General features: G+C 31.9%; 4 protein-coding genes across 7 annotated transcripts; 2 read left to right on the top strand and 2 right to left on the bottom strand.

Moving 5' to 3' along the window:
* Positions 1-9,890: 9,890 nt before the first annotated feature.
* On the top strand, positions 9,891-14,982 carry LOC107935981 (TOM1-like protein 6). Its single transcript, XM_016868615.2, has 9 exons — positions 9,891-10,380; positions 11,106-11,184; positions 11,294-11,392; positions 12,061-12,174; positions 12,318-12,472; positions 12,570-12,651; positions 12,736-12,821; positions 12,968-13,240; positions 13,807-14,982. The coding sequence occupies exons 1-9, from the start codon at positions 10,250-10,252 to the stop codon at positions 14,801-14,803; spliced, it is 2,016 nt and encodes a 671-aa protein (XP_016724104.2). The 5' UTR covers positions 9,891-10,249; the 3' UTR covers positions 14,804-14,982.
* Positions 14,983-15,720: 738 nt separating this feature from the next.
* LOC107935978 (regulatory-associated protein of TOR 1) lies at positions 15,721-27,536 on the bottom strand. 3 transcript variants are annotated; one of them, XM_041087588.1, is made up of 23 exons: positions 26,676-27,536; positions 25,471-25,573; positions 24,518-24,600; positions 24,275-24,433; positions 24,058-24,174; positions 23,731-23,888; positions 23,293-23,447; positions 23,050-23,194; positions 22,893-22,971; positions 22,630-22,731; positions 22,139-22,222; positions 21,941-22,051; positions 21,223-21,576; positions 20,932-21,121; positions 19,838-20,401; positions 19,407-19,727; positions 19,183-19,312; positions 18,686-18,810; positions 18,455-18,600; positions 18,251-18,352; positions 17,381-17,466; positions 16,635-16,757; positions 15,721-16,533 (listed from the first exon to the last, which is right to left on the bottom strand). In XM_041087588.1, exons 1-23 carry the CDS (start codon positions 27,003-27,005, stop codon positions 16,428-16,430), a joined length of 3,873 nt encoding a protein of 1,290 aa, XP_040943522.1. In that variant the 5' UTR covers positions 27,006-27,536; the 3' UTR covers positions 15,721-16,427. The 3 variants fall into 3 exon arrangements, with proteins under 3 accessions (XP_040943522.1, XP_040943508.1, XP_040943517.1); XM_041087574.1 differs by having other exon boundaries at positions 16,673-16,757; XM_041087583.1 differs by lacking the exon at positions 24,058-24,174 and having other exon boundaries at positions 16,673-16,757; positions 26,676-27,535.
* Positions 27,537-28,424: 888 nt separating this feature from the next.
* LOC107935989 (alanine--glyoxylate aminotransferase 2 homolog 3, mitochondrial) lies at positions 28,425-34,618 on the bottom strand. The gene is made up of 9 exons (XM_016868627.2): positions 34,257-34,618; positions 33,026-33,256; positions 31,717-31,887; positions 30,636-30,779; positions 30,352-30,531; positions 30,037-30,262; positions 29,844-29,957; positions 29,680-29,766; positions 28,425-28,670 (listed from the first exon to the last, which is right to left on the bottom strand). Exons 1-9 carry the CDS (start codon positions 34,509-34,511, stop codon positions 28,627-28,629), a joined length of 1,452 nt encoding a protein of 483 aa, XP_016724116.1. The 5' UTR covers positions 34,512-34,618; the 3' UTR covers positions 28,425-28,626.
* A 10,289-nt stretch (positions 34,619-44,907) lies between these two features.
* LOC107935927 (G-type lectin S-receptor-like serine/threonine-protein kinase SD2-5) lies at positions 44,908-47,676 on the top strand. Of its 2 annotated transcripts, XM_016868554.2 has the most exons (3): positions 44,908-45,460; positions 45,542-45,601; positions 46,326-47,676. In XM_016868554.2, the coding sequence occupies exons 1-3, from the start codon at positions 45,197-45,199 to the stop codon at positions 47,337-47,339; spliced, it is 1,338 nt and encodes a 445-aa protein (XP_016724043.2). In that variant the 5' UTR covers positions 44,908-45,196; the 3' UTR covers positions 47,340-47,676. The 2 variants fall into 2 exon arrangements, with proteins under 2 accessions (XP_016724043.2, XP_016724042.2); XM_016868553.2 differs by having other exon boundaries at positions 44,911-45,601.
* The last annotated feature ends 16,990 nt before the right edge of the window (positions 47,677-64,666 follow it).

Raw genomic sequence — 64,666 nt, 5'->3', positions numbered from 1 at the left:
AACTATATAATTAACAACCACCTGGAAATTACAACAAAAAGAAATGGCAACAATTCAAAAGAGTCAAGAACATCCAAAGTCACGCCTACACTACCACCAAGACGGAAAAAGGCACCAACGCTCCACACCAGCCTTCGCCAAGCCATCTGCCATGGAATTAGCTTCACGAAACGCATTAGTCAAAGACACATTTCCTATTGATTTCCAAAGCTGATCAATAATTTTGAAAGTCTTCCATAGCTTCGTAATTAAAACCTTGAATTGACCCTCTGCTGTAATTTTCGCTAGATCATGGCCCAGCACCAGCAATATATATATTATATACAGTGTTTATGTATATAGATGCAGGGATGGTGCTTATAATTGTTGGTGATCATCGATTGCAGGCCTGCAATTCACTTTTCGGTCGGGGTTTGTTTCGAAAGCAGGAGTATCCTAGGCTTTGTTATCATTGCCAACAAAACATACATTCACATGTATAACCAAATTCCTATATTCAAATATTTACGTATCAAAATTTGGGTGAAATAAAAAGGACAAAAAAAATATTAATTCACCGTTGATCAGGTCACGTATTGAGAAAGTAAGTTTATTTTTTAATCAATACAATCAGTTTCAACACTAAAGGAGAGAAAAGCAATGTATCTGATAATTGATTTATCAAGTCACCAACAAAGTTTCTTAGTTTCGGATATAGCTTGATCAAATGATTATAGTCTCTTAATCTTGTCTTTTAACCATAGTCGTTGATTCTCACGAGATCTCATCTTAAACATTACCCTAAATTTGTTATTTAGGTAAGTAAATAGATATTTGATGATTAATATTTATTTCCATTCTGAATCCGTTATGATTCTAATTAGAATCCAAATTTTTAGTATCTAATCCACAAATAATGAATTTAATATTTATGATTATCTGAATAAATACTAATTATATATATTTATATTGTGTTGATATTAAACCTAATCATGGGTCGAGCCACCCACTCAAGCTCGAAGGCCCTGCTCGAAAAGTACGATGATTTGTGCAAACAAATAAATGAGATTGGACAAAAAAAAAGGCCTGTCTTCTTAACGAGATGGGTCTCGAGTAAGATTTTTCTAGCCTGAGTCCGACCTGGCCTGAATCAACCTAAACTTTCTTTTTTGATGTTTTGCTATTGTTTTACTGCCATTTCACTATTATATTGCTATTATTTTAAAGGCATTTCCTTGCTAAATTATAACTATTTTAGTGTTATTTAAGTATAAAGACTTTTTTAATATTTTTAGTATATTTGATGTATTATATTTTTTAAATTTATTTTTATATAAAAAAATCTAAAAAATTTAATACGGACTGGCCGATTCAAGCTCGAGTTTAACATTTTTAATCTGGGCTAAGTCTGGGTAAAATTTTAGACTTATCTTTTGGATTAGGCTAAGCCCAAACTTAAAAAATGGGTCTAAAATTTTGTATGAGCCCGGCCCATGATATTATATATTTATATATAAAATAATAATAATGTATGATATATATTTTATATTACTAATTGGTTAAATTATATTTGTATGATTAAAGAAATAAAAATCTGCTTTTTTGCAATTTGTAGTAAATGGGGAATGATTGTATACCTGAAATCATATTGGCGGTGGCATAGGGAATGATTGGCTTATATTAGCGTTGACTTGCTTTTTGCCTCTCATTTTCTCACCGCCAACCATAATAATAATTGCGGAGAAACTTCAAAGAAAAAAGCTTAAAATAAGGTGTTAGTCCCTATATTTCTACATAATTTTATATTTAATCCTTATACTTAAAAAATTAAAATTTCAATTCTCCTACTAATTCAGTTTAAAAATCCTTTGCTTTGAAAAAATAGTCTATGGGTTGTAACAATTTTCGCATCATGATTTCTCTTAATTATCTTTCACAACTATCGTGATTTTAAATAAAGATTTTATCATCTGAGTTATCTTAAGAGTTCAAGCAATATGAAAACCATGGCATCGACATTATTACTAGTGTAGTGGATGTGAGTTCGAGCGCATAAAAGCTCATTATCCTCCTATTTAAAGGTTAAGAAGGGACTATGAGTAGTTCTAGGCATTATATCAAAAATAACAGATATGATAAGAAAATATAATGAGATTAATGTTCAAAAAAATACAATTAAGCGTCATTAAACATATGTTATGTAAAAACACAGTTTATGTCAATAGTTAAATGCCTATTATAGGTTACTTTACATAGCCTATATAAAAGACCTCTATATTAAATCATTTTCATTATCCTGCTTGACATTGCATCATTTTATATTTATATATTACATGCATAAATAATTATATTTATTTAATATAAAAATAAATCGATGTATTTATTTCTTTTTTTTTGCCAATAAAACATATTCATAAAATGATTGGAAAAACACAAAACATCACCATATCAACAGAGAAGAAAAACAGCATAGAAAGAAAGGCGTAACAATGATAAATGAGCTGACATGAAATCAACTCTACTAAAGTGAGGCCGAACCCTCCAAGCACATCTCAACTTTAGCAGGCTTAGCCACCCAATCCGTAGCTTTTTTAGCATCCATTCTGATCCTTTGGATTAAAAAATTATTCACCTAATCTCTCAGAATCTCAAACCTCTTCAAAATCGGTTTCAACTTCCACCGCCTCTCAAAATCCTTTTTTTTTCTTTAAATATATATATTGAATCAAAATTAAAGTTTCATGTATACATTTGAATCATAATCAAAGTTTATATATCAAATTACATATTAAATCAAATTTTTTGTATAATCCCGGGTCTATATTAAATAACCAAACCAATTAAAAATTTAATCCATAATTAAATAACTTTAAGCTAAAGTTAGATCAAAATTAATGAATCTTAAACCCCTAATATCTTTACTTAAAAGATCTTGAAATCTTAATTCTTTTGTGAAACTTGCAAGTTGCAAGCATCTCCATTCCTTTAAGGATTATATAATTTTGGATATTTGTTAAGCCATTTGAAAGTTTCAATTTCTATTAATAAAATTTTACGTACTCTTGTGTTATTGTCGAGAAAGACAATCACGAATTTAAAAAAATAATTCTTCATGAACTGTTACAATTATTTAAACATTTTCAAAAAGTTTTTTATTTAAAAAAACACACACACTTAAAGTCAATACAATATTCATGATTATATCACTTTCTCATCACTTCAACATGAAAAACACTATGGGTCATTGTTGATTAGGTATTGTGGATAATAATTTTAAACTTTTTTATTTTAAAAAATAAAATAAAGAGTTATATCTTATATTTTATTAGAAAATTCATTTATCAAAGGAACATAAAAGAAATTTTGAATGAAAAATTAAAGAAAAATATGATTAAATTAGTTTAATGTTTTGGAAAAAAAATTAATTGGTTGAATAAGTCGTTTTTTGAGAGAGAGTAGACATGCTTTCTGCACAGTTGATAAAAAGTAAGCCTAGTTAGAAGAATTTTCTTACTGACATGTAAGGGAAAACAAGTCTAGCTGGATGTACTTTCCTTGACATGTCAACAAGAAAATTCGTCCAAATGGACGCGTTTTTACATTCTCTTTAGAAATAATCTATTTTCTTAATTTAAAAAAAACCTATTTATCGACATATTTTATTAATTTAACCAAAAAAATATAGTGAAAGGGAAAAGTAAAAACATTTATTAAATAAAGTCATAAATAATAATTAAAAAAAGTGATGTTAGATTTATTTGTTGTCGTTGATTGATACATTTATTCATTTTTATTAAATTGCTACGAAACAAAAGTGAAAAGTTATATGGCAATTGCTGGTAAAAGGGTGTAAGTAAAGATACACGTGTTAAAACTAAATTCATGAATTTAAAGGAAAACCTTTTAAAAAGTATTTGTTTCCCCTTTTAGCTCTCTTTTGTTGGTGGGTTTAGTGAGTGGAATACTTATCTCTAATCAATCAACTTATAATGGATTATTACGGGTATTGTTAACAATGTAAGAAAAAGTAAGTTTGAATATATTGAGGTGCATTATTCTTTTATTTATGAGTTGAAAATGAGTTATAGGTAGTTATAGTTATTGTGGAAAAAAATAGATATGATTAGAACCTATAATAAGATTGTTAAAAAATTTGATTTAATGTTGCTGTTTGGGGCAGTATTGAAATTTTAAAATTCAGAAAATATAAAAGCTAAAAATGATCAAATCGAAGAAAAGAGATTAAATTCAAAACTTACACATAATACGAAACTAATGATAAGAATTTGATAGAGAGTAAAATTGATTAAATTAGAGTACAAGAGCTAAATCCGCATCTTAACCAAATAATAAGGTTTTTATGGAAAATAGGAAATAATTCTAGGTGGAGTTTATAGTGCGACAAGTGACGGGTCTTATTAATTTACACATCGATATTTTATAATATTAAAATAAAAATTAAGACCCACTTTTAATCACAATAAATTCAAACCTAAATTTTTTTTTTCTTTTTATGATATTAGAGGGCATAAATATAAATTACCACCTCTACACTCCATTCTTATTAATTATAATTTTACTATTTTTTCCTCAAAAGAAAAAAAAAAGTGAATACATAGTTTGGATAGGATGATGACCACTCTAAATTAATTAAAAGGAATTTATGGGTGTAATTGATATTAATTGCTTGAGTCAAAGATTTACGCTTTCAACAAATATAAAATTACATGTCACAATCATTTTTCTTTCCACTAAAATTAATAAATTTCGTCAATTAAATCTTAATTTGATTAGTATAGATATTATTATCAATACAGGAAGACGTCGATTCGAGTACGCTGAAGCGCATTATCTTCCTATTTATGAGCTAAGGAGAAGCTTTAGGTAGTTAAGTATGGGTAAACTACAAAAATAGTCACTTTTATTTGTCTCATATTATATTTTAGTCACTTATGTTTGAAATGTTACGTTAACATCTTATAAAAATATAAAATAATAAAAATACAATCATATTAATATTTGTTACTTCATAAAAATAATAAGTTTTTAGTCATTTCTCAATCGAGTTGGTATTTGATTGACTTATGACATTAATTCATTAGAAATTTAAATTATAATACAAATATAAATTATCAACTAAAGATTTAAATTACAATTTCATCTCTTAAATATATTTAATCTACCACTTTGGTGCTTAAATTCTTTTACCTAATACTTAAAATATTCATCAATTTAGTCCTTAACTTTTCATTTAATAAAATATCTTTTAAAATTCATTTTTTTTATATTTACTATTTTTGATACAATACCTAAAATTACATATAGCCCCTCCTCAACCCTTAAATAAGAGGATAATGCGCTTCAACGTACTCGAAACCACATCTTCCTATACAGACAATAATATTGATACCAATTGACTTAAGGCTCAATTAATTTTTATTTTATAATTTTTGAAAAATATAAATTAAATGAAATGATACTTTAAATAGATAAATACCATACGAAAAATCGAATAAACTTTATATACCAAATCAATCTGATCCACATTATTTAAGAAGGTGACGTCCTCATCATATTTTGTTTTTCCCTTTCAAATCAAATAGTGATAATAAATTGAACTCCTAGGTTTTTTTTTTAATCTAGCTTTAATTTTCTTAATTATTTTGGTCCTTTTAACTATTAAATTTTATTTAAATTTCTTTCTCTAAATTTTTTTTATTGATCTGATAAAATTTTAACAGTATTGACATGATAGCTTAGTTAAGCACAAGTGATCCCAAAAAATAGAATGGCCAATATGATAGAAAAGATAAGTGTTAAGGGCTAAATTTATCATTATACATATTAGAATTGTGTGACTCGAATCTTGTAACTTGTTAAATAAATAAAATAAAGAGGCAAAACAAAGGGATCTGTGGAGGCGAAGGACCGAGGTTTGAACCGTACCTCACAAGTTGAAACCGTATAAAACTATACTTTTTCTATTAGACTTTAATTATAACAAGTTTGTTTAACCTTTAAATAGATGCGGTCGAAGTCTTTTTGTATTGTGTGTGTTTTCAACATAGTGAATTTCTCCTCCTCTGCCTTTAGTTTTTTCCAATAAGGTTTTCCCATAAAATCTGTGTGTTCTTATTTTCTTGTTTTTATTGTTTTGTGATCATTTTACTTTTATTATCGACGTTTATTATAACAATATGTAAATAAAAATTATTTAACTTAAATTAAATTAATTTTATTATTATTTTTTTAAATATAATTGTTAAAATATTTTTTTTTCTTTTCTAGGGATAATATATTTTTTCACCCTTGAACTTGGCAATTAGTTTCACTTTGGAACTTGTAATTTTTTTAACCCACTTTGACATTTAAACTTGATAACTAGGTCTATTTTGGTCCCTAAACTTGAAAAATATAAAAGTTTGATGATGTAGCACAATATCAGGGTGTCACATTCAATGTTTTAATAACTAAACCGATGGTTGAACAAGTCAGACCATCGATTCCCTATTCAATCAGTTTGATCAATTCGACCACCAGACCAACAATAATTCAATAAATAATTAAAAATCTAGAAATAAAAAATTATTAAAATGTTCAATTTGTTCAGATGTCGATTTTTACAAACTTCAAGCAGTTTTCAAGTCAATCAGTTCAATCCCTTTGTTCAGACCATTATATCAATCATTTCTCGGTCTGTCTGATCAGGTCTTATTCTAATAACATTGATCATATCAACAAATTTTGACAGAATCCAAATTCAATGACTAAAATGGGTCAAAAATATTCAAATACCAATTTCAATAACTATTATAATAGATGTCAATAATGGTAATAGAATGATCGTGAAGCAATAAAAAAATGAAAAATAAAACATATGGATTTTACGTGGAAACTCTTTTGAAAAAAAACCATGAACAAGGGAGGACAAATTCATTAATGTTAAAAATTGAATGATACAATAGGAGTTTCAACTACATCTATTTATTTTTCAATAAGTGACGGGATTCAAGTCACACAAATTCTAACAGTAACTTATATATATATATACAAATATAACCAAATTTCTTCGTTCGGTAAAAACAATGAGATTACAAGTGTACGAAGTTTTGGGGCAAAAAGAAGATAAAAGAAACATAAATTCTATTTGTTTAATACATACAATAACTGGTAATCCTAGGTTTCACCACTAGAATCAAGAATATATTTAAAATTATATTTTTATATAAATTTTAATATTAATAATTTTATTTTTATATAAATTTGTTTAATAGATTTTTTATATAAAGTTTTTTTTAATTATATTTTTATTATGTTTTAATTATTAAAAGAGAAATAAATAACTTACGTTGGTTAAATAGAGATGTTCCTAGGCAGATTGGGTTGGAGCTATATGTAGTAAGTAGACTTAATGTTTGTTTAAGTCTGACTCAACTCAAAATATGTACCTCAAAAATTGCCCAAATATGTTTCTATTTAAAAATAGTTAACTTAAGCACATTTACAAGGGTTAAAAGTACACAACGTATCGGACATGCATACGTTTACAAGGGTCATGGTTTGGTGAAGTGTTCTTCATAGGTGAAGTCATGATAGACAAGGTTGTGGTTGGGAAGTTGAGGGTGGAAAAATTGATTATGGCGAGGAATTGACAACAATTGCCCCCCAGACGAGGGTAGGGGCGAAACTAAAAAAATTTTTTGAGAGTCGAAATTAAATTGTAATTTTTACGATAGCAAAAAATGTAATTTTACCATTTTAATATCTATATCTTTATAATTTTTAAAGAATTAAATCAAATTTTTATATTTTAGAGAGACTAAAATATAATTTTACTATTACTAATTTAAAATTTTAAACATTTTAAAATATCTAAATAAAGAATTTCCATTTTAGGAGTGGTCAAGGCCTCTACGGACCCCTCTAACTTTACCCCTGGACGACGAAGGGGAGGTTATAAAGTAGCTTATCTCGAGATGATTCGCTTTTTTGCTTGTTAAGGGGAGGGTAATGTTGAGGGCATTGTGCTTGAAATATACATGTTAGAAGTAAAAGGCACATGTTTTTAAAAGAATTGCTAAAGGTTGAAACAAAACCTTAGCTTCGAGACGAAATTCAGCCTATTAGTACAATGACCTACCTCAACATGCCATGAAATTCAACCTTAAGTGTTTAAGGAAGATTTTAGAGGAATTGTCTGTTGTCTAAGTTCTTACCGGAAATTTTGCTTTCAAATTTCATTGGTAAATTTCAAAATTTTGCCATTTGTTTTTGTGTATTAGGCTTTTTAGTGAAGTTTTTAGCAAAGATTTGATGTAGGGTAGAAGCTCTTATAAAGTATAAATATTCATATTTTTTTTGGTAAGTGATCGTATGCCCGCATTATTCATTCTAGTGAGTTACTCTCATTTTGTTAAACTTTTACTTCAGATAATTTATTGGCACTCGGACTTTTTTCACGTAGTTGAGAGACAAAAATCCAACTTGCTACAAACTTAAGAAAAAGAAAGAAAATATTACTTCTTAATTTACATTGGATTATATAGACTATTTATAATAGAAATTACATAAGGAAAGATATGATATTATGCTAATAGATTAGATACAAATAAGGAAATATATGATATGATATGAATTAATTATGCAATATATTACATTAACACAATCAAGGACGTTGGCTTCACGTGAACCCCATGTGTTAGCCTGATGGTTAAAGTGTTCACCGCTTTAGGTATGATCTAAATTCAAGTTGTATTAGTCGTGTTGCTATTAAAACTTTATCCTCCTCTTATAGTTCACTAAAAAAAAGGAGATCGACTCGACGTAGTTGGAAGAGTTATAATATTAATTAACTAGAAGATAATAAAAATTGGTTGAATAAATGCATTAAATGTAGGGGAATTAGAATTTCTGACTTATACTAAGAAAATCACAGACAAAAGCATATATCATAAGCATAGTTACAATAATTGGCATTATCCGTAAATTTCTATGAAACTTTTGTCCCATCTCACAACACTTTCCCATTCACTTCGCAAAATTTAAATATAATAAATAAAAGTAGAATAAGCCGGCTCTATTTTTGACAATTTTTAGTAATTAAAATAAAGCTTTTGCAATTACCTTTTTGCCCTCTAAAAAAATCTGAATTTGATTGTTTATTATTGAGTTGAATTTTAGATGCTCGAGATATAAAAATTATATGTTTAAATTAGGTTTGTGTTTTACATTAAATTTATTTCGGCTTAAATCTCATTCTATCGAACTATGTTCGATTTTTTTTTGTTTTGTAAGGATTAACTCTACTTAGAAGAGACTAAATTTTGGGGCCTAGTAAATTTTTTTAAAAAAATCCTAGAAGTTTAATAAGAATTTTATTTAAAATAATTGGACGGTCTAATTAAAATTTTTAATTTTTTTTGAAATTAATGAGATTTTTTGTGAAATTAAAATTTTCTAAAAAATTAATAATTTAGGAAATTATATGCAAGAGATTAAAAAAAATTGTAGTTCAAAATAGACTAATTTCTTGGTAATCATAAAATAAAAAAATAAAACTTGTTGATACATTAACGGTAGTGATCCAAGAAGGAAGAAGAGTCCTAATCCAAAAGAAGAAAGGAAGAAGATAATTAAGATGAGGTCTTTTTCCGTCCCCCTCCTCAAATGAAGAGTTTGAGGCTATTTAAATTATGGATATTTTAAGTTGGATCCCGGGTCGAATTATTATATATTTTGTTATAATTGTATAACAAAAATAAACATTTTAAGCTTAAATTGAATTGAAACATTTATTAATAAAACTTTAAATGGAATTTTTCCATTTAAATGATAAGGGTAAAGTAGTACTTACAATAACTTGAAGATAAGGGTGACATTCTTTTTCCTATTCCAATAAATACTTTTACAATATGGCAGTTGACTAAAATAATTTCTAGTCCACCGCCTCATTTTGAAATTCTCCCTAAATAGAAACGAATTTCCCGTAGAAAAATGAAAATTTCTTGCTTTAAAGCCTCTTTATAAAAAGGAAAGCTGAGGAAAGAATTTCCCTTTTATAATTTTATCTTAGGGGTTTGGTTTTTTTTTCCTAGGATCCAAACAGAAGGTAAGGAAAAAAGGTGGTGGGTTTTTGCAGAGAAAAAAAACTTGAAATTATCATCTTCATCGTCGTCGTTTATTCCTTAGGTGAAATTTTCTCGGGAAACAAGCAGAAAATTGCTGTAAAGAAAAGGAAAAAGAAGAGAAGAGAAAAACAAAAAAAGAAAACATGATGATGATGTCATCAGCTTCATCATCAGCAGCGACAGTAGCTGTGGATAAGGCAACGAGCGATCTTCTAATGGGTCCTGATTGGACTATGAATATCGATATTTGCGATTCTGTTAATTCTAATCATTGGTAAAAAAAAAATTAATCTTTGTTCTTTTTAATTTTGTTAATTTTTTTTTGCAAAGGAGTTGACTTCGATTTTTTTTTAATTTTCTTAGGCTTTGCGTGCATGTTTTTATGTTGGTATTTAATTTAATTTAATTTTTTTCTATGTTGTAGAATATTTTTCATTAATTTTCTCGTGAGGTTTGAGTATTTAATATGATATTGAACTATGGATTTTTTTATGTTTCTTTTTTTGGATGAAATTGATTGATTGAAAAAAAATATGATTCTTGTATAAGGATTTTATTAAATTACTTTTTTAGGTTGAATTATATGAAGATAATTGAATTAAAAAGGTGATATAATTTTTCAACCATCACTTTAAAGTATTTATGAAGATAGGCAATAGATAAAGAGACTTTCTAATGAAAAGAGACATTATTTTGGTTATAGTTTCTTTATAATTTCTCTGTTAATTCGATTTTGATGGCTCGATTTAGTAGGTTTTTTTGGGGTTTTATCAATTAATGTTTCGGAAATTAATGTAAAATTTAGCTAGATTTAGCTAGGAGCTCGATTTACTACTTTTCCGGGGTTTGATCGACTAATGTTCGGTAATTAATGGAATATTTAGCTACGAGCTCGATTTACTACTTTTTCCGGGGTTTTTTCGATTAATGTTTCGTAAATTAATGTAAGATTTAGTTAGTTTTACTGATTTGGTTGAACTTTGTATGTTGATATTTTAGGCCAGCAAAGGATGTTGTAAAAGCTGTGAAGAGAAGGTTGCAGCACAAGAGTTCTAAAGTTCAATTACTAGCTTTGACGGTAAATTTTAGTCTGAAAAATGATTTCTTGAATTCCCGGCTTCGTTGTTTTGGGATTTCATGTGTTGTTGTGTTTGCGGATTAACCCAGTTTTGTTTTCCCCTTTGTAGCTTTTGGAAACAATGGTGAAGAATTGTGGTGATTATGTTCATTTTCAGATTGCTGAGAGGAATATATTGGGGGAGATGGTTAAAATTGTGAAAAAGAAGGTAATTCTTTGAGTTTTTACCAATTTGATTATTACACGAATTGTTGGTCATATTCATTTGTTTTGGACTATGCTTACTTTATTGCCTTTCCGAAATGGATTTTTTGTCGCCTTCCCCCGAATACGGTCTTTAGTATGAATTGGACTAGCTTGGAGCCATTAGGTTTCAAGGGATTGTCGCTATCTAAATGGAGTAAAAGCTTACAATAAATGCAAGAAGCACTGCGAATGTTGTTGCGAGACGATTTGTATATATGGTATGAATATGTTGGAGGAAAACAAAAGCTGTTGCATAAATCCCATGAAAGAACACGATGCTACTTGGTACTAATGACTGATGTTAGTGATACTATACACGTTATGGAAATTTAAGTTTGGTTCACTATTAACCGGGAGGATATGAGTTGTTCTAGAAAGACGGGATGATAGTTGCTGAAAATCATTGAGCTAGTCATTAATGTTAATGTTAGTGGTTGTCTGGTACTTTTTTACATGGTCATTGGTTGTCCTGAAACGTGGCGTGTTTTGACTTCAATGCATGGATTCAGCATCTGGTTTCTATCTATTTTGATCTTGTTCTCGTGTTATTTTGCCAGCATATGACTCTGTTTATTAGCATCTCAAGTCTATCTGTCGGTTTTAACGAGCCTGGCTTCGTGAATACTGCAGGCAGATATGCTAGTGAGGGATAAAATTTTGGCATTGTTGGACTCTTGGCAAGAGGCATTTGGCGGTCCGGGGGGTAAACATCCACAGTACTACTGGGCATATGATGAGCTAAGAGTAAGCATAGCACCCTTATATAACATGTCATAGCGGACTGGCATCAAGGATATGATATCCAAGGATGTCCACTTCTAAGATCAACTACTCTCGTTGTCTTTGACTATAGTGATTCTAAAATTTTGTAAATGTATAAATGGCAGCGTTCGGGAGTAGAATTTCCCAAGCGATCATCAAATACAGCCCCTATCTTTACACCACCTGCTACACATCCAACCTTGAATCCTGGTTATGGAATGCCAAGCAATTCTTCTAGAAGGCTTGACGAAACAATGGCTACCGAGATCGAAAGTTTAAGGTCTAAAAAATCACTTTTTAAGTTTAGTTTATTAAGTTTCTTTGTTTATTTACAGGTGTTTTTGTGTCTCACTCCTTTTTCGGATTGATAATCTTAGTTTGTCTAGCTTAGATTCAATGAAGGATGTTATGGAGCTCTTAAGCGACATGCTACAAGCTGTAAACCCGAGTCATAGTGCGGTATGAACGATAATAATAAAACCTTTTCTTTTAAATTAATTATCGGTGGAATGTTCAACTGTGATTTTTGGTTCTTATTAACAGGCAGTGAAAGATGAAGTGATAGTTGATCTTGTTAATCGATGTCGTTCCAACCAAAAAAAGCTGATGCAGATGCTTACAACTACCGGGTTAGTCTGTCTCTGAATTTTGTTTTTCTATAATGACTTGGGGCTTATCCTTGAAACGGTTTTGTATAAATGTCGAAGTTCTTTCTTTTATACATGGCCTATGTGCAGATGTCTAAAGTTTTTTTTTTTTATTGGCTGTGTGGCAGGGATGAGGAACTTTTAGCTCGAGGTCTTGAACTAAATGACGGTCTGCAAAGCTTACTTGCGAAACATGATGCTATAGCTTTAGGTTCCCCCTTGCCAGTTGAAGCTACTGGTGTAAGCCCGATGCATAATGAAGCAAGTTCCTCCAACAAATCAAGTGAAGCGAAGAGCCCAGCACCTAATATAAGTCCACCCACACCGGTTGCCACTGTGACAAAAAGCCATATCGATGAAGAGGAAGAAGAGGAAGACGACTTCGCACAGCTAGCTAGAAGGTTCTGTATGCTAACCTCTAATTCACCTTATTTCAGCTGTTGCAGTCCTACAAATGACTAATTTTATGTTGGTGTATATGGCTTGTCGTTAGGAAAAATCCTTTGCTCATTTGGTAAGTACCATTAAGGCCCCTGTAATAGAAGTCAGATTGCATTTTGCTTTCTTTACTCAAAAAATGGGCAAAATATTATCTTTATTTTATATTAAAGAGTTGGTATTTTTTATTACAAATTCATCCATTTTTACTACTAAAAACAGACGTGGTTGACAAAATTAACCATATAGTTATATGTGGCATGCCACGTATACCTTCTGATGACGTACAAGGATCAGTTTTTAACAATAAAATGGATGAAATTTTTTAATAGAAGAACCAGTTTGCTCTTTGATCCAGCGTATAGAGATTAATTTGTCCAATTTTTTAATAGAGGGGCAAAATGGAATCAGACTCACAATTCAAGGGCCTCCATGGTGCTTTTACCTTGCTCGTCTATAATCAAACCTTGTGTAAATATGATAGGTTTAGCTCAGTTCTTGACTGGTTCACCTTTTGTTCCGAGTGCAGGCATTCCAGAGCACAGTTCACATCTCAGAACGCTTCTCCTGGAACAAGTGAAGCTACTGCGCCAGTCAGTAATGCCAATGTGACGACATCGTATACACCAACTGCCTCGACCTCTATTCCGAGCAATGCTTTAGCTTTGCCTGATCCACCTGCACCAGTTAAAACTTCGAAAGAACAGGACTTGATTGATCTTTTAAGCCTTACCTTGTCCACAACGGCTTCCTCTCCGCATGCCCCTCCCACACCACCATCTGCATCTCAACATCAGGTACCTGTGACGCCTAGCAGCCAAGGATATCCTTATGCTTCCCAAACATACCCTACAAGTCCGGCGCAGCTGCCGTATAATAGTTATGTGGTTCCTTGGGCTCAACCTCAAAAACCATCCCAGCCCCAAGTCCAGCCACAACCAACCCAGTTCCAAACTGAACCGCAAGCTCAAAATCAGTCGAATTCACCATCTGAGGCTCAACATCAGTTCCAAGCACGACCCCAGCCTCATCAGTTAAACACACAGTCTCAAATCCGACTCCAACCCCAATCACAATCCCAGTCACCGCACCAGTCATTCGGACAACCTCAATACCAACCATATTTCCAGCCTCAATACACATCCGCTTATCCCCCTCCACCATGGGCTGCAACTCCCGGTTATTTCAACAGCCAAAACCACCACTCTTCTACAAATAACATGTTCTCTACTCCCCGAGCGAACACCACTGCATCAAATTCCATCACAGGGACCAGGCCCTTGCAGCACAACAGCTCATTCCCCATAAGAGGAACCAACGGCGGAGCACCAATGAACGGAGGTGATTCTTGGACGAGTACCGGTCCTAGGAACCCTGCTCCCTCATCAGGACAAAAGCCCTTTATCCCATCATACCTATTGTTTGAAGATCTGAACGTGCTCGGAAATGGTGACGGAAGGCGTAGTAGTACATCACCAAACTTGTCAGGTAGTAATACGCAAAGTATGGTTGGTGGAAGGAAGTAAAAAAAAGAGTGTCGTAGTTTTAAGATTTATGCAAAAGGATATATATGTCCATTGTGAATCTCTGGTGTAAATCACAGTATCTAAGACATGGATTTGTTTTTTTTTTTTTAGATTGATTTGCTGTGGAATGTCTTTTTAGATTTGATTTGTGATTCAATATTATTGTTGTTATATTAGTATATAGTTTTTTGGTGACTTTTAAATATGTTTATTTATAGCCTCAAAATTAATAATTATAATGCAATAGTTTTGGTTCTTACTGAAATTACCATTTATGATTTGTAAATTATTTTATGAAGTTAGAACTACAAATGTATTCATAGGATTGTTGGGATTTGGATATAGTGAATTTTATATGAATTCAGTGTGGAGATAGATATTTTAGATGTCTCTTATTAGAATTTGCATTTTTTATTTAGATAATAGGCATGGGTTCAAATTCAGATATTTGGATCCACTTGTTATATTTAGTGGAAGATATTTTTTTATATTTAAAAGGTGATGGGAGATTTTTAAATTTTTTTTCGAATGGATAATAATATTTAATTTAATTTCGATCAAGTTTAAATAATGTGGATAATAAATGGATTCATATTTTTAGACAAATCTATAAATTGGAATTAAAATAATTCAAAAATACAAATATTTGATCTCCTGTCAAAATAATTCAGAAAACACAAATATCCAATCCCATTCGTGGCAACAATTAAAGCGAGTTATGCAAAATTACTGAAAAAAAAATCTGATTGACTCAAACCAATACAAATTTATTTAACTGAATCAAAATCAAAATCCAACAATTAAACCGATTGAACTAGATTCGATTTTATAAGTTTTTAAGAATTTATTTAATCAAAATCGGATCTTAATCGGTTTTACCATTGATTTGGTTCCAAAAATATAGCTTTAGAGAGGGCTTGACCATAAACCAATCTGCTTGCAATACTTAAAATTTATGACAATGGCAAATGTTGTAGCCTTTACAATTTCGACACATTGAAAACCATGAAATAAAGGGAACCGAAAAAAAAAAAACAAAGGAAAATATTTACAATGCATCACCTATATATATATATATAACATATTATCTGCCAAAGCCACCCCCACCAAACCCCCCGTATATATATATGCAAAGATAAACGTGTGACCGGAGGCTAATGAAATCAATATATATCTCTGTTTATACCCCTGAATTTCCAATAACACCCATAGTGGAATTGTAAATCTGGCAGCAGTATATCCCGAAACACTCGAACAATGATCCGAACTCGAATAATTTTTTGCAACTATTAACTTGGATCACTGACCTTCCATGAAATTTGTGCCTAAGACGGTTTCATTCACCGTGATCTGCCTCCAGATTTTGTGAAATTGTGGAAGGATTTATACGTTTATCTTGTATGAGAGTTGTCATCGGCATAGATTGAAACGCAGGCATCAGCGGCACCGGCAGCGAGTAACACTTGGTAGGGATGGAAGGTAAGGCAGCTTACAGAACCAATCTTCTGGGCCATGAAGGTATGTTGGTATCTAATGGTGCCGAGTTGTTCGCCTTTTAGACTGAAAACTTTGATTAGCTGTTTTGCTGAACCACTGGCAATTATCGGGGCATGTCTGTGAACAGCTAAAGCTGTAAGTGATCCTCGGTGAGCATCGATTGTAAGGTCCGTATCTCTTTGACTTCTAATATCGAGGAACTGAATATCACCAGCCTGGGATGCACTAACAATCTGAAAAATAACGTGAAAGTTTATCAATGTTTTGTGTTTCCTAGATCAAAATCTCGAATAAGATGTTCAACGAGGAACAAGAATGTTGACAACATCGATACCTTTTTTTACCAGACATAAGAAATGTGAGTTGCCTTACCTTTCCTTGATCAAGTCCGGGTTGAAAGCCGATACCCACAACTCTTGCTACTTGTTGAGTATGCGGCCTGGTTGTGCGAACCAGCCTAAACATTAAAAGAACAAATGCTGGTCAGATAAACAAATACGGATAACATGAGAGGTAAAAGTACCATGAGGATACCTATATTATGAGTCAGATTGCATTTTGCCCCCTTTACTAAAAAATGGGCAAATTAATTCATATATATTAGATCAAAGAGCAAACTAATCAGTTCTGTTAAAATTTCATCCATTTCTACTGTTAAAAATTGACATTGCTAATAAAATAACCAGATAGTTACACATGATATGTCATGTGTACCTCATTCTGACATACAAAGGCCAAATTTTAACAGTAGATATGGATGAAAATTTTAACAGAAGGACCAGTTTACTCGTCTAACGTTCAATGACTAATTTGCCTATTTTTAGTAAAGACAAAATGCAATCCAACTCTTAGAATAAGAGCCTCCATGGTACTTTTACACAACACTAGATAGCATTTTCTTCTGAAAATAAAGAGATGGGATTGAATAATAAATAGAGTTGTATGTTAAGCACTATAAAAACGTGGTCGAGTCCTCCAAAGAAAAGCTCAAATGACATCACAAAAAGGCAAAAATTGCAGAAAAAAAAAATTATCGTTCATTATCTTGTCAATAAATAAAAAGTTGATCAGAATGTGTACATGTCGGGTGTCCGGATGTCATATAGTCTAACAGAACCATCCACAAAACCAGCTGCAAATTGACCAGCATGGACTTGAGAAGAAGCCTGTTAATGTGAAGAAAATATGCAACATAAGATGAACTACCCAAAAAAAACGATGACCAAAACAAATCTGATGACAAGATAAAATATAAGAGCTAAATCTTAAAACAAAATAGAACGAGGAGAATCACAAAGGCACTTCAATTTCTTCATCGAGAACTTTGTTTAACATTAGGTTCATTTAACTCAATATTTGGGAAAGCATCCAAACTAATAAAACTTAACAAACTTTCCAACATAGCATGTTCTCAGTTAAAGCATACCCTCGTATATGCCAACTCAATAGTTATAAGCCGTAATTTTCCATTTTTCTTATAAAGTAAAGTACCAAAAAAGCCCATATACTAGGAGTTAGATTGCATTTTGCCCCATTCACTCAAAAAATGAGCAAATTAGTCCCTATATGTTAAATCAAAAATTAAATTAGTCATTTCTGTTAAAGATTTCATCCATTTCTACTGTTAAAAACTGGTGTAACTAACGAAATAACCAGATAGTTACACGTAGCATGCCATGTGTACCTCATGCTGATATGCGGGGACCAATTTTTAATGGTAAAAATGGATGAAATTTTTAACAGATGGACCGATTTGCTATTTGATCTAATGTACAAGGACTAATTTGTCCAGTTGAGTAGAGAGGACAAAATGCAATCTGATTCCTAGTACAAGAGCCTCCATGATACTTTTACCTATAAGGTATCTGTTACAACCAACATGTATATAACCTTGCTCAATCCAATCATTTAAACATAAATTAATATATGCGAAAGAGATTGAAGACTCACCAATGCCGAGACACTACAATCTGAGGATGATGGTATTGAATTAACAAGTTGCTCCTTATCCAAGTCCCAAAGCATGATGGATGATATCTCTCCAGATGCATACTAGTAGTGTAACATCAGAGCAATGAAGAAAACTATATTAGGCATCAAATTGTAAGTGGCAATAATGTCCTAGAGATAAAACCGTCTAGAAGAAATACATACGAGATATCCAGACTGCTGTTGCCAGTCCACAACAGCATTCAAACTCCGCACACCAGGTTTGTGACCTTGGATAGAAGAAAATGCGGTAACGTGTTTTTGTTTCCCCCTCAGTGTATAATCTTTCCAAATCCGTATATTTCCATCACCTGTACAAAAGCAGCCCCGAGCTAATTTTAGAAAAAAGAAAACCTCGCAAAAACACTGGGAGAAAGAAGTGGTAAAGAATATTACTTGAAGCAACAAGCAACAAGCTGTCATCAAGCTCATTCAAAAGACAAAGTTTAGATATTCCCTTTTCCGGAAAATCATGATTATCAAAACCATTGAGGAGGGTGGCTTCCTCATAATTCCATACCCTGAAAAGAAAAACCAAAAAATTAATATATCCGAGAAGTTCCAAACTCGCTTAAGTCTTAACTCATTTCAGATCTTAAGAGTTTATATCAGATGCACACCAAGTGAATGCCAATCAGAACTTGCCACCTTGTTGATCTTTTCTAGAACCTATATCAAATTGATGCATTTATGGTGTACAACTTAATATCTGGATCAATTACCACACATCATAACCGGTCAACGCAAGCAAATTATCAAGGCACATCATTGTAACCCGTACCCACAGGTTTAAGATGAGTAAAAACAATCCACTCGCTATGGCATGTTAACTCAAATCATGTAGCATTGGAATTAAATTGCTTTAGGAATCCATAAAAACATAAATCACATACCTGATCCGTTCATTCTCATCTGCCGCAATCACAATAGGAGAGAAAGGTTGCAGCAAGGCAGTTCTTGTACCTGTCTCGAATTTTGTATCCCAGCTAGCAATTTGACTATTATTGTTAAGTTTGCTAACAGCTAGCACAGGAAATCAGAAACCTATTAGTTCCAAAGTAAAAAATTGGCATTTGAATAGAATGAAAGGAACAAAAGTACAAGTCAAAAGGAATACATGAGTGCTGGCACTTAGCAATATGCTCCAGTGCAAATCTCTCCTGCTCTTCTCTTTTGGCCAGTAGTTCTTCACTGTCATCTGATGCAGTAAGCAGAGACTTCGAGAAGTGGCCACAACTAAAATTATATATTGTTGACTGAGGAAGTAAACTGCGCTCTGATCCAGAAGTAGAGCCTAGAAGTGGGTCAGCCAATCCTGAGTCCGGAGAATTCATCAGGTGAGGCCTGAAGTCTAAAGAGCAAACCCTACGAATTCCTGCCAAGTAATTTTGTCGAGGAGGGCTAACAGGAGGAGTTCTAAATGTTAAAGGCATATGACCTGTCAATATCATCTCCCAATTAAATCCTGTAACTTTAATATCTAACCAGAATAAAATATAGCATCATAGAAAGCAGATATCAGGGGCAAACGAAGAACAAAAGAGTTACCTCCATTAATGTCCAACCAGGAAGAAGAACGAGCTAATCCAGAAATACTAGGGGTTGATGAGGAATTTGCAGGATCACTAGGCCAGGCACTATTACCAGCAGGCTTCACAGATTTTGTTACTTGTTCAATTCCAATAATGGAAAGAACCAGCCGTCCTAGACTTGCTACACGTGGAGATGGATCCCTAGCTAAAGTAAACATGGCCAGTACACACTGTGAATACATTGCATTGTCCAAAGGTTTTGGTCTTGAATGATTAACTTCCCCATTACTGACACCATCATTCAGTATTCCAGAATCAGAAAGTTGAGATGAATCATCGGATAATGGAGATCCATGCATGATTCCAGCAGTAGCAAGAGGACTGCTGGTGGATACCCTTCCATCCCGAACCATGGCTGTTAAAGGACCAATCTGAGAAGAAACTATATTTCCACTTCCTGTGCCCTTTAAATTAGCAAGTGAAGGCAATGAATTCAACAGGGAATTAGGCTGAGGTTTCCAATATGCAGCAGCAATTGACTTGAGGTGCTGCTTATGTCCAAAGGCAAAGTGTGCCAGAGCTGCCAAGACAAACAAAGCATCAACGCTGATCCACCAACATAATTCAGGGACAAAGTGAATCTGTACAACACCCGCTCACAACCACCAATCAGCAAAGAAAGCGACTTGAAGACAAGGAATCATGTTTGCACAAAACATGCAAATAGTAGGTTCTAATGATGGTTTCAGAGGCTGAGAAAAATATGCATAAAAAAGAAGAGTATTCTAGGATCATAATTGCAAGTTGCTCTAATGTTTTGCGTCACACCATAGAACAGAAATATTATATATGTATAACAAGCATCTTAAGAATTCTAGGAAGCTAACGCCTCACAGTGACCTAGATTTTGGAATATACTACAGATAAAATCATCACCAATTACAAAAGCAATAGAAACTTTTCAACGTGTTTCAAAGTGCCATGTTTGTGTCATGTTCATTCAACCCTGTCACGTTAATGTTAATAATTGGGAAGAGAACTCTGAAGAAAACTGTTAAGCAAATACCAATCCTGACATATGAAATATGAATGAACATAACCACCACATACCTACAGCAACTTCTGCCCGGACAAGAGGGCTTCCATCAGAGACGACATTCAAAAGGCTTTTAATTATAATCATCTCAGCTCTATTCTTTTCAACATCATCACATTCTTCATCCCCTCCAATACCATCTCTAAACGAGTCAAACCCAACATCAAGCAAGGTAGCTAATGCATAAACCGCTGAAGCTCTAACCTGAAATAAAACAGCTTCTATAATTTTGCAAATGTCTATAATTAGAAAACCAAAAACTATCCATTTATAAGGAAATAAATAAAATAAGAGAGAAGATATACCTCTGGCTGAGGCTCAGAGAGTAGAGGAGCACATATTCCAGGCACATCTGCCTGCAGACCAATTGTCTGAGCCTCAGTAAAATCCTCCCACAGCTTTCCAAGACAAAGGCAAAGCCACTGAAGTAATAAGGGTTCAGTTTGTGCCTCATTTTGCGTGAAACCATGAAGCTGCTTCAAGCACACCTGGATTAACCCTGCTTCAATACAGGCTTCCTGGCCTCGTCTATGACCATCCACAATGACAGCCAGAACAAATGCAGCCATTGCACGCTGTTCAGGATATGCCTCTGCACTATTAAGAAACCTAATGAAATAAACATGACCACCATCCTTTACAAGATCAACCTGACATGACTGCAAACAAAGATAACAGAATTTCAAAATTACCATTGTAGTAGGTAAAAGGAATATGATAGTGCTGCAATAAAGCATCAAGTAGAATAAGAGAAGCAGAACCAATTCCTCAGTGTCAATAAACAAAAACAGCAAACTATCAATGGATAATTATTCAGGTACCAAGAAGTGAAACCACAGAAGTTTGACTGCTACAACAACATAAGAGCACTTAACAACTCCTTAAATGCCAGAATGAAAGGCAGGCATGGACATGCTACAGCATGTTATCACAGTACATAAGTAACATTGCATGCAGAAAGAGCTACATTAACATATGCAAACAAATATTCATCCCAAACTTATGAAGCATCAGCAAAAACACCTTATCAAGTGCCAAAATTTTTGTCCAAATGAAGACAAGGATTTGACGCAGTTCTGGAGTGGTTGTTTGCAACAGCTTCAGAACATAAGGAAATATTCCAACAGAAAGGGCCTAAAAACAGAATCCACCCTGTAAGTAAACAACAGCATGAAACACAATGAAATGCAAACAGTGAAGAGTACACCCCTAAAGAACTACCAGATCTACAGCCCATGGTCCCATATCAAGGAATCTTCCAAGAAGAACTAGAGCACGGAATCGATGACATTGACTAAGCAAAACCTGAAACATCAATAGTGAGCTGGTCAGATATTACATTTAAATTTTTTGTATACTAAGCCACAGTAATATGAACTGTTTGCACGTCACTGTTAGTGGCCCTGAAAAGCAGGCAGACCTAAAATGGATGTACTTCAACATAGACTACTATTCATGAGAACAAATCAGCTCAAATTCATAGTAAATGGGATTTCTATCCAAAAATCAAGTGGTTAGAAACTATGGCAATAGACATCCGTTATTCTGAAGGATCATTTCCCCACCTTACAATAAAAAATAACTTAGGTCACAGAGGACTCGATATAGAGTAAGATTGTTTAACATAAATCTGACCAATATGAAATCAACATAAAGAAGGGCAACCAAACAATGGCTGACACTGCTAGAATGACAAGGAAAGATTACAGCACCTGAAGCACAATAGGCAATTGCTCTGGTGGCTTTTTATGCTCAGATCCATGGTCAAGCCATACCTCAAAGGCTATCAGCTGCTCAGTGAAAAATGAACTTGGCTGAAACAAAACAAAAGTACACTCAGGTATGAGGGAACATGATGAGCAGTAAATAGGAACCCTCTCATTCTGCTACTCAATTCTTGTCTGGATCCAATACACGTCAGCGAAATTCAGGATAACAAATCAATATTAGCAAAGAAATTGGAAGAAAAACACACCTGGAACTCTGCATTAGGATCCTCAACCAATGATGGAAGCTGAGAAAGGCAAATTTCAGCAGCCATGTCCCATGCATCCCTGGAATGTGCAGAAGAAAATTTTAAAATAAACAACTGAGAAACAAGTTGTAAAGTAAGTCAATATCCCTTGTAGTACCACATATGGTGCTGATGGGTTGGTGGCAACATTGGGTAAGAAATTGGAGAACAATTTGCAGAGCGCATAATCCTCTCGGCAAGCAAAAAATTTCTGAACAAACTAGCAACTAGTAAATCCTGTCTAAACAACCTTCGGAAAAGGTCTGCATCACAAAAAGAAGAGTTGATTAAATAGATTAGAATACAGGAACCGCTTAAATAAAAGAAGGCACACAACTGATCAATACACTGAAAGAACTACCATGAGGGAGAACATTCCAAGCAATTGTGTCAGTCACTGCAGTAAATATCCAATTCAATTCCCCTAGAAGTGTTTTACGGTCATTTTGACGGCCAGGAATTTTATCAATAAGTGAAGAGTCAAGAGACTCGTGAAGCAATGAACGTGTACAAAACCTGGAAGAGATAACAACCATCAGAAGATTAATAAGCTCATTTTACACAAAATAATTAAATAAATTAAAATCAGATGAGCAAATTACTAAAAGTGCTCAATAAGGTGAATACCATGTTTAAAAATCCAGAAACAATGAGAAGTAAACAGAAAAACTTAGTAAAAGTTAATTCAAGATGCAAATACAAAGGAGATAATATTTAGCTTAGCAAATAGGCAAATACTATTTGAGTATTAAAATGCAGCACTAAGTCCTAATCAAGCATATCAAATGAGAACTTTTACCATCTCAATGCCATTTTGATAGGTGTAGTAAGACAAGAAGTAAACACATCAGCAGGAAATTCAGAACTTTGAGGAAGAGTCTCATGTGCTTCACATGCAGCCAGAAGAACGCAGTCTCTTGAAGATCCAGGGTAGTTAGAAGTGCCACAGTCAAGAAGCTATCAATCAAATTCAAATAAAGAAAAAAAGAAATTCAAATAAGGCTAGAGAAGGAAGACAATGATGTCTATTAATAAGGCTAGAGAAGGAAGACAATGATGTCTATTTGAATAGCGCCAGCCAGAAAATATACTAGTGACAAATTGAGGATAGAACGCAAGCAAGTACCTCAATGAAGGCATTAACAACCATTCCTGCAGCAGAGCAATCAAAAACATATATAGAAGGTGTTTTTAACCAAGAATCAAGATCGCTGATAGGCAAGGGAATATACTGTGTATAACTCTGCACAGGAAATGTTCAGGTTTAGCGAGGAGAAAAATTGCCAAATAGAGCAAAAGAAAAGAGACAAGAATTGATTCCTAACAGTTAAACAAGTGAACACCTTATTAAACAGCCAGATTTCACCATTTGCAGTTGGCTTTGGAACACCATGTCCATTGTAATGAAATAAAACTCTCTCTGACTTGGCATATCTGCGACATGTATTACAAAGTTTCTTCACTTCATCCACTGTAGGATCAAGTTCAACCTTACTGCGAGCCTGGCCATGTTTAATAGAAAGAATTAGATTCTAAACTTGATGGAATAGCCTGTAATGAGACGTGGTATAAGATGGTGTTCAAACCTTGGGCTGCCACCTCTCATATTGATCTCTCAAGTTTTTCCCAATAGTTTCCAGAGCTTTTTGTGGTGCCATAGAAAAAGGGTCTGCAACAATGAAAGAAAGAAAAAGTGGAACATACTAATATCAATGAAGAACATTAGATTGAAAAAAAAAATTATATATTTTAATCATTTTGTGACCAAAGAATGGATGATGGATAGAAAATATGATTGAAAACTTATTTTGTGCAAGTGCAGCACTAGGATTCCAACTTTTTCCTCCTTGGCAACCAAAAAAGCAAGGCCAGAACAAGGGTTGTATATAGAAACAATAAACAGATAAGCATTCCTGAGACTGCATGCAAAAAACTATGTTGGTGCAGCAATAACCCTACAAAAAGTGACACTTTCTTAACCACCGAACTTGATAATTATTTCAATTTTCTATCCAATTTTCTGTTGGTCGTTTGTCACTGCTTCAAACACCATAAACAGTAAAACAATTCTTCAAAAGAAGGTACTCCGAAGCTCCAAAATTTACCTTCCTCTTTGAAAAAGTTCAATATGTTAAAAGATCCAAACTACTTAATAGTTACAAAATATTCCCTTTTTTACCCTAACATAAAAGGAGATACTTGTTTCCCAACTGATAAAAAGAAATATAGAGAAGAGCTCAGTTTGAAGTAGGATCATAATTAGCACTCTTGGACAGGATTTATGGTAATTCTCATCATTCCAATGCAAATATAAAGACAACTAAGGAGCAGATACAGCTTAGAGCCAAGGGCAAACAATATCCAAACTTAAAAATTCATGCATGCTCAACGAATCAACTAGCATTTATTTCGGTCACTTATTAAAATAACACGAAACTTATTAAAGATTTCTTGAGGAATAATCATGAGCATTAAAGCTTCAATAACCATTAAATAGCAAAAATGCAAAAATAAGAGAGAATTGACTCAAAAAACATACCAGTCCAGCACTCCATTCTTGCGCAAGGAGATATTTTTATTACATCAGGTGGATCAACACTGATATTTAAACATAAAACTAGGGCCACACATCCTGTCTTCATCTGCATATGAAGTCGTAAGTCAAGTGAATATGGTCAAGCACACCATATCAAGACAAATTAAAGGGAAAATAGTTCTTAGGGGATGGTTTCTAATATTTATCAAGAAGAAACATACTATTATCTAAGAATCAAATTCAGTTCCAAGAAAGAAAATATTACTCAATGTATTAAAGAAACCCGAGCAAAGAGGCTGCTGAAAGATAAAAACAATCTTTTTAATGCACACTTTAGGAAGTAGAATGCGAACAAATTTGGTATAGTATAACACTATTTCAAATTATTTGTGTTCTGCATGTTTAGGCTTTATAAATCTCTTTAAGCAGACATAACAATCTTCCACAATATTCTCTCCTTAGTTTGCTTTTAGATTCAAAATTCATGTCAAAACCTAAAAGGTAAAAATAGAATACATTTCACCATGGCATGTTCAAAACACTAAGCTACAGGAGAAGGTATGGGAATTGTTACTTCAGATGAAATTAAAAAGGATTAAAAGAATGAGTTTCTACTCTGAAGGCTCTAGTGTGCAAATACATAAACAACCAACCATTCAAAACATTTTCCTTAGTCAGTAGTTCATCACATGGCAAATGACATACTGGGATGGTAAAAACAACAGCAGATTACTTAATGTACAAAGTATTCAACTCTTCCAGACTCTAATGCTTTGATTTGGAGGAGTACAATGTCTTCATGACTTCCATTGCTAGGTGACCACATCAAATTCAAGGATTTCAAACTTAATTGACAGTACTAATTCCATAATGTTATGCTAGCACATCTAAGAATCCCCCTCCCTTCTATCCAATGTACTAAAGCCCTATTAAAATTTTAGTTTTAGACCCAAAATGGCATAGATATGAACCAATTTTAGCAACATTTCTAATAACCTCTAAACGAAGTCAAATTTTCTTAACCTCTAAACGAAGTCAAATTTTCTTACTTCCGAATATCAATAGGAAATTCTAATTATTTGCACAATCCCATCTTTTCCTACTGCAGTGTAAATATTTTTTTCTCTTAAACCCATTATTAGATATAATCAGTCAAACGAATGGTAAGCAAAAAAAGAAGAAAACAAGCTAGAAAGGAAAGGACTTACTCGGTCCTTGGGGCGCCATTTGGAAACAAGGCCACTATCAGAGGGTCCAGTTGGCGTGGAAGCTTCAAAGGCAGCATGCCGAAGCTCGCATAAAACAACAGTTTGCGGCAAGTAAGCCATGATCGTAGGCACAGTGGCCGTGGAAGTAACGGCATTGGCGTAACTGCTAGTTGATACAGCATCTAAATCCCTCCTCTGAGACATCAAGTCAGCATAAGCAACATCGTCCTCATGGTAGCCGCCACTGCTGACGTTACCGTCGATGACATGATTCGATACCGCCAACGACAATTGCGAAAATCGTGACGTCATCAGATCACCCAATGCCATTCAAATCCCGCGAAACAAAAAAAAAATACAAACACAAAAAACCCTCGGATTCAAAATTTTAATCAATAGAAACTAATCTCACCAAAACCTAGCCTTTTTTTTGCTCCAAACTGATCAACAAGAGAAACTGATACGCATATATAGAGTGAGATGGGAAAAGGAAAGAGATTTGATCAACGAAGCCGCTGGACCAGCGGCGCATTGAGATTCGCCAGAAGAAAGAGAGATAATCCAGCTCGGAAATTTGTAGAAGGAAACCGAGAAAGGGGAAAGTTGAAGGATTTGAAACCCTAGATGACGGCGGCGGCGACGACGACGATGCTGGTGTGGTGGTGGAGCATAGAACAGTGACGGCACAATAAAAAAATGATGTATTAAAATTAAATTTTAATTTTAATTTTTTGAATAATAAAAATAAAAATGAAAGAGAGAAAGGGAAGGGAAGTGTATCTTAAGTCTCAAAGCTGAAATATGGATTTTTTTTTTTAATTTTGTTTTTTTGGTTAAAAAAGTGTTATGCGTTTCCACTGTGCATTGTTTTTACGCCTGCGTTTCCTTTATATTTATATATTCTACTCTATCCCAATTTAAATACGATTCAATTATAAAAAAAATTAATAATATTAATCCGAATTGATTCAATCTGAAAAAAATTAATTTAAATCAAAGTAATTTATTAATGATAAAACTTTAGATTGGATTCTTAATACATTAAGTGTTATCTTTAGTAAAGATCTTGTCTAAAACTAGAGATAGCTCTTTCCTAACTCATAAATAGGAGGAAAATGCATTTCAGCGCTCTCGAACCCACATCCTCTTACATTAATAATAATGTTGATACCAATCGAGTTATGACTTAATCGATAAATTTTATTAAAAGCTTAAATGACTAAAAAAGGTAATGAATTCGTAAAGTATAGGTTCAAATCCAATAATTATATATAAGACAAGGATTCGGTCTCATCTATGCACAAACACACATGATTTGCCTTCTCAAGCACTTGATGAGACGTTATTGCTCTCTATACCCATTAGTTTTTCAATCATTCAGACTTTTGATAGAATTAGGAGTTAAAACTCTATCGAAGATAATAATTGACTAAAAAATAAAATTGAATAGTTGAGTGACGATTTTGTAATTTTTTATAGTTATATGGCTAAAAAGGAAATTTATTAATAATTAGTGACCATTTTGTAATTTTTATAATTAAATAACCAAAAAAGTATTAATAATTAAGTAATTATCGGTGTAATTTACTCTTAATTTAATTTGAATGAAATAACAGAATTGGGTTTTTCTTTAATTTCTTGTTGATATAAATTAAACCATGGGGGACTTTGAGATCCAAAATCTTTTGGGGTCAATTTGTTAAATTTATTGAAGCATTAATCTATAGATGGATTGATGATTTTCACATATAAGACTAAGGGAGTTTATGATACACATTGATAACTTCAGACTTAAAACATCTAATTATATTCTATTTTTTTCTACATTTAAATCAAGCGCTTCGTAATTCATTCGATGCTTAACTTAATTGATTCGTGTAATCATTTTTTTGTAATCTTTTCTCGTATTATTGAGCTTCAACCTCGTTTGCATGAAAGAATAACGGAGGCGTTACATCTTTGACATTGTGTAATCCATAGCATCTACAAGGAAATCTGCAACAAGAAATTCAGAAGGAAATGAACTTACGTTATTTGGACTTGGATGTGAGTTTTACATATGGATATATATTACCTCCTAGATCTATGTCGAGAATCCAAAAATGAGTAGGACACGAGTATTTAAAAAGATAAAATTATAAATTTAACTCTCAATGTTTACACTTTTATCAATTTAGGCTTTAATTTTTTTAAGCTAAATTTGGCTTTTAATCTTTACAAAAAGAGTCAAATCACTTTTCTTTAACAGAAAATGTTGACTAAAATATTAATTTTGTAACATTATTGGCCTGCCAACTCACATGAGAGTCCATGTACACTTTATGATTAAATGCCCTATTTTTTTTATATGTCACACCAACAATTAATTTAAAAATTATAAAAATTAAAAATAAATCAAAATTAAAAAAAAGTATAAAAAGTTCATAAAGATTCAAAAAAATTAACATGAAGTATACTCGGATTGCCATGAAGGCTATCGCGTTTATAAAATTAACATTTTAGCTAGTATTTTTGTTTAAAAAAATTTATTTCGATTCTATTTCAAAATGTTGATGGTCAAATTTAACTCTTTTTAAAAGGTTGAGGGTCAAGTCTAGCTCAAAAAAAGAATAATGGTTAAATTGAAAAAAAATGTAAATGTTAAGAGCTAAATTTGATATTAAGTAATCCATGTTAGTAGTCACCCATTTATGTTTTTTTTCTTTTTCTTTTTTAGCCACTCAACTATGAAAAGTCACAAAATAATCATTCAATTATTAGTTTTTTTTTGTCACTCAACTATTCAATTTTGTCTTTTTTGGTCACCCAACTATCTTGGATTTTTGGGTGTTTTTATTTTACATTAGTTAGCTGATGACAAAGAAAGACAAAATTGAGTAGTCAGGTGACCTTTTTGTAACTTTTTTATAATTGAATAACAAAAAAAAAACCATAGTTGGGTGGCTTTTACTGCAATTTACCCAAAAAATAGAGTCGGAATAACATCCGAAACGGAGTAACTCACCTGCATCTTCCTTAGAAAAGCAAAGTGGAGGTGTAATTCTAAATACATTGCCATAAAATCCACCTTTCCCAACCAATACACCGATCTCTACAATAAGATTACCAGATCATTAGTAACTTAAACAAAGTACATTCCATGGCAGGCTTAATGTGAAGAAACCTAACCTTTCATTTGGTCCAATACATGAAGTGTTTCAAGCTTTGCCGGTGTCTTGAGCTCGTGATCAGTGACAAGTTCGACTCCGAGCATCAATCCACGTCCTCTCACATCCCCGATAACTGCATTTACATAGTACAATCAGGCAATCAGCAATGCCGGTTCCGAATTGAATGATGTTTACAAAGTCTTAAAGCTTACGGTCATGTTTATCTTTTAGTGCAATTAGTCTCTCTTTCAAGTAAGATCCTACGACGAAGGCATTGTCTTGAAGCTTTTCTTTTTCGATTACGTTCAAAACGGCTAATCCTGCAGCCGTACATACAGGGTTCCCACCAAAGGTGTTGAAGTAATTTCGTCGGGTCAAGACCTCCGCGATCTCGGGAGTGGTTATCACAGCGCCTAGAGGGATGCCATTTCCGATCCCCTGTCAATACATGAAAGCTAGCTGCAAGTGAATACATAAGGGATGTAGATAGAATACTTTTATAGCTAAGAAAATCGAGAAAAGTTAACCTTTGCCATTGTGACAATGTCAGGTACAACGCCGTGATTCTCGAATCCCCAGAAATGGCTACCGGTGCGAGCGAACCCCCCTTGAACCTCATCAGCAATGCAAAGACCTCCAGCTTTCTTTATAATGTTATAAGCAGCAGGTAAGTAACCCGGGGCTAATTCTATGATTCCTCCAACTCCCTGTCAATGAAAATTGTGACATGTTATTTGGAACCAAGTGTAAATATCGGGCACTAGCAACATAAAACATGAAAATCGAAGGTGACAGTGAATATTGGGGATGCCTGTATAGCTTCGGAAACGAAACCGGCGATGTTGCCCGAAGTTCCGAACTGGATGAGATCTTGGATATCTTTCGCGTACTTCTCTCCTTCGGAACCGAAAACACCTCGGTATGGATCCGGGTTTATGGCATGATGAACACCACTCTGATGAACATACATACGAGTTACCCATATTTATGATGAAATTGTAACACATCAAGTTTGTAAAATTTGTTATAAGCATATAAGTCCATACACAGTTTATATATATATATATCAGATATGTATGTAATAACACATCAAGACACGAGTAGACACATGTAACATATTTTTAGCGTTTTAGGCACATTATATTTCGAGATAGAGAATTTAAGTTTAAAACTTAAGTACGATATTATTAAAAAAGATAGCCACGAACCTTGTAAGAATAAACAGATGGAAAGCAAGCAGATTTGATGTAACTTTCACTTAAATTGTTCAACCCGATAGCAAAATAATGTTTGGGGTCATAATGAAACAATAATTGTTAAATTTTGCTATTAGTTTTTATACATTGTAAAAGTTATGGATTTAATTTTTATATTTTAATTTGATCAGTTTTAGTCCCTATACTTTTTGAATTAGTCAATTTTATTTCCTGTATTTTTAAAATTTTAAAATTTTAGTCTTGACCCAAACAGTAGCAGTTAAATTCATTAGGTTAAAATCAATTACTAATCTTGAACTATGTGTACAGTTGTAATTTTAGTCTTAACACAAATGTCTATAGTTAATTCATTAACCAAATTTTTAGTGAGTAATATGTGAAAATAATCAACTACTAACTAAATGAGTTTCATAGTTAAAGTTTGACAAGGACTAAAATTTTAAATTAAAAAATATAAAAATTAAATGCATAATTTTCAGAAAGTACAAAAACAAACAATAAAACAAGATTGACATAAAGTTGAATGCAAGTCATAGTCACTACCTACCATTGTTATTTCATTTTCAACTACTTAAATCACACATTGATATCTAAGTCAATAATGGTACCAGGAAGGAATGGTATAGCATTAAAATCTCAAGGAAAAAAGAAAAGAAAGCTGCAGCATATATATACCTGTATAACATTGAACTTCCAGTTACTTTGGGCAGTGGCTCCCATAGTCCCTGCTGCATTCCCATGATATGCATTCCTCAATGAGATTATGTCATGACACCCAGTATATAATCTTGCCATCATTATTGCCAATTCGTTAGCTTCTGTCCCTGAATTTGTAAAAAACACAACCTGCATAGCCAAAAAATAAAAACCCCCAATCTAAGATGCAACAAAGAAGAAAGAAAAATTGAGCTAGGGAGTGTTTTTTTTAGCAAAGTTATAAAGTTGGGGACTAAATACTTTTCAACTGTAACAGCAATGATAGACTATCTTTAAGAGGTAACATCTAAGCATACTTAGAAGCTAACTTTTTTGAGAGAAGTCTACACAATTACACATGGTTCACCATCTCAAGCATCTGACAAGACGCTCATGCTTTGTGATCCACTGAGCACTGAGACTTCTAGCAGAATCAAAAAACAAAACTCCCACCGAAACAACACTTTGCATACTTCTCCAAGAAAAGAAGTTGAAAATCTCTCGACACATCCAATAGAGTTGCTGTATAAATTACAAACAATGAAAAAAATGGGATGTTCGTGTATATATATTGTCTACGGGAGGTTAGAATATCTTGGGATAAGTCTTCAAAGTATCATTTGTTGGAAGCCAATTAATCTTTCAATGAAGGAGATATTGTGTCTCAAGTGTATACAAAAGTTGGCACCAAAAGTGACAAATGGCAAAATTTCTTTTTAGTCCCTTTAAAAATTTTGAATTTTTAAGTTACTACAATGGTTAAGTTGTACTTTAACCCCCTAAGATGGTAAAATTTCTTTATAATCCCTTTAGAAATTATAAAATTATATGTTAATACAATGATAAGATTATACTTTAACCTCCCTCAAAAAGTATAATTTAATCTTGGGCTCCCTAAAATAAATTTTTGGCTTCATACCTAGGTATATGTCAGGGATGAAGCTAAAAAATTTTTTAGGGGACAAAATTAAATTGCATATTTTTACGATAGTAAAAACGTAATTTTACTATTTTAATATTCTTTATAATTTTTAAAGAATTGAACCAAATTTTTATCACCTAACCTTTAGTATATATGCTCAATTTGATACTCGGGTCTTGTCTCTCAAACTCTGCAAAGAGTTCAAACCCATGCCTTTATATGGCATTAGTGGGTAAAAACGATACCACCTGAGCTATAAGGGATATTCCTATAGATATGTTTTGATCCTTGTTGAATCCAAATATAGAATGATGTTTCCTATCGAAAACCATTGAGCATATAACAGTTAAGAAGAGAGCAAAGAACCTTGAGATTGCCGGGCAACTTATTAGCAAGGGCTTCAGCAAGATCAGCAATGGCATGGTTAAGGTAAAGGATAGTTGAGTGTTGCAAGCGCTTGGTTTGGTTAACAATGGCGTCCACCACATGAGGATGGCAATGGCCACAACACACCGTAGCTATCCCTCCAAATGCATCCAAGTATCTTCTCCCCTTTTCATCGAACAAATACTGCATCTTTCCATCCACTACATTCAGCTGCACCCCAAAAAAAACAAAACAAAAACTCACAAAATTGTAAATAAAGGACAAAATCTACTTTATACAATTCATTGAATCTGAGAAAACAGCCAAATTGATCCTAAATTATTGAAGTAGTGAATAAAATTCTTCTGTAACTTCCATTTTTTTACCTCCTTTAAATTCAATCATTTGTATGAACAAAAAAAACAGCTCATAGAACAGTTTTTAAAGGACAGTCTCCAGTCATCAAGAGCAAAAACATAAAAAAATGCATCTCAAAACTCCATAGTTCCTTCTATTTTTTGGGTTAATTCTACTAACAGTCCCAAACTATGATCCTAAATTCAATTTGGTCCCTAATCAAGAACAAGCCGTTATACTTAACTTTAAATTCCAGCTCAAATTCCAGGCGTAATATATTTAAAACAGGTAAATCACTGTTGTTTATTTAATATATACACTGTTTACAACTTAATAATGTGTCACGCCATGTTTCAGTTGACGGCTACACTGATAGAAGTACATAAATTGATAATTTGATGCTTCAATGACTAAATTAAAAATATTTTAAAGTTTAAGGATTAATATAAATTTAGGCGATAGTTTGGGGATTTTAAGGAGATTATGCCCATTTTTTAAAGGTAAAAATTGTCTTTAGTCCCCATACTTTTTGAAATTTATAAATTCAGCTCTGTACTTGTTTTTTTTAAGATTTTAGTCCTCTACTTTTTAAATTGTAAAAGTCAGGTCTAAACTGTTTTTTTTGTTAAACTTATTATTGTGACATTTTTAAATAAAAAAATACTCATTTGGTAGTCATAAAATTTTAAAAAAAATGTCGTAATTAACCTGAATTTAACAAAAAATTAACAGTATTAATTGGACTTGAATTTTGAAATCTAAAAAATAGAAGGATTAAATTCTTGAAAATACAAGTACAAGGACTAAATCCCTAATTTTTGAAAATTACAGGGACTATAGGATATTTTGACCTTTTTTAAGAAAGGAAACTCACGGGTTTATTGTACAAGTAGAACATGGCGGGGCTAAGATACTCCTTCCTTTTTGAGAGGATCTCAGCGGCGGAGGGACCGGTGTAAGGCGGTGGAGCATAATCAAAGGAAGGCATTTTGGGAACCACAACGCCACCTTTGTTATCAAACTCCTTTTGAGCCACCTGAGAGAAGCACCGCCATCGCCATCGCCGCAATGGAAGAGAGTATTTAGTTTTTTCCGACAATACTGCCGTCGCCGGAATGAACCTCCGCATCTTTTCCGAAAATATAAGGGAAAAAAGGATTTAACTGTAAACGAAGATGGTTTATCCGTGGAAGAGAGGATTTAAGGAGGGAAAGTTTATTTATATAGCAAAAATGGAGTCCTGCTGACGTGTAATTGAGTTTGTTTTTTTATGGCGGGTAAGATTGTTAATCAAAATACCCGATTTTCGGATGATGTGTAATTTTTATGTGTAAATTTTTCTATGCGTAGTTATTATGGGTGGATTTTGATCGTTGATGGTAGATTTTGCTTATTTAATTTTTTAGAATTTAATTGAATTTTCAAAAAATTTGAAGGGTATAATTAAAGTTTTTAAATAATTAAGGGGCATGATAAAAATTTCTAAAAATTTTGTGAGAGCGTAATTCAAATTTTCTAAAATTTTGAGTGGTCTAATGAGGATTTTTAAAAATTATGAGGGGTATAATTAAAATTTTTAAGGGGTTTAATTATAATTTTCCAAAATTTTGAGAGACCATTTTGGGTTACATTATGTGTCGTTATCATGGATGAGTTTTGTTTGGTAACGGCAGATCTTGCTATTTAAGTTCTGAGAAATTATCAATTGAAATGACTTTTATTAATTATAAATTTATTTTGCCTAATAAATCACTAGCTTTGTTTAACCCATATAACTTGGATAGCAAAAATTATGTTTGTACTTTATATTATGGTTAAATTTAAAATTAGTCCCTCGTATTTAATTTGGCATAAATTGTTTATGTTTATTTTTATAATGTTATTAGTTAGTTAAAATAGTTAACACGTTAATTACTCTTGTTAAAATGCCAATGTATGTATTCTTATCAAACTGCTTGTGTATTTATTGTTGAAAGCGCTCTCATTTTGTTTATATATATGTAGATTAGTATTTAAAATATTGGCAGTGTACTTTTTTTATTCCACAGTAGCATTAAGAAATTGTCAAGTGTTTTTTTTATATAATATTTTACTATATTCTTATAAGACACTTGTTAACTCCCTGACCTTGTTTGCGGAGTCTACAAACTCCACTGGTAGTATATTAAATATTTTTAATATATATTCATGTATATTGTGTGTGCTGGAAAAGAGTGTTTTTAAGAAAAAATCATGCTAACAATATAGTTTTCACTATTAACGGTCTATGCTAACTAATAATATTATAAAAGTAAAACAACCAAATTAATCTAAATTAAATGGTAAGGATTAAAACCCAAATTTAAGCATCGTAAAAGGATCAAAATCATGGTTTGATCATGGGACTGAAAATTGAGACGTAAAATTCTTAGAAAGCACAAACACATTAGACAACTACAAAGTAAAGTTCAATCAATAGAAAGAATTGGACAAAACCTGTTCATGGCAAACACACGTGGTGGGGCTGGAGACCCTGTCACAAATGCTCAAGATAGGATTCAAACTTAAATACCCAAGGATCTAAAACCTTAGTCTTAACCAACAATACAAATGTTGATAAAAGTATCACGAAGGTTTCTGTACTAGGAGTTATATTGCATTTTGCCCCTACTAAAAAATTGATTAATTAGTCCATGTACATTAGCTCAAAGAGCAAACTAAGCTTTCTGTTAAAATTTGTATCCATTTCTACGGTTAAAAACTGATATTTGTACATCAACATGAGGTACACGTGACACACCAGTATCACAATCTGGTTATTCTGTCAACCACGACAATTTTTAACAATATATAAATAGATGAAAATTTTAATAAAAAAGAATTGATTTGCTCTTTAATTTAACGTACAAAAATTGATTTACCTATTTTCTAATAGAGGGAGCAAAATGCAATCTGACCTTAAATAGGTGCATCTGTGATACTTTTACCTACAAATGCCTCATTGGACATCTTAAAGCCTTTCTCTTAATCCTATCATTAGAGCAACAAAACATTATATTTTATCCAATATTTTAGTCACTAGTTCTCTTAATTCCATAAACAATGCTAAATTAATTATGATGTGTTGTAAAGTGGTTTCTCATCTCGTCTCCTAATCATGTGCTAACAATACACATTTCATAGCTAACCATTTAATTCTTCAGAGAACACCCACGACGAAAGGATTAGTTACAACTTCTAAAAATGATACCTAGTTTGAGAAAAAAACAATGATAAAATCAAAAATCACGTCCTCAACCTGAATGTATCTGGTTCAAAATTCAGGTTAGATGGGAACTTATTATCAAATCAAGGATCTTGTTCTTTCAACACACACTTCATTGGTTTTATAATTACGTCCCTTTCTCAAGTACTAAATGTCTTAATCTTTGGCAACTTGAAAGCAATAGCAAAAGAATATACTTTTTAGTTGCATTAAGTGATGTAAACTCAATAAAATTTACAGAATTATTCAAATTTGATTCGATAAATATTCGAGTTTAAATTATTTATAATCGAATGACTTTGAATAATGATCAAAATTCTGTTAAAATATTTTAATACCTAATTTTGATAAAATCGTGATGGTGTTGAGTTAACTCGTTACACTAACTTAATATATCATTTTATATATAGTATAGATAACAAAAAGACATTATTTAATGCATATATTTATTATTTCCAAACCCTATTGAATTTTTTAAATCGAGCTCAAACGATTTAAATAAAATAAAAGATCAGAATTTTTTTAAGTCACGAGATTAAATCAAACTTAAAAAGTTAATAATGTACCAACTTGGTTGAAATATAATTATAGGTACATTAATTTATATATAATTTCCACATTAAAAAAATTTAAATCTCAAATCATTTTCAAATAGAAAAAAAAAACAGGGAAAAAGAATCCCTTTCAGTGACTCTACTAATGCCAGTTTAATCAGAATCCACCAATAAAACTGTGGGTATAATATATAACAAATCATCTTTAAAGAAATGCATATATATATATAATAATATTTGATGTATCGACAATAGATTGATTGATAATATAATATATTATTAAATATTGATTGTTTTATAGAAAATTTCTTTTGTTTTTACCGTACTTCAACTCGATAGTTTTCACCGCCTATATAGAGTTGAGTTTTTTATCATATCTATTATTTTTTATACAATACTTAAAATTATTAATAGTCCCTCTCCAACCCATAAAAAGAGAATAATGTGTTTCAATGCACTCAAATACACGTCCTCCTATACTAAAAAAAATAACGATACTAATCAAACTAAGACTCAATTAATAATTTTAAATATATTTTTTAATGTTGGTAAGTTTGTGGTCATAGTTGTTAGTCACCAAGGCAATAATTATTTTTAAAAGAATAATTGTTTAAAGTTTAGGCCATAACGATGACGATGTGGGAGAGGCTTTCAACATCGAAGTTCTTTGTTTAGACATATGACAACTTTGTTTTATGTGTTGTCATGTAGGAATTCCACATTTCTTACCTCTTCTATTATATATATATAGACAAGTGTGTGAATTATGTAAAGAAGGAAGTGATTAACGTTATGGGGAAAATATACATTTAAAAAACAATAATAAAAAATACTCAAATACAACTAATTGAATATTAGTTTAATTAACATCGTTATTGTTATAAATTTATCATAATCAGAAAAACGTAAATTCAATTATGTTTAAATCGAATTTAAATCGAGTGTCTTCATTTGTAATTTAATTATTTTGGTCGAATGTTGATTAATATAATATAAAATTCTAGGTTTCAATTATTATTAAGATATATTTTATTTGTCACTCTTCTTTTTCAAATGTCACATGATAAGCCTTTTTTTGAGTTTGTGATGCATCTAGTAGGCTCATCTATTTTCCTACTTTAATTAATTTTTGAGTAAAATATATTAATGGTTACTAAATTATTAATAACTTTATGTATTGGTTACTGAACTTTAAAAAGTTAAAAAATCGTTATTAAACTATTTGAAACTTTTCATTTAAGTTACTAAACTATTTGAAAGTTTTTATTTAAGTCACTAGGCTGATCAGTTTTTTTTTTAAAGTTTGACTATTGAGCTCCAACTCAAAGTGACAATTCAACGAATAGTATGATGGATTAGTACCCATCGACGAGTAGAAAACATACTTTAAATCCAAGTAAATCTAACAGTTAATGTCGGAGATTGGTGAATAAAGCTATTTAGAATTTGGTTCGCTAATTTATGATGTTCAAAACTATTTCATAAAAAAAAAGTTAAATTGTAGAAGAGAAGGAGAATGAAAGCTTTCGATTGGTGAAAGTAATGCAACAGAGAAGGCCATATAGTAGTAATTTTAATAGCTCAACGACTTAAATGAAAATTTTCGAATAGTTTAATAATCATTTTGTATCTTTTTATTGACCTTAGGTATAGTAATTTTAATAGCTCAACGACTTATTAATAATTTAATGACCTTAGGTGTAGTTACCCCTAATTTTTTATCTATTTATTTTGAATTAATTTTAACTTGGATGCTGCTTAATGGTTATTAGATTATGCTATGTGTGAAAATTTTATGTAATAAATTAAAAAAAAAGTATATAACAATCGAATATGATTTTGATTGAAACTATAAAATTGAGATATTAAAAATCATAATAATATTTTTTGTTTCAATCCATCATGCGTAAATTTTTTTCTAAAATTTATATGAAAAAATAAAATTGCCATCAAAATAATCTCTACTGTCGTATAAAAATTTAAGATACTAACTCAGCAACTTTGTATAGATGTAGATAATAAAAAATTACAATCAATGTTACTAAACTATTAATAAGTTTACATTTTGATCACTCAACTTTAAATAGTTATAAAATGGTCACTAAACTTTTTAAAAATTTTCATTTAAGTCACTAAACTATTCAAAAAATTTAGTTAAATCATCGGGTGTTAATTTTTTTTTTTAAAGTTTTGGCTAGTGAGCTCCAATCGACGATTTAATGATTGATATAGTGGATCAATACTCGTTGATGAGTAGAAGAACATAATTTATATTCAAGTCAATCTAACTGGCAATGTTGAAGATTGGAGAAGAAAGCTGTTTAGATTTTAGTTCGCAGATTCATAACGTTCAAAGTTATTTCATAAAAAAAAATTGAGCTGTAAAAGAGTAAGAGAATGAGAGCTTTTAATTGGTACATGTGATGTAAACAAAGAAGGCCATACAACAATGGTTTTAATAATCCAATAATTTAAAATATAAACTTTCAAATAGTTCAATGATCATTTTGTAACTTTTTGAAGTTAAGTGACCAAAATATAAATTTACTAATAGTTTAGTGCACTTGGGTATAATTTACCCATAAATGATATTTTATTAAAATAAATAATAATGGAAACCAACCAGCTTGGAGAGAGACAATGAAGGCACATTGGGATGACAGAGCATCTTATCTTGTTGATAGCCACAGCCCAATTATGCGTTTTCATTGCGTGGCATATGATCATGTATGGTTCTTGGTAAGTTATCTTCTTGACATGTTTCATATATAATATTCGTATATGTATATATATATATTACTTGCCGTAAAGGATAAATGAAACACGTGTTGTTGTAATGAAAATTGTATTTTTGGGTCATTTTTGTAATAACGTTTATTACTGGTAGATCTTAAATTAAGAAGGACAGTGGGAAATCATGTATTCCTAGAGAGTATAATCTAATTGTTGATAAGCTAGCGAAGATCGACCTCTCTTGGCAGATCTCCCTTCAGACTTTTGAAGTCCCTCCTGATGTGGTGGCTATGCTCATCCGGCGCCAGGAGCAAGCTTTTAGTTTATCTTAAAGTCTTTTAAAGTTGTCTTCCTGTTCATGTTCTTTTCACCAAAAAAATAAAAATAAAATGTTAAAAATTTTAGAAGTTTAATAAATCTTTTAAAAAAGATTGAAGAATCTAATTGAATTTTTTTAAAAACTTTGTGAGATTAATAAGAATTTCTAAAAATTTTAGAAAAAACTTGATTAAAAATTTCGAAAACAATAAAAGATATAATGAAAATTTTCAAAAAAATTTTAGGGGAAATAAAAATTTAAAAAAAATTTAAAGGCACCTACCTCTAACGTTCTATCTCTAAATCGTATTTAAGCATATATGCTTTGACTCATTTTCGCTTTCTTGATTGGATGGATCTTTGTTATCCAATTATAACTCTTGTGATTTTTTCGTCTTTTAATAAAAATAATTATCGGATGATAATATTACTAGAATGTAATGTTCTTTAGCACATAATCGAGTATGTTACTGAAACGTAAAATTTTTCTTCTAATCAAAGTGGTAGGGGAAAGAAAGAAGAAAATTATGGGTTTTTTTTCATAATTAAAGCATGTTAATTGTTATCAACAAATGTTAGTTGTAGTGATAAATTATATTGTACATCCAAGGAAAAATGCAGGTTCAAATTTTGAAGTTGACATTGTTGGAAGGAATAACCATGAACCCTGAACATGGATCGTAAAATAGATTTGTAAGATATATATATATAAAGAATAAGTTTGTTGTTATGGTTTAAGAGTAAATTTGACCAAAATAATAAAATTGTTATGAAAGTAAGTAAAAAGTAATATAATAGACTAAACTAAAAGTGTGTTTGGTTAAGTAGAAAAGTGAAAGAATAGTATGAGAAAATAGAAAATTAAAAGAAAATAAATTTTGAATGTGCGTGGTAAAGAAGAAATAAGAGAGGTAAGAAAATGAGAGGAATGACCATTTTCCATCATAATACATAAATAAATCTTTCCAATTTGGAATGATAAGACGAGAGAAAATAAGAGAATTTCATTTTGTTTCCTCTATTTTTTTTAACTCAATTGACTAATGAATGCGAAGAAAATTACTTATTCTTTCAAATTTTCTATATTTCTTACCAAGCACACTTATGAAAAAAAATATTTTTTTATATATATATATATTTTTTGCTCTTTCAATTTTCTATCTTTTTAATATTCTTTCCACTTTATCAAGAAAAATTATTTACACACTGATATATGAAACCTTTTAATGTTCCATATTTTAATGGCGAAAAATATTTTATCACATTTATTAATGATTTTTTACAGTATTGTTATATTTGTTTGCTTAATGAAAAATCTCAATTAGTAAATGTCATTAAAGTATATCTTAATGAGGTAGAAAGTAGATAGATAGATAGATAGATAGAAAAGTGAAAATAGTAAGATTAGAAAATGGTGGTTGTTGAAAAATCTAAAACTAGTCTTTGAGTGTTAGGGAAGTGTCTATTTCTCGAGAATTGGAACTATTAAGTGACAATTTCCATATTTGAATATTTACAATTTATTGAACGATTGGAATGGGTTGTACTGATTATTTGAAGGATATTTAGTGCAACAATAAAAGTCATATTACTCGAGAAAATCACATGAAAAATTGGATCGAATTGGATCACCCGAAACAATCCCTTGCAACATAGATATTTAGATTGAATTGAAACTTTATACCTAAAGTCGACATTTAATTTATTATTTTAATAGAATTGTGATAGAACTTTCAGTGTTAACAAGTCTCGAACATAACTCTATTATATATCTTAAATCAAATTTCTAATTTATGTACAAATACTTAGTAGAATTGGAGCTAAGTTCTTCACGTAATATAGCATTGCTTATTGTGTCGCGGCTTGGTCTTCCATTAGTGGAGACAAAATAAAGTGTTAATAATAAAGATGTTTTCTGTCCTCATTCAATACATTTCCATTGTAAATTTCCCACCATTGACTTTTTCTTCTTTTTTTACTTTCCATCTCCATTATTAGTAAATTATTTTAAAAAAAATTAAAAAACACATTTGGTAAATTAAAAATAGTTAAATAATGAAAATATAAACATATGTTTGGTGCTTATTTTACTATAATAAAAACATAAAACAATATGCCTCCGGGCAACATGACTCGAGTCGCGAGGACCAAATTTATTTTCATTCTTGACAGATAATTGGGTTTGTTTGAATACTGATGGTATTGTTAGGATTGTTGCCGATTTTGTTGCAGTTGGGGGAATAGTGTGCGACCGGAATGAAGGGTGGATTTTTTATTACAGATATTTGAGACATCTTGGATGGTTTGATACTTTTACTGGATCGAGATTATGATAGTGTGATAATTTAAACTGATAGTCTTTAGGCAATTAATACCATTTAGGATAGTTCCTCAAGTAATTCCAATTCCGCTTTGGTGAAGAGAATTCATCAACTTTTGACAAAGGTAAAATATTGGAGTCTATGGCACATATCGAGAGAGGATAATAATGATGTTGATGACTCCAAGATAGAAGAGGACTACAGTTGTTTGAGGATTCCCTTTGGGGGAGTTGGCTTTGTTTTATTTAATTAAATTGTTTCATTTTCTTTCCATAAAAAAACATAAAAAAAATTAACGTAAAACCAATATAATATATTTTATATTTAAAAATTTATTTAAAAAATAAAATATTTTAATATTGATATAAAATTTAATTAAATTGAAAAAAACAGTTAATTTCACTTTAATTATTTTAAATTTACAAAACATTTTTATTGAAAACAATAAAAATTATTTTTTATTATTTTCTAATTTTCACATATATTGATTTTTATTTTCAAAACTTATTTAACATATTTTATTTACTATTTTTAATTTTTCAAAAGAATTAAAATATTATAAATTTTCTAAATATAAATACTAAATCTCAAATTTTATTTTCTTTTAATGAAAAATCCCAAACTTTATTTAAATATATTTTGGCTATGCCATTTATTAATATAAGCAATAATACATTTCCAGGTGGTTGTGGGCTATGAATGCCCGGCCCAACTGGCCAACAAAGGAAATCTCCAGGTGTCACATAAATGCTCTTTGGTAAACTAAACACGTCACCCAAACGTGAGAACAGAGTCAGCATGAAAATGACTTTCCACGTGGCGAAACCATTCAACTACACGTGGAAGTCACCCCGACCGAATCCCTTTTTGTTTCATGATTTTACCCGAAAGCGAGGGATGGCCTGCAACATGCGGTCATGCGCACTCAAACCCAACTTACCTCAGCCAATAATTTTTGTCTTTTCATTATATTTAATATATTTTGATATTTATGTTTGAGATTCGTGACTACACCTCTTAATAGTATTATTTTTAAGGTTTCAATTTAAATTTTGATCATATCTATTCTTTTTGACACCAAGAACTATCCATAATTACTTCTTAACTCTCTAAATTCACGTCTTTTTACATTAATAATATTATCCATACCAATCGAATTAAAACTCAACCGATAACTCAATAAAATCCTTAAATATAAATATTACAACTTTTTGATTATCATATTTTATTTATTGATTAGGCTCCAACCTATTATTACTTCACAAAATGCTACCCTACTGATTATAATTTTCACTCAATAATTATGTTCTTATTTTAGTAAAAAAATTAAACTTATTATTATTATTTATATATAATTTTTTTCATATATACCCATAATTTATAATTAATTAAACCATTATTTATTTATTATTTTATATATCAAAATATTTTCCTTTTCTAGGCAAATTTCTTTTTCTTCCTATAGTGGAGGACCAGGTTCTTAGTAGTAGTGGATAATGGACTGACCGATAATTTTTTATATGTATCAATATCTTTTATATATATATATAATTTTAAAATAAAAAATTGATTGAGTGCTAACTTGATTGGTATGAGCATTGTTATCAATGTAAGATAATGCAGGTTAGAGTACGCTAAAACATATTATTCTCTTATTTATGGGTTGATGAGAGTCTATAGATAATTTTATGCATTATGTTAAAAACAGATATTATCAGAATCTATAAATAAAATATATCTGTATTTTACACTAATAATACTTAAAAAAATAATTAGATTAGTTTTGTGTGCTTCATAAATTGCTTCACATGGGATAGCCAGGCTGTGCACAACCACCATCTGCTGCTTTACTCTTTTGGTTCCAACTTTAATTAGACAAAATAAAAACTTGGTAATTAACAATCCTTTCCTTTCCACCTTATATGCAATCAATAGGGATGATAATGAAGTGAGATGAGATGGCTGATTCAATTTCGATCTCAATTTTATATATGTAAATTTATTCTATTTTAAATTTTATATAATATTTTTCTTAATAATATTGTGTAATGGGTAATATGGATTTCACATAAATTTAATTTTGAAAATTTTAATAAAAAATCTGATTCACTTGTAGTTGAAACTCAATTTCAAGAAAAAAAAAACTTGTTCCTATCGAATTGAAATAGTCAAATTCGGGGTTTTCTTATACCCATAAATAAGGATGGTAATAGGGCAAGATGGGATAGACGAACAATTGCTTTAATTTCAATCTCGATTTTTATTTTTATACACTTGAATTCATCCTATTTCAGATTTTATATAATTAGGGATAATATAGATTTCACCTAAACCCAACCTCGAAAATCTTAATAGAAAACTCGAATCACTTCCTCCTTCGAAACCCAATTTTTTTTAAAAAAAATACTAAATTGTACCAAATTGAATTTAGGGTTTTTTTCCTACGATTTTTATGTCCTAAAATAACATTACAACAAAAAATTGATAGCTCTTCACCTTTTTGGAAGTGGGTTTCAACTTCAAAAAAAAAAAAAAAAACGAAACTTTCTCTCATGCCACCCTTTTCTTTCACTTTCTCTTCCTTTCTTAGCTTCAATCCCAACAAGAAAAGAAGAAAAAAAAGGGGATTTATATTTCAATACAAATGAAGCTCTATCTTTATATCATTTTGATTCTAATATTGGTGATGATAAACCATGGAAGCTGTGATTCAACCATTCATGTTGGTCATAGGGTAAGCTTAGCAATCCCTTTGGAATATAATGATGGGTTCATTGGTAGAGCTTTTCTAATGGACTATGGTGATGATACTAAGCAAATAGAACCAAGTTTTAGAGTTGCATTAAGCACTGAAGCTAACAAAGGGAAATATTCATGTTCTTTAGAGGTTTTTCTTGGTGATGTTAAGGTATGGAATTCTGGTCATTACTCCAAGTTTTATACCTCTGATGTATGCTTCCTTGAACTTACTGAAGATGGAGATTTACAGTTGAAGGGTCCTAAAAACCGGATGGGTTGGCGAACTGGTACTTCTGGACAAGGTGTAGAGGTAAAAGAACAAGTACTCAGGCTTTTCATTTTGAGTAAATTACTAGTAGTCATTCAATTATTAGTATTTTTTCTTTAGTTTTTTTGGTTGCAATGACAGCTTTTAAAATTTGTATAATAGCAATTTTAACCTTCAACGTTTATACATTGTATCAATTTAAGTTTGATTTTTTTTTAGAAAAATTAACCCTCAACATTTACACATTATGTAATTTGATATATTTTTTTTGTAGTTTTGCTTTTTCTTATGATATTGAGGACTAATTTTAAAAGAATGAGAAAATATGAATTTTTTTATCTTAGATTTTTGTGGTGTTTTCATTTCTTGTATATTTACAATTTTAGTCGATAAATTTTTTTAAAACTTTTTAGGTAAAATGGTCACAAGAAAAAGTAAAATTACAAAAAATAATAATAAAAAGAAAAGAGATAGACTAAATTACATAATGTGTAAAATATTGAAGGTTGAATTTTTAATAATCAAGACTAAATTGACACAATGTATAAATGTTGAGGGTTAAAGTTGCTATTAGGCCAATTTAAAAGTTGTTAGGTCAGCTAGATGGTGACTAAAAAAGACAAAATTTACTAATAGTCGAGTGGTCAAAAAAGAAATTTATTAATAGTTGAGTGACTACTAGTACAATTTACCCTTTTATTTTTGTAAAAGTATATTTGTTGGACACATTAACTGTGTGTGTGTGTGTGTTTGTATTGTATTGCAGAGATTACAAATATTGAGGACTGGTAATTTGGTACTTCTTGATGTTTTGAACCAGATAAAATGGCAAAGTTTCAATTTCCCAACTGATGTAATGTTATGGGGACAAAGATTAGATGTATCTACTTGGTTAACTTCTTTCCCAAGGAACACAACATCATTCTACACATTTGAAATCTTATACAACAAGGTAGCTCTTTATTTAAATTCTGGTAGGTTGAAGTATTCTTATTGGGAATTTAAGCCTTCCAAGAATAGAAACATCACATTTGTTGAATTGGGTTCTAATGGGTTAGAGTTATTCGATGATAAACATAAAAAAATCGCACAGATTATTGCTTCATGGAAGGTTCAGCCAGTGAGGTTTTTAGCACTGGGGAATAGAACTGGGAATTTAGGGATTTACTTTTATTCATCAACCACCAGAAAATTCGAGGCTTCATTTCAAGCCCTTAACACCACTTGTGACCTACCTTTAGCTTGTAAGCCTTATGGTATATGTACATTCTCCAATTCTTGTTCATGCATAGTGCTTTTAACAAAGAAAAGCCATATGGTTTCCGATTGCAACGAAAGGGTTCCGAGCCGTTTCTGCGGCGGAGGAACAACTCAAGTCGAGATGCTTGAATTGAACGATGTTGTTACGGTACTCAAAGATGCTCCTAAAAGGATCAATGTTACCAAGACAACATGTGCGAATCTGTGCTTGAACGACTGCAAATGCGTCGCTGCGTTACATTCCTATGGAAATTATGATGACCCAAGCTCCGAACAATGCTCGCTTTACTATCTTGTTGCAGGTATCAAACAAGTTGAAAAAGGGTTAGGGTTGAGTTACATGGTGAAGGTTCCAAAAGGGACAAGTTACCATCATAACAATCCTAGTGTTAAGAAATGGGTGTTGATTGTTGTGGGAGTGGTTGATGGCTTGATTATCATATTGGTCTTGGGTGGCCTTGTTTATTATTTGGTTCATAAAAGAAGAAACAACTTACAAGGTACTAACAATGATACTTGATTATTACCATGTGATTCATTTTTGTTCTTTATACGAATTCGTATGTGTCTGACACGGATATGAAAGTATTCCATATTTTGAATCATTAAATTTTTTTTTGGAATGATGTTGATATATAGAAAGTAGTGCAATTTATTGCCAAAATAGTTTGAAATATCAGTAACAGGTTGAGTTGCATTGCTAGTAAAGCAAGTTTTTAAGATCATTATATGTCAAAACCTAACATGGGACACTCTTGTTTATTCAATGTCTAACTGTAGTTACTAAGACAAAGCCAAAGAATATGAATGTAGGAATCATTATGGTGAATGGAAAGAGAAAACACTTTATTTATAAATCTATTCTTTCGGTTTTATATTGTTTTTATTTTTATGTTTTTCGAGTTCACGTGAGTCGAATGCCTTATACATAGTATAGAATATTTTAAGAAAGATGAAAAGATCCTTCACTGTTACTCAAAATCAATGTAAAATCTTAATGTTCAAAATCAAGCGAGCACGTGCAAACACACAAAAATTTAATCCAAATTTGACACAAGAGGGATCTAATAAAGAAATAAATTCTTTTGAGGGGAGGTTACTTCAAAAGTAGTCTACGAAGTGTTGTTTGTTGTAAAATGAGCCCACACCTAGATGGATCGATATTGTCTTTGGTGGGGGAGGCATGAACTAATCAAGAAAATTACTTTAGGAGATCAAAGATGAATCATAAGTTATTGAAGGTTAGAGTGTAATTTTAACATTATATTAACATGTAATTTCATAAGATTTTAAGGAACTAAATGACAAATCTACCATTTTTGGGGGTCAAGGCCTCTGCTTGCCCTCTTTGTCTTTGTTCCTAATGGGTTGAAGATTTGGCATGAAGAAGCGATGGGTTCAAAAATAAGACCACCTCATTAGATATATAAAAATATACTTATTAAAGAAATTTCATATTTACACATATGTTTGAGCGCATACTTTATAGCATATAGGCCATTGTTGGATAAATATACTAACACTCGAGCTCTCGATAAAATTAAAAGAAAAAAAGTCTAAATGAAGAGAATATTAACACGTTGATGAATTTCATCAAATATTCCATATTAGGTTTAACAGTTAAAGTTAAGAGTCACTCAACACTATAAACAGTTTACATTTATGTTTTAACCCAAATGAAAAATCAGTTTACATTTATGTTTTAACCCAAATGAAAAATCAGATTGAGACAATAGTATTGGGCTTTATAATTAATCTATAGGAATAAGAAACCCCTCCTTAATTCCACCAAAAGGAAAACACAATCACAAACCCAAAAACATAAACTAAACTGGATCAAAACTGATATATATATATTGATAGAAAAAACACCAATCAACAATTAACAATTAACACATTTTTTATCGAATCCGACGGAGCTTCAAACAAGTGGAGTAAAGAGTTTTCTATTGCAGCATGTTTAGTCATGTGATCGGAAACACTATTTTGATCCCTCAAAATATGACGATCTCTTACTTTTCATTTCTTATGCAGCAATTGATGTAGTAATCTTAATTCCACCAAACTATTATTAGCGCCTCCCCTTGCTAAAATTAATTCAACCAAAATTTTATTATTTTTAAAGGTCTTTATAATTTTATTATTTTTAAAGGATTAAACCGGTTCAAAACTCTTTTCCGGACCGATACTCCAATGGATCCTATTCGATTGAAACAATATTGAGCTAAACCTCAAAAGTTTCCTATTTTGTGGGGATTTAAACATCAAAGTTCAAAAGTAATAATGATGATGTTTAGTAGGGGTAGTGTCCCTAGCTAGTGTGTCTATATAAATTTCTAATTTCTAAGCCTCGTTCCCTATCATCAATTAGCTTGTTGTACATGTTTGGCTTCAACTTTTGAAGTCTTGATTTAGATGGAGGATCCCACATGTGAGGAGATAGGGACATGGGACAACATATGAGCTTCATCTACTATATGTTTTTTTTTTGGTTTGTGTTTCAAAGCTAAGAATTAAATTGCCCCGTGAACCCTTAAATTTCATAAAACAATATTTACCCCACGTCACACAACAGAAACACAGTTTGGCTTTGTCTGGGGACCCTTAATGTGACTTTAAAACATCACTTGTCATGCTTACAAGGAAAGACCCCTTCTTCTTCTTCATCATCATCAGACAAATTCGGAATTGAATTCGTTTTGCTCCATTATTATCTCATTTCATCATTCAATCTGATCTGCTTGTCTATGGTAGGCAAGGTATCTTATTCTTCTCCCATTGTTGGTAAAAATACAATGAATGATCTTCTATCCAGAGTTATCTTACATTTTGTCTAATATCTATCAAAAACTAAATTGATCTCTTCTATTAAAAATTGATATACGTATACATCATTATGATGTATATGAACTAATTTTTAATAAAAAATACAAGTTTGCTCTTTGATCTGACGTACGCATGAGTATATGAACATGATGATGCTTGTTTGGCCGATTGAAATCTTAAAAATTTTGAGATCCCATATTTAAATTTCTTATTCCGAGTAGAATTAATTACTCAAATTCGATTTTAAGAAAAAAAAATGGATGTTAGAGAGGGTATTTTGGGATGTTTGAGTGCCGAAATTTGGCATTGTAAAATTCAATGTTGACAAATAGATATAGCTGTCAAGAGATATTGTGGAGCTTATTTTGTTTGCAAGCCATGGCTGCCTTTTGTCTGTATTATATATAATATATATATATCTTACTTTACATAAATGTAAGAATTTGGTTTCTTCATTACAATAAAATCCCTTTGGATATGATCATCTTTGCATATACTATATTCATTTTGGGATTCGGGGAGAAAAAGAATTATATATATGTATACATATATCAACGTGGTTAATCGAATATCAATACAGTTAAAAAAAATCATTTTAAAATCTTAACTTTACCATCTGAACCACTGTTTTAAGAGTTTAGAGTTAGTTTAGTAATAAAGTTTATATTAAATACATTTATATCCTCAATTAAATATACCATATTATTAAAATGTTTTAAAATTAAAGATAGATAATTTCGTCTTTTATTAGGCAATCAACACAACTTGACCTAGTCCATCATGAATGACTATTTCGAGTTTGAATATATAGAAACAGATTCAAATGTGATAAAATTTTAAAGTCAATTTTGAATTATACTCTCATGACACGGTCGGTAAAAGTATTATAGAAGTTTTTATATTAGGAGTAGAATTGTATTTCGTCCTCTTTACTAAAAAAAAAGGGAAATTAGTCTATGTATGTTAGATCAAAGAACAAACTAATTCTTTTGCTAAAAATTCCATCCATTTCGACTGTTAAAAACTAGTTCAAATATGTTAGAATGAGATACACATGGGTTATTCTGTCAGCCACTTCAATTTTTAACAGAAATGACCAGTTTACTCTTTGAACTAACTTATAAGGACTAATTTATCCATTTTTTAATTAAATGAGACAAAATACAATCTAACTCTTAATATAACGACTCCCGTCATATTTTTACAAACACCTTCTAGTATGTATGCACGAATAAAAGTTAATGAAGCAAAATATTTCAATAATTAAATTTATACATTATCAATACATCAAACAATCCATTAATATTAATGAATTAATTTCCATAATATTTGAATTAAATGCATGCCCCCCATGGAATACTATTGTCTTGTTTCTATGTATTGGAATCAAATATGCTAGAAAACATATATATGTCTAGAAAAACAAAGGTTTTGTCACGAGACACTTTTCCAAATTTAGTACTATTTACATAATTATTCGAATTGTCTGATTGGACAATAAATCACACACAAATATATATGTTTTATAGTGATACATTATTTAATTTATAAATGGTTTACAGATCATAATATTCTTCTTCACTCACTTAGGGACATGCATGTTTATTCTCCAAAATAGTGAAATTAGCATTCTTTAATAAGTCAAAACTATAATATATATAATTTAGATGTCAATTTTGAAATTTTCATGTTTTATTTGGATTGATTTGAGCTAATTTAATTATAAAATAAAGGCAATTGAATATTAACTCGATTAATATAGGCATTGTCGTCAATATAGGAGGACAGGGGTTTGAATGCGCTAAAATGTATTATCCTCTTATTTATGGGTTAAGAAGAGACTCTGGGTAGCTCTAAGCATTGTGTCAAAAAAAACAAGATATGATCAAAACTTATAATGAGATTGTTTAAAAAAGAATAAAAAATAAAATATTTATGTAATATCTTTTAAAAAATAGTTAACCTCAAGATATGTGGTTGGTATCTTTTTCCTATTAGATATGTTTACTACTAGTTAATTATAGTGTTTAGTGTAATGATAAAATATATTATTCTCTTAAAAGGAAATTCGGGTTCAAACATTAAAGATAACACTCATGGAAGAGGCAACTTCAAATCCCAAACGCGGACATGAAAGATTTTAAAACTACGTATAACTCTTAGTAAACTAGATGATGGTATATCATCCAAAAATTTTAAAACTAAATCCACTTAATTTCATTTTGGTTGTGTGTCATCATCCGGTTTAGTGATAGTATATAGAATTATAAAATATCAGTGCATCAAATATTAATTAAGTTAAAAGATGTTGTTAGTCCATGTACTTTGAAAGATTTTGAGATTTAATTTTTGTACTTTAAGAGTAAAAATTCCAGTCTTCCTATTTTTTTCAATTTAAGAATCCCAGTCCAATCATTATTGTCGTTAGTAGTTTAAGTTAAAAATTCCCAATCATATACCACGTAATATGAGGATAGCTGAAACAACATGCCAAATTAATAAATTTTGACGGAAAATACTCGCAATTTTAACGACTGAACTGAGATTTTTAAATCAAGAAAGTAGGACTTAATTTTTAACATTTGAAGTACAAGGACTAAATCTCAAAAATTGTCAAAGTATAGGGGCTAACAACATATTTTAACCTATTAATATTTTAATAAATGGTTAATATTTGGTGTACTCAAAGTATATAATTCTATATCTTTTAGTAAGAAATTTAATTTTTAAGTATATGACTTTAACTCAATGGGAAGGCTACTTTGAGGTTTCAGGTTTGAGTCCTACCTAATATAAATGTGTAGATTCTCGTTTGGGTAGCTGCCATTTAAAAATCATTTAAATTGAATATTTTTAAATAAATTTAATTATAAAAATAATAAATATTATAATATTATTATTTTTTAAATATTTAATTTTTTTTAAAAATAAAAAGGACTATTTTGGTTGGTTGAGCTGGGTCTAAACCCGAGACTAGAAAATTATTTAGAATCAAACTGGGGCCAATCCCAATCGGATCCATAAAAGAACTTTTTTTTTAATTACCTTCCTTGTGTATGTATAACATTAAACCCATTCGGTTTTTAAAATAGATTACTGATTCTTAATTTTTCGAGCAATCCTTCATCAGTTGTAAATATAAGCAATGATTTCAAAATTAAAATTTAATCGTACTCTAATAACTTTACAAAAAGCAAAATTAGGGTTTTTAGGAATGATAATGGAAAAATTGACAGATAACTAATCTTTACTGTCACTCTATAAAACCGTTCATGAGATTTTCATTTCATTCAGCTCCTTATGTCCCGCAAAAAAAAATTATTTTTGTGATGTATTGACTTATAATTTTAAAGGTCAATTTTATTATAGGTTCTGATCATATCTGTTCTTTTTGATACAATGTCTAGAACTACTTATAGCTCATCTCCAACCCATAAATAGGAAATAATACACTTTAGCACACTCGAACCCACATCCTCCTACATTGATAATAATACTCATGTCAGTCAAGTTAAAATTTAATCGACAAATTCAACCATTATTTATAATCTCGTCCTATTTAATAAATGGTATAAATTGTAATGCATATATAATATATGATTCATATTGATAAGCACTAAGTCACCCTCATTATCTACCAAAAATTGTTGTCAAAATTTTCAAACACCAAAGTTGTCCAATTATGAACCACTTCATTCACTAGTGTCGTACTAAGTGATTGGAATTTGTTCAAAGCAAGACAAATCAAGTTAAATCAACAACTCAGTACACAATCAGTCAAGAAAGGAGAATTCTTGTTTTATTTATTATTTTAATTTTCTACATAATTCCATTGTATGATGCAAATTGATGGGACCCCATTTTTTTTCTTGATTGCTTGTAAAAGTAGTAAAGGAAAGATCCAAATTTTGGTTATTATTATCCCTTGGCTTTGTAGTTAATCATTAATTTAGGAAATGGAATGTTCAATAGAATAATGATTTAAGTGTTAATCTCAAGATTGTGATAGTAAAGTAAATAATAATCCACTTCAAGAAAAAATTAATAATTCCACCCTATTTACCTCCCTAATCTAGAGGTGAAACTTGATTATAGGGATTGTTTGATAGAGTATATATTTTTTAAAAAGTTGTATCTGTAAATAAAATATTTTATTTAAAATTGAATTGTAAATGAAAATAATAATAATTTTCATGTAACTTTTTAGACAGTAAAATATTAATTTTGTTAAAATATGGTCTTATTTGATATGATTCTTATAATAGAGGCACTTACATTTACTTTCGCCTATATTTGAAAGAGAGTATCCAATAGGAACATGTTTTCGATATGGGTATATTCAATTTTTTTTAAAAAAAATTCAATTTGGAGGATTATTTGTAGAGGTGTCTATGGGATTGAGTCTGAGTTGGTCTAAGTTATTAAAGACTTTGTCTTTGGAATATGTCAAATCATCTCATTTTTTAGAATACATTTCTCCTTTCTTCATTTTTTGGGTTTAACCACAAATGTCTTTAACTGTATTACGATTTGAGATTAATCTTGTTTAGGTCAGGGTGATATTCAAGTAATCCCTTTTCAATATGGGTGACTCTAGAATTCAAACTCTATCTAAATGCTTAGGAAAGAAGTCCACCACTTATTCTCGGGGATACATTTCGTAATCAACCCTTAATACTCTCAATCCCTAACTGATTATACTTGAATGAGGTGGGCATTGCATGCACAAGTCCACTTAGACTTATAACCTCCAATAGCTTGTAAAAGCATCGATGTTGCCATATGAATTAATTTTCAATCAACTGATAATATCTCATATTTGCGCTTGAATACGTCTAAGATATATATATTGTTTGAGTTGTGTGACTCGAATCCCAGCTTAAAAAGTTCGAGATGCAACTCATTTGTTAAAGAAATAAAATAGAAAGGCAAAATTAAGGACATTGTCGCACAAGTTGAATCAGAATAGGACTATACTTCTTCTATTAAACGTTGATAATAAAATGGATTTTTTAACCCTTAAAACTTGTGTAGCAGAGAATCTCTTATATTGTTATTTTTCAACATTAGTGAATTTCTCTTCCTTTGTCTATGATTTTTTTATAAGGGTTTTTCACGTAAAATCTATATGTTCTTATTTTTTTTTCTTATTACTTTGTGATAATTTCTATTGCTATTATCGACGAATAACAGATATATTCAATAAAAAATAAAAAAATCAGGGTAAAATAACCTAACCCTAGAGAGAGCTAAATAAATGTGAATATGAATGGAAAGGGCTAGGGCAAGGGACAAAGGGTTGGGTATTAGCAAACATGCATGTGACTTGGTGGTGGGTACGTTTTCGCTTTGTTTTTACATGTTTATATGTTCAAAAGCTTGCATATAATGCAGACACGTTTTATCAAATTCTCCATGATTTTTGCTCATGTCCTTCACTTTTGATTGCTATGGAGAATTTTTAGTGATTTTAATTGTAGTGGCTAATCTTACTTGGAGTTTTATTATTTCTTTTATTTGTTGTAGATATGAATGTTTTTGGAACTGAATTGATCAATTGGACAAATATCGTCGATTTAACTAAAGACATATAATCACAAAAAATTAGAAATCGAGAAATGAAAAAAACCAATTAAAAACCGAAAGATAATTTTTTGTTAGAGACTCCTTACAACACTAGCAGAGTGAATTTCAATGCCTTGAAGGATGAAGAAAGAGATTTGGTAAAAGGAATCATCCAAGACATGAACGGTGAATATGTGAGGTCCATTATGCTTCAGAAATATTCGCTGACTAAAATTTATGACATGTTTCTGGATGAGAGTTTGTCATTGGACAAGAAAAGATGTGGGAATTGGGGCTTTAACTGATGTTGATAATGGGGTTGGAGGAAAGGCAGTGACAAGTAGGATTGCTGGAAAGGTTGCACCTAAAAGACTTCCTATCATTTCATCCTACGACTCTTCATTTTCATCAAAGGGTGATACATCTAAAGTTGAATCAATCTCTATTAATAAAGGATTGCTGGAAAGGTTATGCACAAAATCCTTCACAATGGATGGGATTGTGCATTAAGGATGAAACAACCGCAACACTTGATTTTTGTTCTTTAGTGGGCGAAACTGACGAGTCTTCGCTTAATGATATGTACGAGGCCTCGCGATTTTATATTTTTTCTTATTGAAGTTCATTTATATTTCGGTTATTAACTCGATAATATTGTAATTGTTATATCATTATTAGAGCATGACATGTGGAAAGTTATTAGACAGTCCACGGATTACCCTTTGTACGAAATAATCCGCAAACAACCCTTCATATGGGAAGATCCGCGGACACCTCTCTACAAACCTTATTTGAGTGAATCTAGAGGCAATCCGTTACGTAACTATTATTGATACTACCAAAACATAACAGCCTCGTACGATCCAAAAGATAAGAATATCAAAATAGGACTATACAGAACATTTCATAGTGACAACTAACTTGTAACAATATTGCCACTTGACTAACTCGCACAACCCTACAAAACACTAAATTGTCAACTATATGATACTACAAAATAAAAGATGACCCATATATAAACCTGTGTGCACGAAAAACCAAGGATCAACTCCTTCCCTTTCCCACCTATATACTCACCAAGGAATCTCCTTATCCTGCTCCTCCTCTATACCCCGGCTCTTCATCTTACATATATGAACCAATACTTCTATGTACTTCTCTCCACCATCCTCTCTTTCCAAATAATAGCCCGTATCAACAATAATGATCACAAGAGCGTGTAGGCACAAGATCCTAGAGAAAGCAAAGTGCAGCTGAAAATAATAGAGAAAATTATTAGAAAAGAGAGGAGAAAGAATGATGCACGTGCAAAAGAGTGTGGGGGCTATTGTGGGGGATGCTACGTACGCGTTTCATATAAAGGAATCTGCTCGTGATCGAAGGAACAAACAATAATTTATATATATATACATCGAAAGCAGCGAAGGAAAAGGAAGAAGCGTCAAAGCCTTTGTTTTGTTTAGCTGTGAATCCCTCCAAATCCCTACCCTCACGGGGACCAATTATCACCCTCTCTCTCTTCCGCTCCATCATTTTATTCCTCTCTCATCCATGCATATATATCATTCATCCTTAAAACTCATCCGTTGAGTCAAGTGATAAACAGTTCAATGATTATTGTGAAGGAGTTTGGTGAAAGAGTTTATCTCTTATTTTAAAGATTTAATTTGACTCAACTCCGAATTTAGTAAATACATATCAATATATATACCATTCACTCAAGAGTCATGCATGTTGAATCAATTGGTAAAAAGTTTGATAACAATTATGAAAGGTTACGAGTAAAGAGAACAACGAAAGATCCTATGTCCTATTTTAAGGGTTGGAATTGACTTAACTTTAAAATTAATTCAGACCCAATGTGATTACTAGATATCAAATGATGTCATATTAAATATATGTAATTGATAAAAGTAATATGGAAGCCCCTCTATTAGAATTTAGATTGCATTCTACCTTCTTTACTAAAAAAAATAGACAAATTAGTCATTGCATGTTAGATTAAAGAGCAAATAGGTCTTTACCTTTTCAGTCAAATTTTTCTTTGAATAATTTCATTATAAGTTCTGATTATATTTACTCTTTTTGACATAATGCCTAGAACTACCCATAGCCCCTCTCCAACCCATATTAAACCCACGTCAATTAAGCTAAGACTCAATCAAATTCACTCAAGAATATTAGATATATATATAATTATTGATTGATTTTTTTTTTGTTATTACCTAACACCAAAATGTTGACGCGGTTTGAGAGATTATATTCAATAACTTTTGACATGGATTATGAAAAACATTAATCCATGCATGCATATAGTATAATATAATTTAATTTAATTAATCATGAACCTAATCTCTCTTTTAAGTATATAATAATATAAGCAAAGAATTAAAGGATCACTAGATAGAATAATGAAGAAAAAAATATTAAGGGCAATCTATGTATTCTGTTTTTTTTAATAATCTCATTATATCAATACTTTTTTGACACAATATCTAAAACTACCCATAGCTCCTTCTTAACCCATAAACAGGAGGATAATGTGCTTCAGCGCATTCCAACCTACATTCTTCTGCATTAGCAATAATATCTATACCAATCGAGCTAAAACTCAATCGACAAAAATTAAGCTATATTAAGTTATAATTAACCAACAATTTTAGTAATTAGATAAATTAATTTTTATAACCAAAAAATATATGGCCCCATTATGAATGACAAATTTTGTTAGGATTTTCAAAAGGGGAGATGGCCTATCTCTTTCTTTTAATATTAAAATTTCGTTCAATATTAATATATATGAATGTGTGTGTGAACAATGTGTTGAAGACAATATTGATAACCACTGTACAAGCCCAATTATGCCTGGCCCAAACTAAATTACCCAAACCCAATTTACATCAAACCCTAGCCCAAATAATAAGCCCATTTGCTTAAGATTTTTCAGCAACCCTAGCCTCCTTCAGCCTCAGCCGCCGCATGCCTTTTCCTCTGCCACGCCGTTGCCCATACCCTGCTCCACTATAGCGGCGCACTAGCCCATGCTCTCCACGCACGCGTCTGGCCCTCCATACCCTGCAAATGAAACAGGCACCAAGACAGAGCAGGCGACAAGGAGCAATGGCCAGAATTTTAAAAAAAATGTGTTGTATAGAAATGGCTATAAAGGCCAGATCCGAATGTAGAGGAGGGGGGCTCTTTTTTTTCTTTTCTCTGGACTGAGCAGTGTAAAAAATTCGAAAAATCTCAAAAAGATTTCAACAACCAATATACCAAAGTTAAAACCTCATAAGTAGCATAGATCAAACATCAAAAAGGGGAAATTAAACGCCCTAAAATCGGAAACGCTACTAGCAAACAAGAGAAAGAGGAAGAGAACAACGGCAAGACAAGTCAAGGTCTCTGATATTTTCCCGTTTCTTTTTATCTTCAGATTTACACTCATTTGTATATGCATATAATAAAATACAAAAAAAGAGAGGATTTTTTTACCTAAGGCGATTTCCGGCCACCGTGTGCGGTGGCCGGCGCGGTGGAGCTGTGACGGCGTGCGGCGGCTTTCCTGGCCGGTTTCTGGGCTTCTCCAGAGAGAAAAATCCCTTTCTCCCCTTTTTTTTTTCTAAGACTCAGCTGAAATGAAAATAAGAAAGGAAATCTAACTTTTATACTGTTAATGAAACGGCGACGTTTTGCGAAATTGACCCAGGGGATAAAACGACGTCGTTTTGCCCTGGGTCGGACGGACCCGACCTGACCCACGAGGAGGATCCGCGTGTTTTTGCGGAAGGGTCTAATTGCGCGAATGACCCTTCCGCTTTTCTAAACTTTTGCGATCAGGTTTTCATTCTTTTTAAATTGGCATAAAATTCAAGCGCATTTTTTATTTCGATCCCCACTAAACGCTGCGTTTCGAGAGGACAGGATATTTGCACTCTTAATCCTTCCCGTGTTTTAGCGTGTTCCAATTGGTCCTTTCTTATATATATTTCTTTTAAAATTCCCCCTAACCTTTTTTTTATTTCGATTTTCATCCCTTTTACTTCTCATCATTATTTATTTTAATTTCAATATTATTCATACTAATATATCCTATTAACGTTACTATTATTATATTTTTAGTATTTTATTATTGTTATTCTACTTAATACTAACCTGTATATGTTATGTAGTATTATTAAGGGTTTAATATCATTATTTTGTTAGTATATTTGTATATCACCAATGCATTCTTTAAATATATATACATTTACGCGTATATCCTAAAATGATATTACACATATTTGTTTTATATATATTTATCTACGTATATTATGTTTCTATTTTAATATATTTTACATATAGTAGTTAGATATAGTTCTTATACATTTCCATGTACATATTTCTATACCATCTTATGTATATATTTACCTATATTTTCGTATTTATGAATATATCTTTAATACATATAAGTATATATTTATTATTAATAGATGTTTTCAACATTATTATTATATATATTATGTGAATATTTTAACATTACATTATATATGTATTTATATATATTACGCATATATATATACCCTTCTTTTTATTATTATATTTTTTACTTATATATGTAGATATACGTACTTATACCTACTTAAATATATTTTTCACATTTCATAATTCTTATATATTTACATGTATTTATGCATATTTTACATCATATACATACTTATATATTTTATACTCTTAAAAATGTTTTTTTGTATATTTCACATATTTTATAATTTATATACATATATTTTATATTATCACGATTTGTAAATATATAAATACACATTTACATTTTCTTATAATATTTACCGATTTTATATATATGTACATGCTTATCTATGTTTTCATGTTCTGTAATTTATACATATTTCTTATTTTATGGTTTTAAATTCTACATGCACATATATATTTTACATAATTGTATTCATTGTCATCATTGTTATTTGGAGTTTGTTTATTTATCCATGTACACTTGTGCTTTTTCTAAAACGTTAGTTCTATTTATTTATTTGTATGCTTTGTTTATGTAATCGCCTCGTCATTTCATTTTGCCTATTGTATTGTTGTTACTCACTTTACTTTGCTTACCTTGTCATATTCGTTATTGTTTCGTCAGGCATTAACACCAAACATCAAAAGGAAATTTTTCTAAATAAGGCAATGTTTCGCGTTTGGAAAATCGAGAAAACGTGCCCTAACGTGCTGGGTTTCGATTTCTCGTTCGACTAAATAGCCAAATATCCTCTTAAAGCTTCAAAATATGGTTTCATTAAACTATAAGGCGATCTTGGTTTCGATGGTTTAGAGTATCGTGTCCTAACGTGCTGGATGTGATATTCCTTCGGAACAAGAGAATCTTATATTTCAATTCACGTTATCAGAGTTTTCCTTTAAGGATCGTATTTTTAAAACTCTTCAAATTTTCAATTTTCGACACTAAGACACTAATTAATCAACTAGGTACCAATTTTGGGCGTATCGAGGGTGCTAATCCTTCCTCGTGCGTAACCGACTCCCGAACCCGTTTTTTTTTGAATTTCATAGACCAAAGTCTTTGTTTTAATAAAAATTAAATCGTTTATTAAAAACAACCACTTTTCAAGGTGACCCGATCACACCTCATCAAAAAAGGATTGGTGGCGACTCCCGTTTTCGTTTTTTTTAAATCCAAGTCGACCCCGTTTTCATTCAAAAAATGGTGTCAACAGCGTGGCGACTCCACTGGGGATGATAAGAGAGTCAAGCCACGTGTTGATTATTTCTTGTCTTTTGTCGAAAGTTGAAAATTCGATTTAAATTTACGATCCTCTCATCTTTTGTTTTGAGTTACATTTTTATCGTGTTCTGTATTTTATTTTATACTTCCGCACATTCCATTGCATGACCGTTGGTCAGACCTTTTAGGTGGGAGTGAGAAACTACGCCTTCGTGAGGTTTTCACCTCCGCATGGGATAGTGAATCGCTTCCGGGATACATCCGTACCTATGTCTTCGTGAGATTTTCATCTCCGCATGGCCATAGGGAAATGTATTCCCCTGAACTGAACTCGGTCCATATGAGCCTATAATGGGTGAGGATCGAGGAATCTGCTGGTTCAGGTACCCTCACTTTAGAACCAAACCACACATAGCGAGCCATAAGAACCCACCGAGATAGAGCTATTCTAGACCCTAGTGCTTACCGAATAGATGCTTTATTTATTATTGTTTATTTTAAATCCTAGATCTAATTTGCTTTGTTTGTGATTGCATGGCATTTTCATTTCAAAAGAGGTGTCGATTCACGTTCAGTATAGATAGAAAGCTTATCATGGAAAGAGGTTTCTTGATAAAGTAGAAGACAATGCAGCTGTACGATTATGGGCTGAGACGATGTGGAGAGAGAAGGGCGATAGTCTTGCAGAAGGGTACGTATCAGAGTTATGGGACTTCACCCGTATCAGCGTAGTCCAAAATGATCTGCGAGAAATGAAGGAAATATGGGATCATGGGACGACGGGACCAAGCAGATGTTTTACTGTGATTACGGGGACTTGCCTCACCTACTTGGTGTCAAAGTGGACAAGCATTTATTCCGAGCCCTACCCAGTTTTGGAATCCTGCTTACAGTTGTTTCACTTTTGGAAAAGTGGACTTGGTGCCCACCGTGGAAGAATATACGACCTTGCTTCGGTGTCCAAAGATTCAAATTGACAAAGCCTATTCTAGAGCTGCTAGTGTCCCAACATTATTAAAAAAATTGATGAGCATTACAGGATGAGCGAACAGTGGGTCGCTGCCCGGATCCAACAGAAGGGAGACAGTAAATGCGTTCCTTGGAAAAGCTTGCGAGATTTAGTATTAGCACACCCCGATGTGAAGAAAAGAGTGGATGTCTTCGCTCTAGGTATCTATGGTTTGGTAATTTTCCCTAGAGCTTTAGGGCACGTAGATGAGGCCGTCTCTGATTTGTTCGATCGGCTTAGTAAGGGAGTCACGCCCATCCCGGCAATCTTAGCAGAAACCTTCAGATCTCTAAGTGCATGTCGAAGAGCAGGGGAGGGAAGGTTCATCGGATGCGCACAGCTACTATTGGTGTGGTTCCATAGTCACTTTTGGAAGATGGAGAATGTCTCTTATCGAGTCTTCTCAGAAGGTTATTCCCCGTTGAAGGAACAAGTTGCTACACCAAGACGAGACGACATCACGGAAGAGAAGTGGATGATGATTCTCCAAAATCTTCAGGAGGATGACGTTGAATGGAAAGCTCCTTGGATGGTACCCGACGAGATCCTGTATCGATGTGGTGATTTCGACTGGGTCCCTTTACTCGGAATTTGGGGAGCTGTCGGTTATGCCCCTTTACTCGTATTAAGACAATATAGATCGAGACAGTTCATACCAGCAACACAAGGGTTGGCTCAATGTGAGTTTTCTTATAAGGATGAAAACTACAAGAGAAAAACTCGAGAAATATCTAACGCTTGGAAACAGGTTCACCGAATGAAAATATTTACCATAGGAGCGATGGCAACTTCAGAATATTATGGGTGGTGGAGTAAAAGAGTCAATGACAACATCCCTAAACCGAGGGAAGATTGCGTTCAGTCTATAGAAGAGCATCTACAAGTAGTTCCGTCAGAATTAGAGATCATCAAACGAGACTTTGAGAAAAGGAATTCTGAGTTGGGAAAAAGGATAGAACAGTTAGAAGAAGAAAAAGTGCATTTGGGATTAGACATCGATATCCACAAGCTAGAAGCCGAGAAATTAAGGAAGGGAAAGAACAAAGCTGAAGAGGATTTGGATAGTCTAAAAACAGATTACAAGAAGCTGCGATTGTCGATGAGAACTGTCGGTCTGGGCAAAACGTCAGAGCAGTGGCGACAAGAGATCAATGAGGAAAAGAATAGGGCCGATCAGTGGGAAAAGAAATTTCAAGATGCTCGAGCTCGAGAAAACGCTTTGGAAAGGAGTTTGTTAGAGTACCGAAATGAGAAGGCAGGATTAAAGGCCAAGGTGACAGAGCTAGAAAAGTCACTTCACTCGTACCGTAGTCGCAACTCCATGATCGAATTAAGAGCAAGCTTAAATAAGATCGAAGAACTGAAGGAAAAGTAGAGGAGCTTGAGGACGCATTACACAATTCTGAGCTACGAATGGAGCTCTTGAGAGGAGTAATGATCAATGGCAAGAGCAATTCCATCATTCTCAAAGGCAGATTAGAGACAGAGATTACGTTATGGCGAAGCTGTGACTCAAGTACGGGAAGTGGCTGATCATCTGCAAACATTAGCAGTTCAGGCCGATGTATTGAGTTTAAAATATGAGTCAGAATCAAGCCGAGGTCGAGATTTAGCTTGGCTTCTTAGGAAGGTTAAGGCCTTGGGTATAAAGGCGAAGTCGTATATGTAATTTATTTTATGTAAAGAAATTGCTTTCTAGTTGAGTTTTCTAATGAATTGAATTCGAATCAATGCCTCTTTTGCATTCATTTCATACATTGCATTACATCATATGCAGTAAGTTTCATAAAATGACCCTAATAAAATTAAATTATGACAGTTACCCTGGAAACCAACAAAAATCTAATCAAATATCACTACGGTACTCGTCGCCAAACAAAAGTAATGGATCAAAGGATGGAAAGATTGGAACAGTTGCAACGAGAGATGCAAGATCAGATGCATGAACGACTGGAAAAAATCCAGCAGGACATGTTAGAATCCCAGAACACTGTGATGAACCAATTAAAGCAGTTATTGGCTGGAGGGAATAACAAAGGAAAAGACCCCGTAGTTGATGCTGGGGAGGATCACGATGACCCTGTTTATCCTCCAGGTTTTACCCCAACTAACATCCAAGCACAACCAGAGGTGTACCCACAGAGGGTACCGGTTACCATTAGACCTCAATATCTGGCTAGTGCCTCGGTACCAGTGCATTTTCAAATGGGCTCGGGTTCTAATCCCGGGGATAATCCACTAATCCTGTGGTCCCGGACCTCGATGATGTGGTAGAAACAGAAAAAACAAGAATGAACCTGCCAAAACAGCTGGAGGACCGATGTAGATGGTTAGAGGAAAAATTTAGAGTCATGGAGAACATCGACTATCATCGCGGGGTTGACGCCAAGGATCTGAGTCTGGTCCCTGATTTAGTACTCCCACCTAAGTTCAAAATGCGGATTCGAAAATATAATGGACTAGTTGTCCTGAAGCTCATATAACTATTTCTGTCGAGAATGACAGGATACTCAATAACGATCAGCTGTTATCCACTGCTTCCAGGACAGTTTATCGGATCTGCAGCCAAATGGTACAATCACTGAGTCGTGCTAAAGTTAGTTCATGGAGAGATTGGCGCAAGCTTTATGAAGCAAACAGTCATGTAACGGATATGAAAGACAACAGAAAAAACTAGCAGATCAATACGCAACGATGAGAGAATGCAAAAATCAGA

The sequence above is a fragment of the Gossypium hirsutum genome, chromosome A02, assembly GCF_007990345.1.
Source record: "Gossypium hirsutum isolate 1008001.06 chromosome A02, Gossypium_hirsutum_v2.1, whole genome shotgun sequence".
NCBI classification, from domain to species: Eukaryota; Viridiplantae; Streptophyta; class Magnoliopsida; order Malvales; family Malvaceae; genus Gossypium; species Gossypium hirsutum.
Note: the sequence above shows the minus strand (reverse complement) of the source record. Positions and strands in the feature narration are given on the sequence as shown.

Excerpts from the sequence above, each read along its gene's own strand:
- LOC107935978 (XM_041087574.1), bottom strand. The coding sequence starts at position 27,005 with ATGGCATTGGGTGATCTGATGACGTCACGATTTTCGCAATTGTCGTTG. Across the intron at positions 25,574-26,675 it reads AATGGCGCCCCAAGGACCGA|ATGAAGACAGGATGTGTGGC; the intron begins GTAAGTCCTTTC and ends CTTCATATGCAG. Across the intron at positions 17,467-18,250 it reads ATTGTAGTGTCTCGGCATTG|GCTTCTTCTCAAGTCCATGC; the intron begins GTGAGTCTTCAA and ends TCACATTAACAG.
- LOC107935989 (XM_016868627.2), bottom strand. The coding sequence starts at position 34,511 with ATGCGGAGGTTCATTCCGGCGACGGCAGTATTGTCGGAAAAAACTAAA. Across the intron at positions 30,780-31,716 it reads GGAAGTTCAATGTTATACAG|AGTGGTGTTCATCATGCCAT; the intron begins GTATATATATGC and ends TATGTTCATCAG. Across the intron at positions 28,671-29,679 it reads CTTTTCTAAGGAAGATGCAG|ATTTCCTTGTAGATGCTATG; the intron begins GTGAGTTACTCC and ends TTCTTGTTGCAG.
- LOC107935927 (XM_016868553.2), top strand. The coding sequence starts at position 45,197 with ATGAAGCTCTATCTTTATATCATTTTGATTCTAATATTGGTGATGATA. Across the intron at positions 45,602-46,325 it reads CTTCTGGACAAGGTGTAGAG|AGATTACAAATATTGAGGAC; the intron begins GTAAAAGAACAA and ends ATTGTATTGCAG.
- LOC107935981 (XM_016868615.2), top strand. The coding sequence starts at position 10,250 with ATGATGATGATGTCATCAGCTTCATCATCAGCAGCGACAGTAGCTGTG. Across the intron at positions 10,381-11,105 it reads TCTGTTAATTCTAATCATTG|GCCAGCAAAGGATGTTGTAA; the intron begins GTAAAAAAAAAA and ends TTGATATTTTAG. Across the intron at positions 12,175-12,317 it reads GGGCATATGATGAGCTAAGA|CGTTCGGGAGTAGAATTTCC; the intron begins GTAAGCATAGCA and ends TATAAATGGCAG.